Source organism: Octopus sinensis, linkage group LG2 (assembly GCF_006345805.1).
Source record: "Octopus sinensis linkage group LG2, ASM634580v1, whole genome shotgun sequence".
NCBI lineage: Eukaryota > Metazoa > Mollusca > Cephalopoda > Octopoda > Octopodidae > Octopus > Octopus sinensis.
Genome location: NC_042998.1, coordinates 42,921,030 through 42,993,118, shown reverse-complemented (window position 1 = coordinate 42,993,118; position 72,089 = coordinate 42,921,030). Strand labels below are relative to the sequence as shown.

The following is a 72,089-nucleotide window of genomic DNA, read 5'->3' as shown; positions in this document are numbered from 1 at the left end:
TGCACTTTCTGACAAGTTGTGGTGCACCCGAGCACTGTATACAATAATTTCATTATTATTATTATAAAGGAGTGAGTACGCGCCCGTATATGTTTGTGTTAATAGGTGTGTTTGTGACATAAATCATTGTGTATTTGTTATTACAAAAATATTTGGATAGTGTAACATATACGTTAATATATTTATATTTTATAGCAGTATATGCGATGATAATATTTACACCGTTTAATATTTTTCAGGGAGTTACGGGAAGTATGGCAAAAAAATATTCTCTCAAGTAAATCGAAATAACTTTACAAGGATGTTAAGGGAAATAACTCTTTGACTTTAACAAGGGAAATTACTCTGGATACATTTTTAATTCTGTGATGAAATATAAACTGGAGCTAATTCGGAAAACTCAAGAAAGAGCAACTAAATATCCCTTCTCTAGAACACACAGTATTGTCTTTTAAAATATTTTGGATCTTTTCCTTTTGAACGGCATTTTTCAACACAATTTCTAGTTAACTAAACACTTTTAAACTTCGTATACTGGTAGAATGTGTTTATAAAACATCACTTTTTCTTGGCTTTATTGAGAAAATTCTATATGTTGTAACATATTTCGTCTTTAATTTCGAGCATTTCGGCAATTTTAACCAATCGCTGACCTCCATTTTGGTAAATAACATTCTGTGCATAATGAATATATCCCTCCTTTAAGAAACAGATTGGGTTTATTTACATTTGTGAAGAAAAAAAGATACCCTTCCCCACCCCTAACCCTAAATCTAAAATAGATTGAAATGCAATAGATCGATACTAGGGTTATAATTATAGGTAACAATTTCATACGACACCGCTACGGAAAATGGGATTTTTTCTAGCGGTGTCAAATGAAAATGTCACCCATTATTATGGCCCTAGTATCGATCTATTGCATTTCAATCTATTTTAGATTTAGGGTTAGAGTTAGGGTTAGGGTTAGGGGTTGGGGAAGGGTATCTTTTTTTCTTCACAAATGTAAATAAACCCAATCTGTTTCTTAAAGGAGGGACATATTCATTATGCACAGAATGTTATTTACCTAAATGGAGGTCAGCGATTGGTTAAAATTGCCTAAATGCTCGAAATTAAAGACGAAATGCGTTACAACATATAGAATTTTCTCAATAAAGCCAAGAGAAAATGATGTTTTATAAACACATTCTACCAGTATACGAAGTTTAAAACTTTTTAGTTACCTAGAAATTATGTTACAAAGTGCCGTTGAAAAGGAAAAAAATCCAATATTTTTAATAAATAATATAATCTGCCGTGTCCGAAAAAGACATCTTAGTCACGGTAAGATAGCTTTTGGTCAGGTCCACCTGATGACAATCTGAACAAGTAAAACAACTTTTTAAATATGATTTCAAGAGTTTTAAAAAGTAGATAAAAGCAACGCATCAACAGTTAGCTAATTCAGTACATTGTCCTTTGAACCACACATACAGTATTCTTTGCTTCTTCTTTTTTTTTTTTTGTCATATATATAAAAGTAATTTAACATTAAGCTGAAAGATTATGCATTAATTTTTGGAAAAGTACATATTTATTAACATTTGCAGGGAAAAAGTTGAGTGACTTTGAAGTTTCGGCTTGCACGCTGTCAACTGTCAACCTTTTCCTTATAAATGTTATGTGTGCGTGTGTGTGTGTGTGTGTGTCAGCGGGGGCGTCCTGGATGCCACTTAAAACTGCATCAGGTAGTGGGTCCATAGTAATTATGATATTTTGTGGGGTATGGAACCACCGCTTAGTCACTATTGTCCCCGGGTCTACTCTGACCCGAAGTTGTAGCACTTGTCAGCAATATGTTAATTAGCATGGTATGGAATTGTCTCTGGAAGAAGTCACTTATAGACAACCTAATGGATTCAAGGAAGATGAAGGCCTTCAACTCTTTAGCTGATCATCTAAGAGAAGATAACTCCATACAAGTCCAGATAACTACCGGGCGTGTGACACTTGTTGCACCAGATCAATACAAATTTGAAAGAGAGAGAGAGAGGAGAGAGAGAGAGAGAGAGAGAGAGAGGAGAGAGAGAGAGAGAGAGAGAGAGAGAGAGACTGGCTCTGCACCAAACCATGCCCACTTTAATAACACACATCATATAGATTATTCAGCAAACGAAAACCAACGCCATCACACTATCCTCATAAGTCCAGTGACGATAGAGAGGCAGAGAAAGCGTCTGGTATGAAGAGGGAAGTTTTCAGCTTTGCATTTGCACACAAGTGGCCATAGGCTAATGGTCATTTTTCACTGACCTGATGCAGATGTGGATTTCGTATTCTCCTAAGTTGACAGGGCAGATCTCGTTAGCTGCAGAACTGCTCTCCCCAAGCCGGGTGCAGAGAATCGAAAGTGAAATCTAAACAAAGCTTGTTTCACCTTAACTTGCCAGGCCACCTCTCCTGGCTTAGTAATCCAATGATGCGATCGAAAAAACAATCTATGAATCTAGACACAATTAAAAAAAAAAAAAAAGAAAAAGAGAAAAAAAAATAGAATAATAGAATTCGATCCAGGGAATATCAGTACACCGTTGAATAGTGACAACAAACCAGTGTGTGCAGAATTGTTCTAATAGCCAGAACAGTGAGCAGATATATCATCCACATAGCTGCACTGAGTGAAACAAAATTTGCAAAGAAGAGTTAGTTAGAGAAGGTCAGCGTGTGTTATGCAATCTTTTGGATTGGTAAGTCGAAAGAAGAGCCCAGATAAGCAGGTATAGGCTTTGCTGTACGAGCTGAGCTTGCTAACAGGTTCAATTCATTGCCGAAAGGAGTCAATAGCCGTCTCATAACGTCAAGCTTGAAATTGGTGAGTAACCAGCAAATCACCATCATAAGTACCTATGCCCCTACCATGCCCAACGTGGAGGAATCCAGAGAAGTTTTTTTATGATGATCTCTGTAGAGTAATTAGAGGAGAGCCATACAAAGATAGGCTAATCCTCCAGGGGAACTTTAATGCTCGAATTGATAAGAATAACACTATATGGAAGGGAAGCACGGTATTGGGAATAAGAACTGTAATGGTCACCTCCTGACAAAATGCAGAGAATTCAAACGATTACCGACACAGTCTTCTCCCAAACCAAGAAGCACAAAAACAAACTGGATACACCCTAGATAAAACGATTGGTATCTGATAGATCATGTGAATGTACGACAGAAGGACAAAAGAAAACAACGTTTACATTACTAGCTCACTCACAGGCGCAGAGTGCTGATCGGATCACAGACGATTCAGCAACATTATGTTCTTTACAGCCAAACAACCTAGAAACAGAGCCAAACTTGTAAAGAGGCTCAACGTTTCTGCACTCAGGGTAACGGAAAAGTTCACTGGACTAGGACAAACTCTGAGTAATGCTCTGGATAGCATGTAATTTTTGTTTAAATTATGCAAATCACTTAAACCATAAAAGTGTTCTATTCTTTTTTATATATACGTCTAAATCTCTTCGCTATTGGAAATAAGGTTGGATAATTCTCGTGTTCGTGACGGCTATTGAGCCAGAAACACGTGTTCACGACTATTCTCTTATCGCAAGACAATAAGGCTGTCCTTTTCCTTGTTGGCATGTCAATTTTGGAGAATTATTGATTCTAGAAATTATCTCCCCTCCTCAAGTAGAGCTCATAACTGCCATTTGGTAATTATAATGCATCCTATAGAACCGGAGATAGTATTAATAAATCAAGAATTTATGTTGTACGATATTTGATCTACTTGTATGGTACATGACCTTCGCCCCAGCTGATGATTTGGTTGAGACGTACTCCTTATGAACAGAGGGCATTATGTCAATGAGTTTTGCAATGTCTTGATCGTTTCATCGAACCAATCCTAATGTTTGAGCTTGGCTTAGCCTAGAAGCTATTTCATGTATAAGCTGCTTTACGTTCTTCCATTATTGTTCAATTCTCAGGCCAACATTTGAAAAAAAAATAGGTGGTTGACGAGAAAAATCACTCTTGTCATGTAAGTTCCTTCATTGAATGTTTTGAAAGATTTCATGATAAGTCTTGAGGCGGTGTTCATGTAAAAACTGTCGTTAAATATAGCATTTCAAATGCAATGAAAGAGGAACAAGACGATTTGCTTTGACAATGAAGAAACGAGAAATAGAGCAACGAGTTCAAGTGCTTCAGACACTCAGACCAATTTCTTTACACAAGAGAATAAACAGTATACGCAGCAAGATTTCGAAAAGATGTAAATTTAATCAAGCGTGTTTCTTTTTTTCTTTTTTGTTTTGTTTTGTTGTTTTCTTCGTTGCTTTCGCAGATTTGCATGACTCTTTGTTGCCATCCAATTCCATTATTATGAATTTTAACTGGGAGCTTGAGTCATAGTGAATCTTTCATTAGCAGATTAGACAACCATGGATGTAAACCCTATGGATACGTTGCAGTTACTCTCTTGATACAACTTGGTGATCCTTACCGTTGATCTTCCAGGATTCCTCCGCTCAGCATCAATGTAAGTAAGAAGCACCGTCGGCTCAGTTGAGCTCGTCTGCTACCTCTTCACAATGCACCATGCTGCCGTCCCGTGACATTACCGCATCCCTGGCAGGTTGACTGAACGGGTGCCACGCTTTGCCAAAAGGCAACCTATAACTATACACGGCAAGGTCGTCGCTCCGTGAGGCATTTTCAAAATACCCGCATACCCATTTTTTATTTATTTATCGTCAAATGTAACTTTAAGGTACAATCATCTGTGGAATTAAAATCCATAAAATATTTATGAGTTAAGGCATCTTATCTAAGATCTTAATTGCCACTAAAATAACTTCCAGGCAGCGTTTATTTTAAGAATTGTACCAAAGAATGCATTAATAATGTTAGTGTGTCTACGTTCAATAAACTGTTATTATTTATTATAGCATATTCTTTGCCTTCCACAGTGTATAATGTACATAAACTTTTCTATAGGTCAGAATTATACACAAGATATCAGCCACATATATACGAAGCATGCAAATTTTGCTCTATAACTTAAATATTACTAGCACTATGACCCAGCAACGCCGGGTCATACAGTTGCGTGCGTGCGCACATACACGCGAGTACTGTCCAAATCTCCGACCAATCACATACAGCTAGCTGGCATTCAATTGGCATATCAAGTTTCGGGCATTTTGATTGGGTTTTGGATAGAAAATTCACAAAAAGTCACTTCTATTGATTTTTTAATGGCTTTGCAGGGTGACTGGGGAAATGTAAAGATATGCACGACCACCCTTCGACGGTTGTGAATGACCATAGAAAGTGTGAGCCCTCTAACTGAAAAATTGTGGATTTGTATAAAGGACACGCACACACACACATACACAGACAATTTGCCGTTTATATATAGAGAGATAATAAATATATTTCGTGACACTCATTAGCTATAAATATTAATATTCCTGCGAATTCATTATTGTACCATCATGAAAGGCAAAGATAATGCACGCACACACACACACGCACACATATTCACACTAATTACCTGATTAGACATCTAGTCTTACGAATCTATTCCATCTCAATCACGGATTTTTTAATTAATTTTGTTTTTAACTAAACAGTTTGAAACTTCGAATACTGGTAGAATTTTCAAACTGTTTAGTTAAAAAAATTAATTTAAAAATCTGCGATTGAGATGGAATAGATCTCATTGTGGGTAACATGTGGAACATAACCACTATGCACCATTACCATAACTCCAGCAGATGGAGTCGCCTCAGATATTCCTAATTAAAGTTACAGTTCGTTGTACTTGTTTAATATGTTTAACAGACATCCTGTGTTTTTGACTTGAAAAAGTAACAGTACATAACATAAAAGTACATAATAATAATAATAATAATAATAATAATAATAATAATAATAATAATAATAACAATAACAACAACAACAACAACTATTATTATTATTATTATTATCATTATTATCATCATTATTATTATTATTATTATTGTTGTTGCTGCTGTTGTTGACACAAGGCCTTGAACATTTTGGGGGAAGGGGGCTAGTCGGTTATATCGACCCCAGTGCGTAATTGTTACTTATGTCATCGACCCCGAAAGGATGAAAGGACAGTCGGCCTCGGTGGAATTTTAATTCAGAGCGTAGCGACTGGCGAAATACCTATTTCTTTACTACCAACAAGGGGCTAAACACAGAGGAGACAAACAAAGACAGACAGACGGATTAAGTCGGTTATATCGACCCCAGTGCGTAACTGGTACTTATTTAATCGACCCCGAATTGATGAAAGGCAAAGTCGACCTCGGCGGAATTTGAACTCAGAACGTAACGACAGACGAAATACGGCTACGCATTTCGCCCGGCGTGCTAACGTTTCTGCCAGCTCGCCGCCTTGCTCTCATGGTTTATTATCTCAACTGATTGGAAATGCTATCGTGTACCTTGTTTTGTCTTGGTATAAAAGATGAGTTACAACAAATATTCTGCTTAAAACCACAGATTTGCTTGTCAGTTGTTTGACTTTAACCAGATGAGCATATCCCTTAGTGGCTGACGATATGTACATCTCAGATCACGAGCAGAAGTAGTGGGGGAGAATCATAGCCATGTGTTGAAAGGAATTCTTTGGGGCTTGGATAATTCACCTCTCGAAACATGGGTGTTTCTTCAACATCTTTAAACAACCTTTATTCAGGGTCCTTTTGAGCGGGATGGGCTACTTGACCTGAAGAAAATTCTAACTGGGACCCTCCTGCAAGGTCATGCGCTGTTTATCTTGATATGAGATCACATATGGTTGTGATGAATGTGCCTGGTGTACCCTTATCGACGGGTAGTCATGGTGGGTATACTGGGCTTCGTATATTTTATCCCAGTGTCACTTTGATCGCATGCAATTCACCTTTGGAAACATGGGTGGTTCGTTCAACATCCTTAAACAATCCTTGTTCAGGGACCTTTTGAGCGGGATGGGCCACTCGACCAGAAGAAAATTCTAACTGGGCCCCCACCTGCAAGGTCATGCGCTGTTTATCTTGATATGAGATCACCATGTCGCGCACATATGGTTGTAATGCATGTGCCTAGTGTACCCTTATTGGACAGGTAGTCATGATGGGTATACTGGGCTTCGAATATTTTACCCCAGTGTCACTTTGATGGCATGCACTGCTCTCTCACTCAATAATAATAATAATAATAATAATAATAATAATAATAATAATAATAATAATAATTTTTTTATTGGTCACAAGGGCTGAAAAAAATTAATTATAACATAAAGGGAGAAAACACAGGACGAAAGTTACAAAGAGTTTTGTCCGTTTGTAAAAATCCTTGTAAAAACAGTGTAACAACGAAAATATTTAACAATGAAAAACTCCCAAAAGGGGGAGGCGCTTCGAAAGTTTCCTGGTGGAAAACCCCATAAAAGCCACGGGAGCCTGGTCAAAAGGGGAGTAGAGAGCCCCTTTCTTCTTTCATATTACATTTTTAAATTACAGGTGAATCCTCAGAATTGGTCCGTTCACACTGGCCATTCTTGCGACATTTATCCACCTTTCCGTAAACTTGCCATTGAACAGCACTTCCCTCTCTACTCTCACCTTCCTTTTCAAGTGAAACTTGAAAAAGTTGATGAGGCCTGGGCCAAAGAGGAAAGTGTCTGACCTCAGCCCTTTCAAACGGGTCCACCATACTACCTCTTTCGCTACAGCCACCAGGCAAAGGAAAACTGCCTTGCCCTCCCGGTTAAAGGAGGTCGGCGGGGCAATCTTCACTATGGATCCAACTGATAGCCGGATCCGTCCTATACGCGACAGTAGCTGTTCGACATAAACCCATAGTTCAGTAATACTCGGACACTGGACGAGTGCGTGCAGAACGGTTTCGTCGTCCTGGCAGCACCTCGGACAGGACCGGCTGACGGCACTTCCGTGCCGATAGAGTTTATCCCGAACAGGCAGTGCCCCTCGGTAGCACTGCCAGGCGAGCAACCTCTGGAAATTATCCATTGGTCCTTCCGAACAGACCGCTGAACTCGATATCGTCAACGCCTAGAGTTTCCCCGAGAACGTCGTCGCACTTTTCTTCCACTAACCCTCTATAGAACGCTAGAGTGGAACTATTACCGTTTCTACTATAGGTACAAGACCTGAAATTCCTCGAGAGGAGACTAGTCGATTACATCGACCCCAATGCTCGCCTGGTACTTATTTTATTAACTCCGAGTGGATGAAAGGCAAAAGTCGACTTCGGTGGCATTTGAACTCAGAACGTAAAGCCGTACGAAATACCGCGTGGCATTTTGCCCGGCATGCTAACGATTCTGCCAGTTCGCCGTCTTCTTTGCTCCCGTTTTTAACTAGAGGACTCGGCACAACACCAAAACTGATACCTAAGAAGTTGAATGAGTCATGTTGTTGAGTTGCAGAGAAGTACTCTCCTCTATTCTGCTAATATTCTTGATATCTGAGAAGACTTGTCACTAAACCTCTGGTTAACATTCCGGCTACTTAAATTAGCATGCAATGGTTTTTAAATAGATAAATCTTTTATCCTTTTCTTGTTTCAGTGATTAGACTGCGGCCATGCTGGGGTACCGCCTTCAAAAGCTTTTTTTTTTTTTGTTTTAGTCGAGTGAATCGACTCCAGTACTTACTTTAAAGCTTCGTACTTATTCTATCGGTCTCTTTGCTGAACCGCCAAGTTACTGGAATGTAAACACCCCAACAGCGGTTGACAAGAGGTGGTGGGAGACAAACACCGACACAAAGACACACACACACACACACACACACACACACACACACACACACACACACACACACACAAATACACATACACAAGTATATTGGATTTGCGACCAAATTACTTTATTAGTGTTTAGTGCATGTTGCTGCTGCGGCTAATAGCTATTGTATTGTTTTCAGGAGATTAACATAACTCTTTGTCCACTGTATTAAACTATTATACTGGAGATTTACAATGCTAATGACAATAAATCTCAATAATTCTCAATACTAATTCAATACAAATCTCTTTGTCTATTATCTCTCTTGCCTCCTCGTCTCTTTCTCCTTGTATGTAAGTATATATATATATATATATTATATATATATATATTATATATATATATATATATATATATATATATATATATACATATATATACATACATATATATACATATATATATACATATATATATATTTATATGCATACATACACACACACACATATAGTGTATGTGTATGTGTATCACTATATCGACCAGCCTATCATATGTTGATTGCGAGAGCATATTCCAAGCGAGATAATTCGAGAAAGGAGAGGAGAATACCGAAAGCACAAGTTCCTCTGGCCGTAGACGTCGCAGTTGCCGAATGGTATTCAAGAGATGTCGTGGAAAGCCTCCACAACGATGGGAAAATGACTCACACACACGTTTGTATATATGTATGTATGTATGTATGTATGTATGTATGTATGTATGTATGTATACACACACACAGGTATGTTCGTACATACATACATACATACATACATACATACATAGTGAAAGAAGATAATGCGCTTATGCGTAATGCTGAGGCTGTTGAAAGGTAATTAAGCACCAATATATAACTCAGTGCACACCCATACCCATAGAAATACATACATTTACATATACACTCATCAGCGCTCTTTCAACAGCCTTTAGAATATTTGTGACTTCCGTTGTATTTCAATTGGCGAATAAGCGAAATGATGATTTGTAATATGATACTTAAAGTAGCATGATTTGGGGAATGCATGGAGAAATTATTAGCATGACATCTACCCTTCCCACGCAAGAACTAGGTTGATATCTCTTTATAGAGGAGCAAAGGTTTTTCACACCGGAAAACATGCTAAAGATCCAGACAGGTGTTACACTCGCGGTAGCACCATCTACCAGAGTGATTTCCGTCCTAACGCAAAATTACTCTGCCCCCACCTTGTAGCCAGAGCTACAATTACAATGCCAACGACAAAGCAGTAAACAGGAACTTCAGAGTAAAAACCCAAATCGCTACCGTGTCAACTAAGAGGTTTAATTACTACCTTCGAAATAGAAAGCCTCATGCGAATGTTCTCTTTCTCCAAACAACACGAACACAAATAATGCAAACACAGTTTTATCAACCAGTGTGTATTCTACCTCTTCGATTTCTAGTTAAATGACAAGAAAGAGATTATCATAGCAAACCATCATCGAAGTAAAAATAATAATAATAATAATAATAATAATAATAATAATAATAATAATAATAATAATAATAATAATAATAATAATAATAAATTTTAAAAAAAACGAATCATATAATGATAATCCTACCACCAAAAAGGCTGCAAACTTTATGGATAAAAAAAGAAAACAGTGCAACCGCAACAGTAACACCAAAAACAGTAAAAAGGCGTCTTTTATCCGGGAAAGTTGCTGATACTTTATTAGAAGCACCTATCCGAACTGACGCAGGAAAATAGCGCAACGTACATGACTGATATTGTTCTTCATTTTAATGGGTCATCACATCAAATTGGCGATTAAAAAATGGAAACTTCTTAGAACTGCTGTGAAGATGGAATCCTTATCTCCCAGGGCATGTGCTACATGTAGAGCAATATTAAGTTCCCTACCTATCTCCTACATAGCAGAATGAGTTGGTTTCAGAATGTTCTAATTTTGTGAGGCAGTCTTCAAAAATTGTTTGCAGCCACTGTAGATGCACCTCTAAGATACCTCCCGCGTTGAGCAGACAATGTTTAGGTTAATATATGTTAAATTAAAAGACGGTAGGTATAAGGTACAAGAATGATTCAGGTTCGCATATTGTAGCAATAAACATAGAAAAGAAATTGCTCGTTTAATTATGGACACCTCGGAAGAACATATGATGCAAATATATAACAACGGTACTAACATGGCACGAAAATATAATGGCACTCATGCGAAAATACTTGATCAGTATTCAATGGTCATCTTTTCCCCTTGTGGCAGGCATTGGCGCAGCTGAGTGTACACCGGACGGCATAACATATTTTATAACAGTGTAAACAGTTTATAACTCATTTAGTGTTAAATTATGGAAGTTATTTATAAATGGCGTGAGTTGTTCTATTCACAGTATATCAGACATCATGTAATCTGACAGACTAGAAGATATCAAAACTTTTGTTTCACCTTGCTGGTATTCGAATAGTATTTCAAGCTTAACAGCCAAGGAAAAGGAATGCATTGAATGGATTAATAAGCATGTGGAAATATCTAACATTTAGAACCTCCTTGAAGGGTTGGTGAAGTTACGAAACAATTGGAAAAGTATCTGGAATGAAGCCAAAAAGTTGGTGCGAGATTTTGAAATGGAAATCAAAATCTCTTATTGTAAGCGGAATGGCAAGAGCTGAAAGCTAAGACGAACACTCAACGGCATAACACATTGATGCCAACTAGAGGGAAATGGCTGATATATGTGATTCGCAAAAAGAAGCCCACTTCAGATAATCTGCGTTTTATGGTTTGACTGATAATGTTATGGTAGGATTAACTCTACGTAAACGGTTGAGATATTTCACAATGTCTGAAAGTATGGGAAAAAAGCGAAAGTGTTAATCCAGCGATATCCTATTGAATTTAATGACGATTTTGCAAGAGAAAGCGGGCTGGCAGAACTGTTAGCATGTCGGGGGAAAATGCTTAGTAGCATTTTCCCGTCTCTTTACGCTCTGAGTTCAAATCCTACCGGCTTTCATCCTTTTAGGATCCATAAACTAAGTACCAGCTGAGCAGTGGGACCGATGTAATCGATTTTAAAGGCACAAGCATGGCCATAGGCGCAGGCATGGCTATAGGCGCAGGCATGGCTATAGGCGCAGGCATGGCTGCATGGTTAAAAGTTCGCTTTGCAAACATGTGGTTTCGGGTTTTGTCCCGCTACGCAGCAACTTGGACACGGGTTTTCTACTATAGCTTCCAGTCGACAAATGTCTTGTAAGTAATTTTGGTAGACGAAAACTGTGCGGAAGTCCGTCGTGTGTGTATGTATTATCTCATCATTCTGGTGTAGAACAAGTACAAAATTTATGGAAATTTATCCGTGACTGTAGTCAGGGTAGCTTGAGATTAGTAATGTATACACAATTATGATTTCGTAATCTCAAATCAAAATACTTCATCGTAACTATACAGGGTGTTCGGACTAAATTTCACGATTTTTTGATGTTTTCTTTTTGCAGAAACAGCTTGATGTAATGAGCAACAGCCAGCAGCGTTGGAGAGCATAAAGATTAAAGTTGCAGTTGAGAAAAAGTTAACTGAAACGGAGGACTGGAAAACATTTGAATGTTGGAAAAGATTTACCTGCAGTGACCCGGGAATGAAAAAGGTCCAAAATTTTAAATGAAAAATAAGTGGATTTTTTCAATGTTGATATTAAAACAAATGCCGGCACAGTCTTTTCTCTTCCTTTCTACTATAGGCACAAGGCCTGGAATTTTGGGGTAGGAATAGTCGATCACATCGACTCCAGTACTTGACTGTTACTTAATTTATTGGCCCTTAAAAGATGAACGGCAAAGTTGACCTCGGCAGAATTTGAACTCAGAACGTAAAAACGGACGACATTTTGCTAAGCATTTTACCCGGCGTGCTAACGATTCTGCCAGTGCGTCGCCTTAAATGCAGGTATAATAATAATTTTTATTATTATGAAGGTCGGCTGAAAAGTTCATAGGCTGAGTAAGATGCTTTCATGGAATGTGACCAAATGAAGTTCATTTTTTAACATAGTCCCTTTTACTGTCCATACAGTTTCATCAGTGTTGCAGTGCTTCGATCACATTGGTGAAGAAGCTATCCTGTTGGTCAAAAATGTCATCATCATAGCAATACAGGCGTTGGGAAACAGATGACAATCAGATGGAACCAAATCACTAAAATTGAGAGGGTTATCAACCAGTTCAAAACCAGTCACGCACAGCAGCCACTGAATCCAAAGACTTGTGAACTAAAACCTTGTCCTAGTGGAACAAGAACCCCTTCATCAGTTTTTCTGAGCGTTTGGTCTCGATAGCCTTTCGTAACTGCCCTAGCAAGTTGGCATACAACTCACCGTTGATGGTGTGACCATTTTGAAGATAGTCAATAAACATAATGCCTTTTGCATTCCAAAAAACTGAGGCCATCACCTTCTCTGCAGATGAAATCATCCTGTCTTCTTTGGGGCGAGTGAAGAGGAGTGTTTCCACTGTATGGATTGCCTCTTTGTTTCTGTTCAAAGTGATGAAGTCGACACACATCCTAGGTTAGGAAACGTTCAAGGAAACTGACTGGATCTGACTCAAACAAAGTCAGATATTCCCGTAATGAGATCGGCCTGGTGTACTTTTGATTAGTGTCAGAAGACGTGGCACCTATCGAGCATGAACCTTCGTCATGCCAAGCTCATTGTGCAGAATATTCTCAACCCTCGCAGGATATGTTAATAACATTGGCTATTTGATTTATAGTCAATCACCTGTTATCCATTAACATGCGGTGAACACGATCAATGTTTTCCTCGGTGATGGCAGTTGTGGGACGTCCAGACCTTGGATCATCTTCAAGACTCTCTCTTTCCCTCCTAAACTTAGCTGCTCACTTTTGCACTGTTGATAAAGCTGGAGCGTTATCCTGTAATGTAGCAATCATGTCAACATGAACGTCCTTGAGGACTAAAGCCTTTTTCTGAAAGTACGCGATATCACTACGAAGCTAAATTTTATTTATTTTCGAGAGAAGTTGCTACTAGTTACATTTGAAGTCTCCTTTGAACAGTCAGATGTCAGTTTACCTGAAAGAAAAAAAAATGCAGTTATTAATATGAGTTGAAATGAATGCATTCAGGATTTCTAGCATCATTCCTTCATAGACAGCCTATGAACTTTTCAACCCATCCTCCTACTTACTGGTTGACCTGATTCACTTTTGAATTTGTTTAATTAAGAGAACCAAATTAGTACCGTAACATGGCCATGATGGTCTCTGTTTTAATGCGTGTAAATTTTTTTAAAAAGATGTACAAAGAATTATTATTTACAATTCAATAAAGTTCTTCGATCTTTCAGAGCAAATTTATTTATCACATTGTCATAGAAATCTTCTATTTTAATCAATTGTTGAAGTAAATCCTTTTCAATTGACATAAGAGTCAGCCTTGAAAGTCTTTTCTCTCCTATTGTATTTCTTTGGTAAGTTTTAATTCAATGTAAAGACCCGCACTACAGAGGCAGTTGTAGACTGAATTGTCAAAATAAGGTTGCAAAGATTTAAGAGTTCTGACATAGCCTCAATCAGATCATTGGTCCAATGTAATGCATTAAATTACTCAAATTTTGCTTTTTAAAATCTTGCATAAAATAAAAAAAAATATTTAGTTCATTCGGTAATCGTATTATGTCAAAATAACTATAAGCAGCTTTTAAAGAATCTAAAGCATCCACTGGAAAGTTTTTGCGATATTCCTCACTTTGCTGAAATTGAAAAGTTCTATGAATTTAAACTCTTCTAAGGATGAGTATTGAGTATCGCATTTTTAATTGGTCAACTACTGTGTCAATAATTTTGTTATAGAGCATTCTATAATGTTGTTGGAGATCAACAAATTTATTCCCGGATCTCTTACTTTCGATTCCATATTTTCCTCCTAACATATCATAAAATATTGAAAAATCATCGAGTTTATTTTTGAGCATGGTTCTAGTTTTTCTATTTGCTCTTTACAATATATTACGTATGTTATGACTTTTAGCTTGAAGGACGTTAAATAAGCTATCAATGAAAGAATATATATCACTAAATACTTCTAATAAAAAACTTTTTAATCGAGAGCTTTTAAATTTTGTAAGAATTTCATAGCAGAATATATTGTGGTCTCATCCCATGCTTCAGGATTTTCAATGATGTCTTCAAAAAGGCTGGCTGTGAAATTACAATTTTCTTCTATAGTGAGAACGAGACGTGAGGAGCATTTCCATCTAGTTTTGGAAAATATTTAACGCACTAAGCCTTTTACGTGATTTCGTAAAAAAAATGTACCCAATCCATTTAATGTGTGAAAAAAAAATATCTCGCAATTTTTTTATAGCAGAGCATGCTTGCGAAAGAACTAAATTTAGGACATGAGTACAGCAATGAGCAAAGATCGCACATTCATATTTCTCTCTTATTTTTGACTGAAACCCATTTAACTGTCCTGCCATTGTAGCGGCACCATCGTAGGTAAGTGCAATTAATTTGTTTCCGCACTTCCAAGTTTCAATGCATTTAAAAACATGTTCAGACAAAGCATTTGCTGAACAATCTGCTCTAACATCATTAAAATCGATAAACCGTTCTTTAATAACATGATGTAAAACAATTGACAGTTGTGAATATTCAATACATCGGATATTTCATCTATAAAAATAGCTACGAATTTAGCCTGCTTCAGTTCATTTTCTATTTCATCCAACCAAGTCATTTTGAATTGCGTATGAGAGACTTGAGAAAACAGAAACTGTATCAAGCTAGCTCGCCAATCTTCCGTCATATTTACTGATTAAATATAAGGCTTCATTATAACATCTGCAATTATTGGATTCTTTGGATTCAAAATGATACCGAAATGATAATTCCTGACGACCGAGGAAAATAACTGCACCGATCAAACGCCGCAGAATAGATCTGTTTTGTCTAACTTCTTATCTGTTGGTATCTAGTTGGTTTGGCAGCCAGTATTTCAAATATTGAAGTTTATCGAAAATTTTAAAATCTGGCACTTTTCCAACATGAATTGCTAGAGTTTTTAAAAAGTTATAGAGGTTTAAGGTTTGATCATTTTCACCCAGTCAGGAAACAGGATTTAAAAAGTTAAAAAAGCGTAAAAATAATTGAAAATGAAACAAAATTGAAGCCAAAACACTATAAATTATTGATAGTGGGTAGAAATAAACACCTCGTATTGTAGTAGTACAACGCTAGGGTATCTGTAGAAAGTTGAATGTGATTTCGGAATATAAGGAAGAAAAATTCAGATTTTGGGAATTTTCAGAAAGTCTTCTCCCCACTTCAAGATTTACCCCACAAATTACTTTATATTCATAATGTAGGCCGTTTCAAAGGTATTTATATAAAATTTCATTGAAAAAACCCCCATTTTCCTGAAAGTCATGAGGAAAAAACTTGGATCTTGTGAATTTTCCGAAGTCCTCTCCCCACCCTTTGGAAAGGATTTTCTCAACAAATTACTTTATGATCCGGGAGAAATTCCAACTTACAAAAAAGTCCTGTAACAATGAGCATTAAATATCAAAGAGAAAAATGATTTTGTTCAGTTGACAAAATCAGTTATTTGGTTCCAGAGCTTTTATTTTTAGACTGAAGTCAAACGGTCAAATCCATTCAACCAAGTGGTCAATCTTTAGCGACACCGCGACAGAAAGGTATCGAGGAGAGGTACTTGAAAGCCCCAATATATGGTCCCCTTATTCCCCTGATTGTAATCATATAGATTACTATGTATGGGGCGCAACACTAAGGGGGAGGCTGGTGGCCACGATCGAGGATGTGTTCGAAGATTTTCCCAGGGACACAGTGTCGAACGCAGGTACCAGGTTCCGGCGCTGTCACAAAGCATGGTGGAATCGGCTACTTTTAGTAAACTGTTATCTCCCAGCCATAATCTAATTCATATATATATATATTTTTTTATTTCTTAAGATACTTTTATTTTGGGATGGAATATTGTGTTTTCTTTCCTTTTATGCAAACTGTCGAACTTAGTCCGAACATACCGTATTTCGGATTTTAGAAAAGATCCTGTATTTCTACAAAACGAGGGAAACTAAAAAGTATCTGTCTTGAAAAGGTGTAATTGAAGAATACGGTTTATTTGGACGATAAAGTTCCGGTTTTAGGAGGAATGTCCAGATTCCAAACACCCCCAAACAATTATGTCACAAATGCTGGGGAACTGTCCGGAAGGGTTTAATCGAATAAATCAACATCAGTAATTTTATTTTTAAACCGGGTACTTATTCTATCCGTTCTCTTTTGCCGAGCCGCTAAGTTACAAAGATGTAAAGAAGACAACACCAGTTGCCAGGCGGTGATGGAGGACAAACACAAATACAAGCAGACAGACAGACAGATATATAGATAGATTCGACGTGTTTCTCTTTACCAAATTCACTCACAAGGCTTTAGTCCGCCTAGGGCTGTAGCTGGAGATATTTTCCTCGGGTGCCGCGCAGTGAAACTGAATCCAAGATGACATTGTTGAGAGGCAAGCTCCTTATCACACAGGCCTGCCTATATACATCTATACACAAGCACGCGTCTAAGTCTGCGTATATGTATATATGTGTATGTGCGACTGTATGTATGTGTACAAAACACGCAAGTATACACACACACACACACGCACACACACACACACTCACACACACACACACACACTCACACACACATGTGCGCGCCCACGCGTGAACAGAAAACAGGAAATTCCAGTACAGCTATTTATATCTTAAAATATTCCTTCTTACGTAAGCACAAAGCCTCACTTGGCAAAGTTTCCGAATGGCTATCCCTCGAAGCCTTATATCCAGAATCGTAATTTCTGTTATAAGAATTCTTGAAAATGGGGAAAATAAGTCTATCCTATTTCTCTCTATGAGGAATGGGACTTCGAAGGACAGTGATTACAAATGTACGCTTCACACATTTAGCGAAAGAGGCGTATTTGGTCGATATCAACTCCAGTACTCAAGTGGTACTATATTTTATCAACACCGGCGGGATTTGAACTCAGAACGTAAAGGACTGTTACGTAATATCGTTCCACGTTCTAACAGTTCTTTATACATATGCCGCAAAAATCCACCACCACCCAATATTTAACTACCGGTGTTGCTTTCCGTCCCAGTAACTTAGCGGTTCGGCAATAAAGACACGATGGAATGAGTACCAAATTTTAAAATAAATATTCGTGTCCATTTATTTGTTCGACTAAACCCTTCAAATCCCGTAATCTCTACTCCCACCGCTTGACAAACGGTATTGGTTTGTTAACATTCCCGTAACTTAGCGGTTCAGCAAAGGTAACCGATCGAATAAGTGCTAAATTTTAAAATAGTGTGTGTTGGGGGTGGGGGTCGATTAGTTCGCGTGACAGTGTGGTAAGAAGTTTCCTTCCCAACCACATGGTTCTGGATTCAGTCCCACTGCGTGGCACCTGGGGCAAATGTTTTCTACTTTATCCGTGGACAGACAAAAGCCTTTTGAGTGAATCTGGTAAACGGAAACTAAAAGAAGTCTGATGTATGTATGTATGTATGTATGTATGTATGTGTGTGTGTGTGTGTGCGTATGTATGTATGTGTGTGTGTGTGCGTGCGTGTGTGTGTATGTATGTGTCGTTGTGTTGGACCCCACCACCGCTTCATAGTAGATGTTACTTTGTTTATGACCTATAAATTATCTGTTCAACAGAAGAGATTAATAGCAGAAGAAGCAGGCTTTAAAAAAAAAATACCGCGGTTCGATTTCGATTAAAACCCATCTAGATGGTGCTCCATTATAGCCGCAAGTGCAACGACTGAAAACAGTAAAAAAGATAGACAATTATAATAAACCCTATAAGGCGGAGCCCTAGCATAGCCGCAGACCAAATAAAAAAAATATATATACTCAATCTTTCTCCGAACAGATGATGTATCAACACTAATTATTGCATAATGTAGTAATCTGAGTGACCTCCCTTGTTCTGGACAAAACATTGTAATATTGAAATGTAACCTCGTGGTTGTCTTTCTGCGGCTTGGAAATAATCTCAAACAAAAATCCGGTAAATATTATATATTTAAGTTTTCTTTGGGTTGTGTTTATATGATATTACGAATGAAGTTAATTAAATGGGGGGGGGGGGTTCCGTTACCGAATTTGTTTAAAAATCTATTTTAGTATTATATTCGTTTAGGTAATGCTATAATTTTAATTGTATTTTAATGTATTCATTCGCTTTTTATCGTAATCTAAAATTACTTATTTCGGCGATTGTTTCTGTTTAAAGCGACAATCACTGACAAGTAGAGAACGCATATACTATAATGCACACGCATAAACTAGCTACATTTGACAATAGAAGAATGATAAATTAGAGAGAGAGAGAAGAGAAGAGAAGAGAAGAGAGAACGCATAAACAGACTACAGAGAGACTATAGAAGAAAGAAATTACAGAGAGAGAGAGAGATTGGTGAATCTTCAGCAAAAAAAAGCGTCAGTTTAGATACAACGAACAATAATTAGAAAAGTGCAAAAATAACTTTGATACAGGTATTATGAATGAAGCGACAGTCAGTAAAATTGTATCATTTCGAAATTGCTTTTGATTATAACATAGTGTTACATGTACTTGTAATGTATATTATATTTAACTCTTCTTGATGTTGATATACACCTCCCATTCATAAACCTGCTTGACGGAAACTTTCAAATAGATAAATTTTTGTTAACTTCTGAAATGATTTATTAAAATACGAAATGTTTTATTCTGAACAATGATTGCTTATAATTAACTAAACGCTGTCACTGAGAAATGAAACAGTTATTTAACAGAAATACTTTTGCCATATGAATACCCTAATTTTAAGCATTTATTCGTTTCGGCCATCAAAATAGCCACGGTATTTTTATATATTGCACATTCTTCTCTTACTTTCATTTTAATTGACGCCGCTTTAGTTAAAGATTACTCAGAAACTGGACCTATTCGATTTTGACCAAGTATTCAACCTTCTAGATATTAAATTATAAGGAAGAAAGGATACATTATTTAATAGGATTTTGCGTATGAAAAAAAGAAGTGAGAGAGAGTAACAGCCGAAACGCCTTTGATTATAGGCCTAGTACGATCAGTTTCAATACAGCTAAGGCTAAATAATAACTATAGGAATAATTTTCACCTACTTAAAAATGAATTTAAAACCTGAACACAAAAGTAACAGTGCAAATACTGAAACTAATTTTAAAGACAAACTATACTGTGCTACTTTGTCAAACTGTTATTCTTTTGCTTGGCGGTCGTGGTATTTTTCTGATTTGTTGATTTTTATTTTAGACGTGTATGTTGAGCTGGTTCTCGGGGATGTTTATTGCAATAAAAATTTTTGTACTGTTATTCTTTTCAATATTGTAGTTGTTGAATTTATTTTTGTTTACATCACAAGGAAACCTTTACGCTAATCGTGGGCAAGCTGAAGTCTGCGGGAGTTTCTTAGCGGCACACCTAATGAAAAATTACCTTTTTTTCTTTTTTAATAGTGCGGTTGGTTTGATGATGAGCCATGTCTCTTAAGGTCCAAAAAGGTTGTCCATGCCTGCTATCTACGCGGTTGTGCGACGTACGGGAAATCGCAACCAGATATCCCTAGAATCACACACTCTTTAAGGAACACGAACAGCAACAAATAATAATAATAATCCACTTTGTACAGGTATAGTTTCAGAAAACCTGTTTCCGAAACCTGTAAAATTAGGGGTGGCAAAGTGATTGGATCTGAGACTGTATTGAAACTAAAACAGTCACAAGCGTGAAAGTAGCCAATCAAAAACACACAAAAACTGTCAACTTCACTTACGCATCTTTTTTTAATTTGATGCCAAAATTTCGTAGCACCAACTGCGACCCGGTCCCACTGCATCACTGTAAAACTGAATAAGCTCGTTCTTCATGAGCTTAGAGTGGGAGTGAATTCTAATGTTTCGAAGAGCGCACTTCGAAGCTTTTTAGTGCTATAAGGAAGATCGTAGTACTGGATACCACATAGGTGGAGTAACCTCATGATCTGAAACGTTGGACTTGCTGGCGCTTCGGGCAAGCTTTTTTCGCAGCCCTTACTAGTATTTTAAAATTATTTCGAATAAAGATGCAAATCTTAAAAGAAGAAATAAAATGTGTATTTTCTTATTTCTACATTTTCCGCTTTGTATTTCGAAAATCCCTAACACAGACTGTGACCTCGCAAGCCATAGATGCCCTTTCAACCGCCCTATATTCGACCACGTGTTATGTAAATGCCTGGGTGTTACTAAACGCACCAATCAGATGTTTTTGGAGCGGCCAGGCCGTATTATTTTTTATTTACTTTTTATGTATTTTTTTCTTTGCTTTCAAGAAATATCGAAATCACATATTGGATAAGAAATTTTGATTATACACATAAATATTATTATTATTATTCAATCTAAGGAAAAAAACAATTTCCTCCAAAGGGATAGAAAGCATCCAATTTTCACTGGTTCTTCAGTTAAATATCACAATATAGTAGAGAAAAAAAATCATAACTTAAAATGGTATAATTTCAATATATAAATATTATAGGAAATAGAGAAATACAATTGAAAAATTATAAATTTATCAATATTATAGTAGAATATAATTATGCTATAAAAAGACATAATATAATATAATATAACAAATGATTAAAGCAAATATATATCATACAATTTGTTTCGATTCATATCCACTGTGAATTTATAAAAAAATCAGATTTATGTATATGAATCTCGTCAGGATAATATTTGTTTAAAAAAAAAACAAAAATTACATGCCAGGTCTGCTAAATCATGAAAATTTCCTTGCATGAAATTTTTGTCTACTTTTTAGACAAATATTACTCTGAATTTTTTATAAATGGATATGAATTGAAACAAACTGTAGAATATATATTTGTTATATATGCAAATTAGGGACCCTTTCATAGAGTAATTGCTGCATTTGTTGAATATATAAACTGAGACACCTCTAATGAGAACCCAATAAGGTTCAAAAATCAATTAAAGTTGTTCATGATTTTTTTCAGTCTGCGAAGAAATGGCTAAAATTTGCTGTTTTTAATTGTACCATATGTTACATATATATTATATCATACCTTGATCCCTGCTGACAGGTCACTGGTATTTATATATTTCTTTGCTACCCACAAGGGGGTAAACACAGAGGGGACAAACAAGGACAGACAAAGGGATTAAGTTGATTACATCGATCCCAGTGCGTAACTGGTACTTAATATATCGACCCCGAAAGGATGAAAGGCAAAGTCGACCTCGGCGGAATTTGAACTCGGAACGCAATGACAGACGAAATACGGCTACGAATTTCGCCCGGCGTGCTAACGTTTCTGCCAGAAATGGCTAAAATTTGCTGTTTTTAATTATACCATATGTTACATATATATTATATCATACCTTGATCCCCGCTGACAGGTCACTGGTATTTATAGAGCGTTAAACACTTTCTATATGCAAATTAGTGGTTCCTTCATAGAGTAACTGCTGCATTTGTTGAGTATATAAACAGTTTGGCTACTTGTTTCATTGGCTAATGTAACATATGGTACATTATATTATAATGTTAATAAATATATATGTCAGTTGTATATGTATGTGTGTAAATATGAAATAAGTATACAGTCGTGTGTGGGGGGACACACTTCAGTTACTGTCACACATACATATATATATATATTATATATATATATATATATATATATATATATATATACAGTCATCATTTGCAAGCCTATATGACTTGGAGCATTTAACCTGCATTTGTTAATTATTTTAAGTGCCTATATGATCATGAGTGGACATAAACATCCTCTCGGCTTCTTGCACTCTTGATCTGGTGGAATATGTTACATGGCAGCCGAAGTGAAAGAGGACAGCACAAACAGCAGCACCATTTACAGTAACCAGAAATTAAAAGCTTGGACACATCATGAGATTAACTACGGGGTCACTGAAGGTCTGTGTGTGCACACACTTTAACCCAGGGTTGCGTTTGCAGCAGTATTGGCCCGTACCCAAATGAATTCTCTGGGCTCTACAATACTTATTTATTGTCATTGAGCCACATATACACAGATCAGAATTAGACCCCTAAACATATCAGACCCCAGTGTGCCCATGCCTTAAGATGACACTGCTTTAACTGAGTTTCATCTAATATTTAGCTCCTGAATTTGCAATAGATAATTTACCTATTTCTTTATTACCCACAAGGGGCTAAACACAGAAGGGACAAACAAGGACAGACATAGGTATTAAGTCGATTACATCGACCCCAGTGCATAACTGGTACTTAATTTATCGACCCCGAAAGGATGAACGGCAAAGTTGACCTCGGCGGAATTTGAACTCAGAACGTAACGACAGACGAAATACCGCTAAGCATTTCGCCCGGCTCGCTAACGTTTCTGCCAGCTCGCTGCCTTTTGCAATACATAATTTACCTGTTTACTGAAAAACAGCGCTTAAGTTTGAAGAAAAACATCAGTAATGTATTGAACTATGGAACACCCCATTACACACAAATGGCAGTTTTTTTCTCAAAATATAGAATTTTTAAGCCGAGTACTTACTCTATCCGTTCTCTTTTGCCGAGCTGCTAGGTTACAAGGATGTAAAGAAAACAGCACCAGTTACCAAGCGGTGATGGAAGACAAACACAAATACAAACAAACAGACAGATAGATAGATTCGACGTGTTTCTCTCTACCAAATTCACTCACAAGGCTTTAGTCCGCCTAGGGCTGTAGCTGGAGATATTTCCCTCAGGTGCCGCGCAGTGAAATTGAATCCAAGGTGACATTGTTGAGAGGCAAGCTCCTTATCACACAGGGCTACCTATATACATCTATACATACGCATGCGTGTATGTGTTTGCGTATATGGACATATGTGTGTGTGCGACCGAATGCATGTGTACAAAACACACAAGTATACACACACTCACACACATACACACACACACACACAAGAGTGAATAAATAATAGAAGTTCAATAATAAAAGAATATTTAAATCTAAGAATTGAAACCACAATCTCACGATCATGAATACAACACTCTACCTGCTAGGCCACACATAGCTTAATTTTTTCCAAACCTAATTTTTTCAGTCATGAGACTGTGGCCATGCTGGGGTACTGCCTTCAAAAATTTTTAGTTGAATCAATTGACACCAGTACATTTTTGGGGGTTAATGTTTACGCCAGGCCACAAAAAAAAAAAAAAACAAGTGTAATAGGTGTTAAACATGTTTTAAACGAATATGAAAGCAAAAATTTGCACCAACGAACTGGGGGTGGGGATAGGACTTTCAGAAAATTCACAAGTTCCAATTTTTTCCTTCATAACTTTTAGGAAAATAGATATCTTTCAATGAAATTTTATATAAATACCTTTCAAACGGCACAGATTACAATTACAAAGAAATCCGTGGGGAAAACTGTATTTCCGAAGGGGTGTGGAGAAGACTTTCGAAGAGAAAGAAATTCATATATTATTTTTTTACTTGAGTGTAATGGAAAAAAGTTTGAAAATAAATTTTTAGATTCATTTATTTTTCGTTTGAATTATAGAAAAAGGTTTTTAAAAAGATCACATCTATCATGGTGAGAGAAACAAATTCATAAATACAGTGTTGAATATGGTTTCACTATGGAAAAAAAAGTTAAGGGCGATTTAGTTGTTCTTATTGCATCTCCACCGTTGGGGTCTTTTTTAAAACCTTTTTCTATTACTCAAATGAAGAATAAATGAATGTAAATAATTTTTTCAAACATTTTTCTGTTACAGGCATAGGAGTGGCTGTGTGATAAGTAGCTTGCTTACCAACCACATGGTTCTGAGTTCAGTCCCACTGCATGGCACCTTGGGCAAGTGTCTTCTACTATAGCCTTGGGCCGACGAAAGCCTTGTGAGTGGATTTGGAAGACGGAAACTGAAAGAAGCCCATCGTATATATGTATATATATATATGTATGTGTGTGTATATGTTGTGTATCTGTGTTTGTCCCTGAACATCGCTTGACAACCGATGCTGGTGTGTTCTGGTCCCCGTAACTTAGCAGTTCGGCAAAAGAGACCAATAGAATAAGTACTGGCTTGCAAAGAATAAGTCCTGGGGTCGATTTGCTCGACTGAAGGTGGTACTCCAGCATGGCCACAGTCAAATGACTGAAACATGTAAAAAAGTAAAGAGTACACTAAAACAAAAAAGTAATTTATGAATTTTTTCTCTTTGAAAGTCCTCTCCCACATCCTTGGAAAGAAATTTTCCCCACAATTTTTTTTATAATCATAATCTATGCTGTTTGAAAGGCATTTATATAAAACTAGCAGTATCGCTCGGGTTTGTAAGGGAAATAACTATATAAGCATTTTTAGAGAGTTATAGCCAAAAAATAGCAAAAAAATGCATTAAAAATGGGAAAAAAATTATGGTAAATTTTTTTTTAAATCGTTGACTCATCGTAGACATTTTTAGAGAGTTACTTCCCTTATATAATAGCAAGAAAAATGCATTAAAATGGAAAAAAATGATGGTAAATTTTTTTTTAAATTGTAGACTCATCGTAGACGCGCACTAATACCCAGAAGGGCTCGATATGAATCACGACTATAAGATACCCGGTTTTGGTTAAACTGCACCGCAAAATGTGGGAGTAGTTAGGAATCTAGATCGTAGGAGACAGACACACAACTTCACTTTTATATATAAAGATTTCATTAAAAGATTGTTGTAAAGTGGGTTCCTCCCACTGGTGTGATGTGTGACTGCTGTTGTGCTGTTGCTGTTTTACACTAGTAGCCACAAAAGTTACTAGTCATTGGATACTGTTGTATCTCATCGTATTGGAATAGTAATATACTAACTTTTGTCTTACTATCACTGATAGCTCCATAAGACACTGACTAGAACTGTTGACTCTCAACTCTTTGACTTTCGACCCTCTCTTGATGACCAGCTACTGGTCTATTTATAATGGCTGGCTCCTACCACTCTTTACCGGGAGGGGCATACAGTTTCACTATACAACAAAGATATCCATTTTCCTAAAAGTTATGTGGGAAAAAATCGGATCATGTGAATTTTCCAAAAGTTCTCTCCCCACACCCTCGGAAAAACAGTTTTCCACACGAATTTTTAAAAAAATCATAATCTATGCCATTTGAAAGGTATTTATATAAAATTTCATTGAAAGATATCCATTTTCCTAAAAGTTATGAGGGAAAAAATTGGAACTTGTGAATTTTCCAAAAGTCCTCTCCCCACCCTCCAGTTTATTGGTGCAAATTTTTGTCTTCATATTCGTTTAATACACATTTTTTTTTACATGTATTACACTTTTTTTTTTTGGTGGTTGGGTGTTAAAATAAACAACCTTTTTTTTCTGTTAAGCCTAGTACTTATTCTATCAGGTTCTTTTGCTGAACCGCTAACTTACGGGCACGTATACATACTAGCACCAGTTGTCCCAATACATAGAAATAAAATTAATTAATAAAAAATATATAAAATATAAAATTTTGAATTTAAAATTTAAAATTTTATATTTTATATATTTTTTATTAATTTTATTTCTATGTATTGGTTTATGATTTTCACTGTTTGATTTGTCTAATAGTGGTTTTATCTCTAATTTAATATATATATTTATACTATAAAATTAAATTTAATCCTAAATCTAATTTTTCCCTGTAAGTTTGGATTTACTCCCTAATATTATTATTATTATTATATATATATATATATAAAAGAGAGTTTGTGTGTGTGTGTGTGTGTGCGCGCGCATATGTTCCTTATGCATTCCAAAACCAAGTTGCTGATTTTGACATATGGGTATCAAAAGATTCAGTAGGCTTTTGGTTACCAACTAAACTATATTTTCATTCACATATTTGCATTACAAAAATTTAACATTGTCATTTTCTTTTAGTCACCTATTGCAAATGACATTTTATGTCATCACCTTGTTGACAGGGATGTCACATTTTCTATATGAGTGTGTTCGTATATTCATTACTTAAATTAGACCAATGACCGACAAGTATATGTGTATGATGGTGTATGTATTTGTCCGTATACATATATTTATGTGACGTCCAATACACACACAGACAGAGATAGGCTTCAGGTGTGCGTTAATCTATGTGTGTGTTAATGTATGTAATTTCTCACGTCCAACTGTGAAACATGTTGAAACAAACAACATCATTCACTTTGAAATACTACCTACATGGAGATTTGGCTGATTTAGCACCACTCACAATACTCACTAATATATCTGAAAAAAAAGGGTTATTCTCGTTATAACAAATTCGGAAACTTGACCAAGTAGAAAGCCTCAGCTGCTCTTTCAGTATAATTACATAAATGTTATTCCACTCCTTCTAACCAGTTTCAAGGTAATGTTTTTTTTTTAACAGTCCTTGTATTCTTCATCACTGTATCAATGTCGCACAACCTTTTTACTGCATTAGTATTTATTCTACAGCCTATAACGTTACACAGTTAAAAAATATGTAGTTAATATCAAATTCATTTATATCTTGCTACATACATCCTTCAGCAAATATTTAAAATTAATGGTACAACAGCATCTTCCTTTCTATACACTTGTTCAGCATTCGTTTCAAAATTGTAAAAATAAATTAATTTTATATGAAAAATTGAATTATGCCTTCTGAATTTTCTTTGACTTTCAGTTTCTTCACCGTGATATTCAATTGTGAATTTTATAACATTTAGTACATGTTTCAAATAAATGTTGACTTTCTGTACTTTGTTACATTGGTGTCACATAATAACTTTTGCTAAATTGGTGACTTTCCATTTTTTTATAGCATAACTATTAGAAAATGAAAATAGTTTCACACTTTCAATTTGAGCTGAAATTACAAAGTGTTGTATTATGAGGGTGACGATGTGTGAATAATGAAAGTAATGTTTCTCCAAATTAGTCACATCCGTATTACAATAAAGAAACCTGCTTATTATCTATCTACCAAATAAACTATGTTTTTGATTCGGCAACTCTTTTTTACACCTAAAATAACCTTGACAACTATGTTGGGTTGCACAATTTTCAGGTCATATTCAGACAATATTTCGATTTGCTTCTAATGTTTCACTTTTGTCTGATGTTTAACACATGCGTAGAATTCTACTCAGACAAACATTTATGAAAATGTACACATGAATATTGTATTAAAATAAGCCACAACCCAAAAAATTGCATTAAAAGACATCCATTTTTCTACATGTTACGAGGAAATTTAGTCACACACACTCTCTCTCTCTCTCACTCACAAAAAAGATATATGCATATGTATTTATGGGTGAAGGTAAAGAATATGCACTCCTGGTGTTTAGGATTGGGGTTACGCTTGAAACGGGTGGTGTACATATTCTTTACCTCCGCTATGTACATGTGTATGAAAGATAATGTGTGTGTGAGAGAGAGAGAGAGAGCAAGTGAATGCCACTTACACATGCAAAAAAATTCATACATCACAACACACCTTCACTCGCTCACTCTCTCTCACACGTCCATTTCATATACACATACATCCTATACTTTCTCCTCTTACTTCAAAGCAAATGTCGCCTTTTCACTTTGACAACTTTGACAACTTTGCTTCTTCAAATGAAAGAATACCATAAAATAACTTCCTTTGGCACACATACACACACTTTAGGTAAAACTTCTGTGTGAATTTTGATATTTCTTGCAGTGTGCACGTGCAAATTTACAGCTCAAATCCAATTGAAATAATCTTTTCTATTGTGTAATTAGTGTTTACGATGAGCATATTTAAAAACCTGATCGTTGATATAAACTTAAAAGGAAGTTTTCCCAGAAATCAAGTTCTTTATCTCTTCTTTCTAGCATGTTCGAGGTGACATTTCCGTCCCCGTCCCTTATTTTTTTCCTATATTTCTCCTGATTCCTATGTTTGCGATTCAGTAGATTACCATTTCATCCACAAAATACGTTCTCGATATTTTAATTTTTTCCCTCTCCACACCAAATTCATTGTTTACTTTTTTCAAATTTTCATTCTTGGTAATCCATGGAGAAAAAACAGAGAGGATGAATTTTTAAGAATTTTACCCATCACCTTACCACTTTCAAAAAGCTACATACTCCCAATGTTTCACTTTCAGCTTTTGGAGAACGGGAAAGTTTCTTCAGAAATAATGCCATTTACCTGTTGTTTCTAGCATATCAGGTTTTCTGGTGGTTGTCTAGTATTTTTTAAGTCTACTGTTTCAGTAGAATTCTACACATGCGGGAAACATCAGCAAAAAGTGAAAGATTGGGAGATTTTAGCTTTTTGAGAGCTGCTAGGTGATGGGTGGGTGCAGTGGTGGAAGGGACATTGAGTGTTTCTTTAAGAAAAATTAAACTATAACAAATGTATGTATATATATATATATGTGTGTGTGTGTGTATGTATATACATATATATATATATATATTTCCTGGATTCGTAATCTCTGTATTTTTTGACATAGATAACAAAAAGTTCGAAAAAAAGTTACAAATTAAGAAATTGCAGTGGGGATAGGGGGAAATTTAAATATTGAAAATGTGATTTCTGGACAAAATCGTATTAACCCTCTTTTATACGATGAAACATTACATAGTTTCTGATACTTCTTCAGAACAGAAAGCACTTTCATGCAAATTGTACCTTCACCCTTCACTGTTAAACAAACAATAACTTCCATTATTCCATTAACTATCAGCTGTGCCGATTCTGCCCATGAGAAAGGAGCAAATAATACAATGTGCCTGTAGGTCATAACTCCCAGGCAACGCTGGGATGCAGTGCTAGTGTGCGTATAGGTGCAGGAGTGGCTGTCTGATAAGAAGCTTACTTCCCAACACATGGTTCCGGGTTCAGTCCTACTGCGTATCATCTTGGGCAAGTATCCTTCTACTACAGCCTCGGGCTGACCAAAGCCTTGAAAGTAGATTTGATAGACCGAAAGTGAAAGAAGCCCATCATATATATGTATATGTTTGTGTCTGTGTTTGTCCCTCACCATCGCTTAACAACCGATGTTAGTGTGTTTACATCCCCGTAATTTTGTGGTTTGGCAAAAGACACCGATAGAATAAGTGCTTGCAAAAAAAGAAGTCCTGGTTTGTTCAATTTGTTCAACTAAAAGCAGTGCTCCAGCATGGCCACAGTTAAATGACTGAAACAAACGAATAAAAGAATATATACAATGAGCTGCCTTCAGTTTCCATCAACCAAATCCACCCAAAGGCTTTGGTCGGCCCAAAGCTATAATAGGTGTCATGTATTGGACTGAACCCAGAACCATGTAGTTAGGAAGCAAGCTTCTTACTACACAACCACATCTACTATGGTGGGTGGGGGTGGGGGAAACTAACTGGTATTTTATAATGTAATCTCTTAAACTATTAAAAAATTCGGTTAAGTAGATTAACAGGAACAAAGTACAATTGAGCTTGTTAGCCAGGCATTAACAAATCTCGTTTCCTTTTCATTAATAGCAATTTTTAAAATTTTAATTTTAATCTATTACAAGGCCGAATTTCTGAGGAAACGGACCAATTGGTTGTATCGACTCCTGGCCAAAGTCAGCGAGGGTAGAATTTAAACTCAAAAGCAAAGGAACTTATTTACATATTCCAAAGCATGTTAACTGTCAGTCTAACTAATTCGCTACTTTTGACAGTTAATAGTAAGAATTTCCTATCTATCTATCTATCTTTACTTTACTTGTTTCAGTCATTTGACTGCGGCCATGCTGGAACACCGCCTTTAGTAGTGCCAATAAATCAACCGTAACATCCATAATAGATTAACAGAACACAAGATTCTTTACTCCTCAATGTACATATTGTCTGAATTCTAACAAAAGGCAAAGCATTTACTTCAAGAAATGTGTAGAAACATGAAAATGATAGAATTATGTTTGAATGACTAGCCTTTGGCAGCATAATTCTGTTAGACCTTCAATGGTCAAGGAAAGTTCAAAAGGTCAACTTAAAGGTTTTTACAAGATAAAAAAAACGAATGGGATTATAAAAAAATTTCAAATGATTTGGCTATTATTTCTAGCATGTGGAGATACCTTCTAGGCTTAACTTCATGTGCTTGTTGAAAATCATTTAAAAAAAATTCTGGGATCGTTACATTTGACTAAAAATTCTTTAAGGTGGTGCCCCAGCATGGCCACAGTCTATAATGACTGCAGCAAAGGAAAAGGAAAAAAAATTCTGGGGTCAATAGATTCAACTAAAAGTTCTTCAAGGTGGTGCCCCAGCATGGCCTCAGTCTAATGACTGAAACAAGTAAAAGATGAAAACAACAAAAAAAAATCAAAAAATATAACCATAGAGCTTTTGTCCACTTCCACACTTAAACTAGGGGGCTTTTGTTTACACTCATTTCATTCATAAAACCCCACAGGTAACAGATTACGTGTGATTGATTCAAAGTATAATAAATATACCTTTTCCATCATTAATTGTTAAATAACAAGAAGGTTTACATTCTGGGGTTTATGTTTAGCTAAGACTGAAAGAAAAGGCAATGAAAAAAAATAAACATTTTTTTGTTAATAAATTCAAATAATTTCCATTTTTTGATTAATACCTGATACAGTCAGTCTATTTACGTAATACTTAGTTTTAATGCTTAGATTTTTAACAATTTCAAAGGCTTAACCTTTTATATCATTCATAGGATAAACTATGGAGCAAAATTGATGATATAATCTCTTAGAAACACAAGATTTATATTTTGTATTATTCTTAAGACTACTATATTTATTCATAAGATTTGGAAATAAATACTTTAAATCGCGATATTTATATGTATCATCATTACCATCATTATCGCTTTGATGTCCACTTTTCCATGCTTACATGAGTCAGACAGAATTTGTTGAGGTCCATTTTCTACATCTGGAAGCCTTTCCTGTCGCCAAACCTCACCTGTTTTCATGTAAGGTAATATTTCCCTATGACTAGACATAGAAGATTGAAACAAAGGATACTGCTTGCATTATAGGGATACAAGTTTACAATTGTTAGGTGATATCAGGGCAAGGATACAGTAACACAAACATACCCACACATACACGTACACACAGACACACACACGTATATATATATATATATATATATATATACACACAATTGGTTTCGTTCAGTTTCCATCTGCCAAATTCACTCACAAGGCCTTGGTCATCTTGAGTCTATAGTAGAAGTCACTCACCCAAGGTGTCACACATTGGGACTGAACCCAAAATTATGTGGTTGGGAAGTAAATTTCTTACTACACAGTCACACATACATACATATATAAAGGTGGAAACAGGAAATATAGAACACAAGATATAAATATCTATATTTTTATTAATATAAGTACCAACGCACAAAGCTCTCAGACCTTGAATCACTCTGTTACTTATGTTAAATATTAATAAATAAATGGATGGATGGATATACATACATACAAACATATATGTATATAATTACATTAAGTTTGAAAATAGAGAGATCCAATGGATACAAATTAATTTATTAATTAATTAACATCTCCTACAATTGTTTCATTCCGCATCCAATTTAAACTACAAAGCGTAGATAAAGCATATTCATCTCCATTTGGGGGATATATATATATATATATATATGAAGAGAGAGGGAGGTAATGATGATGATGAATTCTCACATTGATATTGATGTATGTGAATCCAGTTGTTTGATTAACCAGACAACATACTCATTGAATAAGTGTGTAGAATGGTTGAGTATTCCATAGAAATTCTCAAGTAGGATCAGTGTGACAAGGCTGGACCACTGATTTGCAGGTAGACCCCATCCAATGCATTTCTGTTCTTCCCAGTGGCGTTTGAGACATCATAAAGTCAAAATAAGTGAAACACTTTGAAAAAAATCAAAGCTGAACAGTAAAACTTCATATTTAAGTGGTTCTGATTATTTTTATTCTATTTTATTTATTTATTTATTTATTTATTTATTTATTTATTTATTGCTATTAATGTTCCTAATAACAGCAAACATTAAAATTAGCTATGGAACAATCTGACAAAAATAATTACATTGCCAAGACAAAAGAAGCTAAAAATTATCCATTGTTCTTAACTTGAAACTCATTATCTGGTGTAAAGCTTTTATATAGAGGAATCTGTGGAATTTTCAAAATGGTTAAGCTTAAGTAATGTTGCCTTGGCCAAGAATAGTAACTGCTAAATTGCTGTGATAACAAGGATTATCTCTTGTAGTAAATGTGACACTGATATAAATTAGAGGATAATGAATTCAAGCTAGAGAACTAAATGGTATAATTTGGTTATATGATAATATAGTAAATGATACTAAAAGCACTATATGAGAAATTATAAAAGAGTGGGAAAAAAATGGATTTTTTTTTTTGTTTTTCTGTTTATGATAAAAGTCAAATGATTGCTCATATTTTGTACTGGGAAGGTGAAATGTATGAAGTGTGTTGTATCTGGACATTTGAGAGCAGATAAATTTGAGTTTACTTTTCATTTGAATATAGAATATGATGAATATTCTTGATGAATAAAGAATATGAAGAGAACAAAGGAAATCTTAATCCTTTATCTGTGAAATTAAATTTCACGGTTATTCCAGTAATGATGTTCAAAAATAGAAATGGTATTTTCTGCAAGTCATATTGCCTCAGTAAACCTGACATATTATCATCGTCATCATTCAACGCCTGTCTTTCATGCTGGTATAAATTGGAATTTTAATAGAAAATAGTTTCAAACATGACATTCCTTAACTAAAGATAGATTGGTGTATAAAACAGTTAAGGGTAATGAAATTTTGCATGGATATATCTGATTTATGCTGTAAAAGAGCTAACCCAATAGAATAAACAGAAGGGCCAAATATATATAATATAAATAATATATATATATGCACATGCACCAACAGTAAACAACATGAAATACGAAAACAAATGAGTTCAATACACAAACAATGAGAAAAACAAATGGAAAACAGGACAAGTAACATAAAGAACAACCCTTCATCAGTTGTCTGCTGTTTATCTACTTTTCATTTCAAGCATTGAACGACAATATGAGTCATTGAAGCAAAATAGAGTTTGAGTTCTAAGCTCTTAGATATATTTTGCATACATTTTTCCATGCTAATATGGGTTTGATGAATATTTTGAGGCATTGTTTTAGAGTGGGTGTCCTTCTTGTCACAAATCTTCAACTACTTTTCAAGTAAAGAATCTCTTATCGCTTCTCAAAATACATTTCTAAAACCAAAATATACTGTTCATTATTAGCTTCATAGTTACTCTTAAGCTTAAGTAGAAGTTGAAATAATATTCCCTATTACTCTGCTCTATTGCAAGGATTATCCAGAGGAAATTAAGAAAATCTACAACTTCACTTAGCCGTTTGTTGTTAAACTTTTGGTTTTATTACAGATTGGAAATATCAAATGATGTTTGTTGAGTTAATATCTGACAAAGTGAAAGCAGTGAGTTGGCAGAATCATTAGTGTGCTGAGTAAAATTCTTTGTGACATTTCATCTGTCTTTGTGCTCTGAATTCAATGCCTGCCAAAGTTGACTTTGCCTTTCATCCTTTTAGGGTCGATGTAATTGACTTAACCCCTCCCCTGAACTTGCTGGCTTTGTGCCAAAATATGAAACCAATATCTAACAATGTAGGTGTTCAAATCAGTTATTTTCAGACTTGTGGATATAACTCATGGAAAAGATGAAGACAATCGAGACATAGGATTTATTGATTTTGAAGTTATCATAAATCCTCAAGTATAGTCCACCCTTGAGTATGATATGCAGGGGACTTTTAGTGGGATGTATCTCTGAAAAGCCTAAACCTTGTGTATAATACGCACCCCTTCTCTAACTTGAGTTGTGTGTAATTAAGCCAGCAACACTTAGTCGAACAAACACTTCCATGCATATGTAATACAATAATGGTAATCTTCTTAATTGTTATATGAGAATGTAAATATGTTTGCAAATTGTTTTTGTTACATGTTATTCTGTGTTCTGAATACTTTTATTTTAATAAATGTTGCTTACTGCAAGTTATGGACAATTCTTTTATGACTTCATTGCTTTCAGGCTTAGCCTAAGGTATTTTCGTACCCGACATCACAAAATGCTTCTGAATAAACATTGCTGGACAGCAAATAGAGATTCAGACATTGCTTAGAAAATGTTTTTCCATTTTTAACCTCGTATATAGTACACACTAGGGATTTTGACATTTAAATAGGAAAAAAATGTGGATTATACTCGAGGATTTACAGTAATTAGTAAATAAATTTATTTGATGCAGAACAATAAAAATTAATTTAAAATAGAAGTGTTTTTCTTCTATTCCATTTTTTGAATGCTCTTCAAAAACTAATGTATGTAAAGAGATACTTTGATTTATGCAATGTTATTACCATTTACTGTGTTTTTTCATGGAGAAAATTTCTCACTGTAGACAAATGATGTAAATACACCTAAATCAGCATACAGCACCAACTATTCAGACTTATTGATTTATGTCTAATGTTTATATCTACAGTTCTATGATATATAAATACAAGGAAAATGAATTGCTTGAAAAAAAGTGAAGACAGTCAGACTTATTCAAAAAAGGTGCATCCGGTAGAAACCAAACCAACCAGTGAGTTGAAGGCACCTGATGGTGGTTGGGGCTGGTTTATAGTTCTTGCCAGTGCCCTTACACATGCCATAATTGGTAAGTATCAATTTAAAATGTGATCCTTCTAATTTATGTAATGTTATCATAGTTGCTTTGTAAGACTGAAGTTTGCAATTTCATGTGTGCCTGCATGAATACATGCACATGTATAATATTTGTAATTTTTCACTGTGAGCAAATTAAAGAGCATTCAATACATATAATAGAATTACGACCTTTTATATTTATTAATAGAGTTGATTGTTATTAAACCATCAGTGCCAACTGAGCAGTCTTCACATGGAATTTTGATAAAGAAAGCTTTTCTCAAATAATAACAAACTCAACATTGACATTTAGCATAATTAACAAAATGCGTACGTTTACTTCCACTAGATGAGTCAAACTTTGGGCTCATGGCCATAATTCTCAACATAGGACTATTTTTATGAATATATTTTCGTAACCTTTCTATTTCTACAGTGATGTATCAAAATACTATTTCAAGATAATATAGCCATCTGTGTATCATATTCAATGTATATACATCATTGATTGGCCAGTTGCTGCCTTGTTCATCCTGTAAAATGCCAGTGGCACATAAAAAGCACCAACCGATCGTGGCCGCTGCCAGCCTCCCCTGGCACCTGTGCTGGTGGCATGTAAATAGCACCCACTACACTCATGGAGTGGTTGGCGTTAGGAAGGGCATCCAGCTGTAGAAACACTGCCAGATCAGACTTGAGCCTGGTGTAGCCTCCTGGCTTCCTGGTCAAACCATCCAACCGATGCTAGCAGGGAAAACAGAGTTAAACGATGATGATGATGATGGTGGTGATGTATTGTGTTCAAATCGCAATATCAGAGTGAGACAAAAATTACCTCAGCAGCAGCCTAAGTAACATAAAAAGATGGCTATTTTAATTTAATACTACCTCACTTGCATATGCCAGATCAAGATAATATATTTTAAAGCAGTCTGTAATTGGTAATATCTGATTCCATTTACATAGGTTATTGTGATCTTGAGGCTTGAACATTCAATCCATGTGCATTTTCCATAAATTATAATATGGAGATGTTAACATTGTGCATACAAACTACTAACTTCTAAATGAAAAATGAAATACACCAACAAGTTGATGGGAAGGTTATGGGTTCACCATTATCATCAATAATAGCTAATGTCTATACAGAGCACTTAAAAGATTTTGCTTTAGAAAGCACAGCACTGAAACCTGTGCTTGATTAATATGCATGGATGATGCTTTTCTTCTTTGGTAACAGCAAGATATCCAAGTTGTTGTAGAACAGATTCTTATTAAATAATTCCATGTAGTTCACTCTTGAGAGATAATACAATATCCTATTGCCATTATTTGATTCACTAGTATAAAGAACAGAAGCAATTATCAGATTATTATTGCATAAAAAGCCAACATCTCTAGACTCTTATTATTAGTTTAGTTATTCATACAGCTTTAAGAAAGTTATTGTCAAATGCCTAGGACATTAAACAAAGCTGATTTTCACCATTAAGTCATTTTACAAAGAAGAAATAGCATCTCGAAATACATTTCTAAAACCAGTGTATACTGCTCATTATAAGCTCCACAGTGACTCTTAAGCTAAAGTAGAAGTTAAAACAATATTCCTTCATTACAAGGGCCTGCTAGAGGTAATTAAGAAAATCTACAACTTCAGTTAGCAGTTTGTATTTTAACTTTTTGTTTTATTACAGGTTAGAATTGTCAAAAGATGCTTGTTGAATTAATATCTGACAATGTAGGAGTTCAAAACAGTTATATTTCAGACTTTGCGTGGCACCTTGGGCAAATGTCTTCTACTATAGCCTCGGGCCGACCAAAGCCTTGTGAGTGGATTTGGTAGACGGAAACTGAAAGAAGCCCGTCATATATATGTATATATATGTATGTGCATGTATGTTTGTGTGTCTGTGTTTGTCCCCCTAGCATTGCTTGACAACCGATGCTGGTGTGTTTATGTCCCCATAACTTAGCGGTTCGGCAAAAGTGACCGATAGAATAAGTACTGGGCTTACAAAGAATAAGTCCCGGGGTCGAGTTGCTCGACTAAAGGCGGTGCTCCAGCATGGCCACAGTCAAATGACTGAAACAAGTAAAAGAGTAAGTATAGCTAATGGAAGAGAGGAAGACAGATACAGACATACAGTTTATTGATTTTGAAATTAAATAGTAAATAAATTTGTTTCATGCTGAGCAATAAAAATTAGTTTAACCCTTTAGGATTTAAACCAGCCATACCCAGCCAAGATAATCTACCTTTTTTTATATTCAAACTGGCCAGATTCAGCCTCTCACACCTACCTTACAATGTCATTCTAAAAATAAATAATCACATCATTGAAATCTCAAAGCTACGAGATAATGCTTGATTATTTAAAAACAATGTGAATAAATAAGCATTACATTTGACAGAATAAACTGAGTGCTAAGTGGTTAAAGTAGAAAGGTTGGTTTTCTTTTATTCAATTTTTTTAATGCTCTTCAAAAATTAGATAATTTTAGGAGACGATATATAAAAATAGTGTTTTTAAATGAAATGGCATAACGAAATTGTTTGTGAATAACAGATTTAAACTAAATATCTTCAGAAATGTGGTGTCACAACTACTTACTTTATTTTAAAAACAATATTTCTCTGTGTAAAGTAACCAGTACTGTATTTAGTTGACATTGAATATCAATTCTACATATCCACAAATGCAATAATAATACAGCTGTCACTGCTTTCTCTTTGAAAAGGTGGTCAAGAACGGTCAGGTGGTATTTTATATTTGGAGTTACTACGTAAGTTTAACAAAAGTTCAACAGAAACTGCCTGGGTAACCTCCTTATCTGGTGCGCTCCGGTTACTCTGTGGTATGTATTGTAATCTCTTATGCTGTCATTATATTACATTTTTTAATATAACGTTACATTTAGTTGTTCATTCAACATTAAATACAACATATTCATCACATTTAACTAAAAAGAAAAATGAATAAACATTTATTCAATACAATCAGCTGCACAATTCACATCATCATCATCATTATTATTACTAGCTGACTCTGTGCTGTCAAAAATGACAGCTAATTGTAGTATTTTATATATAATAAAGTATAAAATAAGGTACATAATAATCACAGATCCCTTGTACATGCACACACATACACACATATATTCAGAGTTGAAATGCTGTTTGATTTTTCTTTTTAGCATTGAACATTCACCATCCCATTTCCATTGCACACACACACACACACACAAACATTCACATACCTCCCTTTTACATACACACACAGAGTTGGAATGCTGATTTTTTTTCACCCCGACCTTTCTTATTCATCTATCACCCCTTCCTTTCTCCATTGCTATTACTCTCTCTCTCACACTCTCTCGGTCAGGGCTATTACTCTCACTACTTCTCCTTCACTGAATTACTATTTTCTCTCCTTTCCCTTCAATTATACTACTCTTTCTCCTACTCCATCTTACTCTTACTCTGTGATTTTGGACAAATATATATATATATATATATATATACAAATATATAAAAAAAAAAGCTATGCTTATTATTATATTAGGAGATTAAAGTGGCAAGCTGACAGAATCATTAGCATACTGGACTAAATGCTTAGTGGTATTTCGTCCATCTATACATTCTGAGTTCAAATTCCACCAAGGTCAACTTTGCCTTTCATCATTTTGAGATTGATAAATTAAGTACCAATGAAATAAATTAATTACCAATGTAATCGACCCATCCCTTCTCCAAAACGGCTGACCTTGTGGCAAAATTTTAAACCATCATTATTTATCCTTTCGGCGATCAATAAATTAGGTACCAGTGAAACACTGGGGGCTGATGTAATCGACTTATCTCCTCTCCCCCAAAATGGCTGCCCTTGTGGCAAAATTTGAAACCGTTATTATTATTTTTGTAGTCCCTATAACATTTTTTTCCATCTTTGTATTCTGAGTTCAGATTTCATTGAGGTTGACTTTGTCTTTCACCCTTTCATGCTTGAAAAAATAGGTATCAGTTGAACTCTGGGGTCAATGTAATTGACTTCTCCTGCCCCACAAAATTTCAGGCTTTATACTTCTAGTTGGAAGAATTATTATTGCAGTCCTAAATGACTTTAATTCTGTTTCGTTAACGTCATTATATTTTTTTTTACTTTTCTGTTAGCATCTCAGATATTTCTTAATCTGGCATGAATTGAATTAGAATACTATTATATTGGTTAACCATACTTCTATTCTATTCTCCTTCACAAGTCATTTTGCTTATGGTGTTTTCTAATTGAGAGAGAATTCTATAAAGACCCATTAAGTAAAGGTTAATAAATTACGTTATTTGAAAGTATCTAAAGAAATTACAAAATCATGTAAATTTATGATAGGTACAGGTGTGGTAAGAAGCTTACTTCTCAACCACATGATCCTGGGTTCAGTCACACTGTGAGGCACCTTAGGCAGGTATCTTCTATAGCCTTGGGCTGACCAAAGCCTTGTGAATGGATTTGGTAGACAGAAACTGAAAGAAGCTTGCTGCATATATATATATATATATATATATATATATTATATATATATATATATATATATATATAGAGAGAGAGAGAGAGAGAGAGAGAGAGATAGAGAGATAGATATAGATATATATATGCAAATATATATATATATATATATATGTGCATATATATGTATATATCTATGTACGTGTGTCTTTGTTTGTCCCCCAACACTGCTCGACAACTGGTGATATTGTATTTACATCCCCATTACTTAGTGGTTCAACAAAAGAGACCAGCAGAATAAGTACAAAGCTTTAAAAAAATAAGCCATGAGATCGATTTATTCAACTAAAACCCTGCTAAGCAGTGCCCCAGCATGGCTGCAGTCAAAAATGACTGAAGCAAGTAAAAGATAAAAGATACAACAATTAAACGCAATTGAATTTTAGTTAAGTTTGATCTCTGAAATTTGAAACACCAAAATAAATACCATCTATGCTAATTTTTCTGCTCTAGAGAATACAAGACTGAATGTCTTTCAGGATTTAGTTTTGTTTATCATTTAATGTCCATTTTCCCAAGCTAGCATGGGCTGGGCGGTTTGACAGAATCTGGCCAGCTGGAGAGATGCCTGGGCTCCATGTCCATTTTATCATGGTTTCTATGGCTGGAGGCCATTCCTAATGCCAACCACTTGACAGAGTAAATGGATTATGAGGAGCTGAAAAGAAAAATAGTCTATCTCTGAAATTTATGGAAAAGTGGAAAAAGTGCTGACAAACACTATGTTTGTGAAATTTATTTTTTTGAAATTTCTGTGAAATTTATTTTTTGTAAATTTTGTGAACTTCAGTTGTAATTCTGAAATTGATAAGCTTTGAGAAAATCAATTAAAGGAAAAGACTGACAAAATGTAACCACTCCACTTCGGTGGGTCAAGTGGGCATTGCGCCTCATTATAATATACTCTTTTACTTGTTTCAGTCATTTGACTGTGGCCATGCTGGAACACCACCTTTTTAGTCGAGCAAATCGACCCTAGGACTTATTCTTTGGAAGCCTAGTACTTATTCTATCGGTCTCTTTTGCCAAACCGCTAAGTTACAGGGACGTAAACACACCAGCATTGGTTATCAAGCGATGTTGGGGGGATAAACACAGACACACAAACATATACACATACACATACATATATATATATATGACGGGCTTCTTTCAGTTTCCATCTACCAAATCCACTCACAAGGCTTTGGTCAGCCTGAGGCTATAGTAGAAGACACTTGCCCAAGGTGCCATGCAGTGGGATTGAACCCGGAACCATGTGGTTCGTAAGCAAGCTACTTACCACACAGCCACTCCTGCACCTATCTTATCATAATTCATTCTTTGTTTAATTTCTTCGTCTTTTATTATTTTATGTTCCCCGATTGTACCGTCCCCATCTATGTATAGTCCTTTATGGATAATAAATAAACCCAGAGTATACTGGTTGCTTTTCCCTGGCATCAGCATGGGCTCTTTTATATGGCACCAGTACTGGTGCATTTACCTGTGTAACTCACATGGGTGCTTTTTATGTGGCACCAGTAGCCACAAGCCTGCAAGGTTAAGATCACTCTGCTAAATGTAGGGGACATATCTGTATGCAAAGACAGCCATGATTTTACTTAGTTTGACATGTCTTCTCAAGCACAGCAAACTGTCAGAAGTCTCAGTCCCTTGTTATCCCCTCTGTGAGTTTTACTCATCTAAATTCTGAGTACTATCTCATTGGGTAGCATTTGCTAGTTATCTTAAGAGGTCAAGAAAACAGTTGATTCAGATGGCTAGAAAACTTTCATATTGTGCTAAGTAACACCACAAAAAATGGAATATTAAAAATCAAACATACTGATATATAAAAATGATTCTTGATACTATTTTGGTTAAGGATTTCATTAACAAAAAAATAGATGGTTGTAATTTTAACTTTTCAATAATCTTCTATGTGTTGTAAACATTGTTGGTAATATTAATTAGAACAATTAAGCAATATGACTAGGTGATTGTAATTTTCCCTATTCATTAATTTTATTTCATCTTCCTTTCTACAAGGATTGCAGCTAAGGAATTGTGACTGTGTTTAGAAACTGGCTTCACCAGTTAGTTTTCGGTTGGACTAAGTGTTTGTATTTCATTACAATCTAAGCCATTCTACTGAGTCCTGATCAAGTTATAATGGTAGCATGTAGAAATGAATTAAAGTGAAGTTGGGGTAAATATATTTCTATATTTTGAGGATACGCTTTTACCGCTTATACTGAAGATCATTTGTACAATTAACTTCAGTTTGATTTTGGTATGCACTCATAATTTCAAATACTAAATTCTGTGGCTGGCATCAAGTTTTTTTCTTATTTAAGTGTATACAATTCGTTAAGCTGGTACCTTGATTGTAAAACATAGAACTAACTTTCTTGCCCATTTGCCCACTGGTCCATTCTTCACGCCAGTCTTATATGGCTACTTTCGTTGATATGTGATGGGGTACCCCAAAGTAACCAGAAACATTCTATGTGGGACAAACCTGTTGTAGTTCAGACTTCTGCTGCTAGAAACCACTTGATATGACCCTCAGGCATCAGTCTGCTGACTGGCAGCATCCACTGAAATCGTACTACCACGTGGTGTGTCTTTGTTTTGCAGTGCTTCTCCCCTGTTCATCGATTTTTGCAATGGCTAAAATGAAGGACAGTGTGCTTCTATGAAATTCTGTTTTCTACTGAAGAAATCAGCAGCCGAAACAGTTGTCATGCTTCAAATAGCTTACAAGGATGCTGCCATGAGCAAAACACAAGTTTATGAGTGGTTTCCATGCTTTAGGAAGGTCACTTTTTGTTTCAAGACCAACCTTGTTCAGGATGACTGTCGACCTCCCGAACGAATGAAAACGTCATAAAAATTCATGAACTGATCTTGAAGGACCATCACCGAACAATTGATGAACTTGATAATGTGACAGTGATGTATTTCTACAGTGATGTATCAAAATACTATTTCAAGGTAATACAGCCATCTGTGTATCATATTCAATGTATATACATCATTGATTGGCCAGTTGCTGCCTTGTTACTCATAAGTGGGCTGGAGCTCCTGCCAACGAATTTTGAGCGAGGAATTGCAAATAAAATAATATTGCAAAATTCCAGTTTCTTTTGGGTGCCCCCTCATATGTTTAAATTGCATTCAAATTTATTTTAAAAATTGATGCAAAAGTATGAAGTTAATAGTCCAGTCAATCTTCATTTTTTTTATTTGATTCTTGTCATTCTGTTCTCTTCATTCTGGATGTTATCAAAGTCTTAAAGTTAAAATCTCAAAGCAGGATACTGCATAAACATCTTGATGCTTTAAAAATATAATTATGAAGGAAAATGTAATTTTTTACAAGGGTCTTATGTATTCTAAGTTTTTTTTCCCCTGTCTATAGCATTTCTCAATGTTCAGGCTGTAGAAATTCCAACTGTCTTCTATTTAGACAAGGTAGCATTGTTAATTGCTCACTTTGCAACTATGTGGTTTCAAACAGTCCCATTGTAAGGCACCTTGGGTAAGTGTTTTCACTATAGCTCTGAGCTGACCAATGCCTTGTGAGTGAATTTGGTAGCAAGAAATTTTGTGGAATCCCATTGTATGTTTGTGTGTGTGTGTGCATAGCTTTGTATTTCTGTTGGTGCCCCCTCACACCACTTGAAAACAGGTGTTGAATTTCTAACTTAATGTTTCCACGAAAGAGATCAATGGAATTAATACTAGACTATAGAAAATATATAAGTACTGGGGTCAATTTGTTAGACTAAAAACCCTTCAAGGTAGTGCCCCAGCATGACTGCAGTCTGATTACTGAAACAAGTAAAAGAAAAGATAAACCAAAAATATTTAAAGCAAAGAAAAATATGTATATACTTCCCTGCTCATTTTAAGGTTCTTTTTGTTGTTTAGCTCCTGATCAAGCCTGATCCAGTTGATATACAGTCAGGGGTGCGCTAATCGTGGTCTTGTCCTTTCCATGGGTGTTGTGTATCTAGGATTACATTATCCAACATGTTCTCCTTTTCAAGTTGTTTTGCTGTATATCTAGTGACTATGTGCAGGCTTCTGTGTTGGTTGGTCTGTTCACTTTAAAGTAACCCTGATAGGTATTATCTTGATAAGCAGAAATGTAGCATGAATCATCAACTATACTGTTGTCTCTGTTATCTATGAAGTTATCACAAAAGAAAACTTTAGATATGGAGAGAAATTCTGAAATATAACAAAGCACTTCATTGTATCATTAAGATGTTCACTTCTCAAAGTATGTGATTTTAGATTCAATCCCCACTGCTTGACAGATTGGGCAAATGTCTTTTGGGTCAACCAAAATTAATAAAATTTGGTAGACAGAAACTTGTGACTTGTATAATTCAGGACCATCAGCTCAGACTGTTTGGTCATGTTGCTCAATTTTCAAAGTTGGATCCTTGTGTTTTCTCCTCTGAGGATTCAGCCAAGATGAGAGCTCTTGCAACATGGGTACAGTGGATATGACAGTACCTTGCATAGATGAGGACTGACTGGGACACTGCTGAAAATTTACCTGGAATGACCGAAGCAAATACCAATAAATGGAGAATGCGGCAATGTGCTGTAGCAGTACATGACCCCATACCTGACTTTCTCTGATAGAAACTGTATGGAAGCCCATATGAGACACCGTTCCTGCTATTCAGTGATAGTCATTATCTAAACCTCACTTTTAGGTGCTCTTAACCCTTTTATTACCAAAATGCCTGCAACTGCCCTTGATTCTATGATACAAACTTCTTGTTTTAAATTGATCTAAATTTTTTTTAAATCCTTTTGAAATTTCATGTTAATTTATGTTCCAAATATCAGCTTAATAATGAGAATTTTATTTTTGATAAATTCTTCATTATATTCAAATTAATTGGAGAAAGGAAAAGGGTAGTGTATTTCAACAGAAATATAGTAACAAAATAGTTAATGGAGGCTGCAGTTTCAGACATTCCAGCCATGTCATCAGTCTGTGAGGCCCTGAAAATAGTCAAGGAGAGGTTTTCTATCAGGTAAGGCAATAGCCTTACCAATGGGAAACCACTCCAGTGTTCATCCCAAGTCTAGTCATGGTAGCCAAAGTTCCAGTAATCTAATTACCGGCAGCAGGGGAGAGTACAGACACACCCAGGCCCTATAAATAGTGCATGGGACCTGCCCAATAGCAGACCACCACTTGATTGCCTTACCACTGACTAATTTCTATACTAGCCTCTATATAACTAATCCAGTCAATTAGTAACCTGTCTGAAATAACATATTATAAACCTTTTGACATCTAATTCACAATGCTAAGAAATACAAACACTTCATTATCAATCTAAATATCTTCATTCTATGTTTTAATTCTCAGAATAAATACTTTTTATTTTTCAGGCCCATTAGCCAGTTTCCTTGGCAGCAGATTTTCTCTAAGAAAAGTCAGCTTTGTTGGTGGTATATTCTTAAGTTTAGGATTTTTACTTGGAAGCTTTTCTGATACCTTGGTATGGTTTTTCTTTGCCTACAGCTTTTTAGGAGGTGAGTTTCAATTTTATCTTATTCCCAGTTATGTGTGTGTGTGTACACACACACACACACACACATACACATATAATATATACATATATATATGAAAGAAGGTTTGAAAATGCAATTTTAAAAGATGTTTATTCACTTGACCGGTTTCACTTTTTTAGAAAAAGATTGTCATAAGTAAAATGTAAAAGCTTTGTAAAAGCTTTATTGTGTTAAGTACTGGTTGTCACAAAATATTACTATACATATCTATATATGATTTTTGATATTCCATGAGCAAGTGAGGCACAAATTTTGCCGCAACTCATTTTATTCACAATTCCTCGCTCAAAATTTGTTGGCAGGAGCTCCAGGATACACCAGTCATATCAACAAGTTTGTCATTGTTTGGTGATGACCCTCCAAGATCAGTTCAGGAATTTTCATGTTTTTATTTGTTTGTGAAGCCAAAGTCATCCTGAATGAGGTTGGTCTTCAAGTGGCAGGTGACCATTCCTTGAGCATGGAAACCACACATAAACTTGTGTTTTGCTCATGGCAGTGTCCTTGTAAGCTGTTTGAAGCATAAGAACTGTTTCCCCCAGCAGAAAACAGAATTTCACAGAAGTACACTGTTCCTTTGTTTCGGCCATGACAAAAGTCAATGAACATGGGAGAAGCACTGCAAAACAAAGATGCACTATGTGGCAGTATGACTTCACCCGATGATACCAGTCGGCAGGCTGATGCCTGAGGGTTGCATCAAGTGGCTTCTAGCGGCAAAAGCCTGAAATACAATGGGTTTGTCTGAGAGAGAACATTTCTAGTTACTTTTGGGTACCCCCTCATATATATATATTTCAAAAATTTAACATCTGTGTGTGTGAAAGAGCTGGTATTTCTCAAGACTCCACATATTCATTCATTGGTTGGAAACAATGGCTTCTCTAATAATGCAGCCTGCTATGAAAGCATATCCAGGCTGTTTGTTGTTTGATAGATGGAAAAAGTTGTGAGTTGGCAATGAGGAATGCATCAAGCTGTAGAAAGCTCTGCCCTAACATATTCTTATCTGATGTATGTAAGTTTGGGAAAGTAGATGTTAAAATGAATTTGTGCATATGTGAGAGAGAGAAAGAGAGGGGGAGGGAAGGAAAGAGAGAGAGAGTGTTTATATTCTTTCACAACATGAGCTTTGATCGATTTTCCATTATAGTTTTGTACTTTTGAAAATGTGCAAAATAAAAAAAAAAGACTTCCTTGTTTGGAAAACAGGTTAGAGTTAGCTGCAGAAAGTGTACTGGGTTGTAAAGAAAATGCTTCGACAATTTATATCCACCTAACTCATGCTAGCATGAAAAGTCAGGTGTAAGAAATGGACAAGCAAATAAATGAATAATACATGCATCCACACACACACACACACACACACACACACACACATACACACACATGCACACATATGTCATCATCATCATCATTATCATTTTAACATTCTCTTTTCCTTGCTTATATGAGTCAGACAGAATTTGTGGAGGTGGACTTTTTATGTCTGACTGCCCTTCCTACCACCAACCCACACCTGTTTCCAAGTAAGGTAATAATTCATTCAACATGAACAAACTTGATTTTATGAAAGGTGACACTCCCTTACAACTATCAAGTAAAGTGAAAGCAAGGAGACATGCACAGACATGTACACATATTCACACAGGTGCACACTCACACACACACACCCATGCCCATATTTGCATACACATGTGCACGTACACCTGTACACACTTGCTCACACACATGTACAAACACAAATACACTCAAGTACACATGCGTGCACATACATGTGCACATGCATGCACATATGTAATGCATACACACACACGTGCACACACACCCATGCCCACATTTGCATACACATGTGCACGTACACCTGTACACACTTGCTCACACACATGTACAAACACAAATACACTCAAGTACACATGCATGCACATACATGTGCACATGCATGCACACACGTGCTTGCATACACACCCACATAAGACCCATGTCCACATTTGCATACACATGTGCACGTACACATGCATGCACATACATGTGCACATGCATGCACACACGTGCTTGCATACACACCCACATAAGACCCATGTCCACATTTGCATACACATGTGCACGTACACATGCATGCACATACATGTGCACATGCATACACACACACACATCAACAGCTCAACCAACACACCAATGCATCAACTCAACCACATATTTAGAAACACCAAAAATTCTCTCGCCTCAGAAGGTCATATCATTTTGTTAGCAACCAGCTCGAACTCTCTTCAGAAAAAACCTAAATATAACTTAAAGAAAAATCATATGACGGGCTTCTCTCAATTTCTATCTTCAAAATCCATTCACAAGACTTTGGTCAGTCTGTAAGTCTGTAAGGAAAGATACTGGCTCAATGTGCCATGCAGTGGAAATAAACTTAAAATTAAGTGGTTGGGTAGCAAACCTCTTACCACACAGCTTTACCTGTGCCTATATATACCCTACACATAATAAAATGCGATGTGTTATCCCATCAGTGACGCTAGCAGAGGGAAACAATTGAAGTGAGTGTGTGTGACAGTCAGAGGCATCAAATAAAGGCAAACTGTTGTGAGAAGATTTTTTCTGAAGTTGTTGTGCAAATTTTTATTGTAAATAATATTTGCTTTAAGAATTTCACTCACACACACACGTACACATGCACGCACACACAGACACACACACACATACATACACACACACACTCATGCATATATATATAAATATAACGCCAACCACTCTCGGGGTAGTTGGCGTTAGGAAGGGTGTCCAGCTGTAGAAACTCTGCTAGATCAGATTGGAGGCTGGTGCAGCCATCTGGTTCACCAGACCTCAGTCAAATCGTCCAACCCATGCTAGCATGGAAAGCGAACATTAAACAATGATGATGATAATTATGATGATATGAAATTAAATATTACACTCATATGTTTACAAACTATCATTCACATAACATTTATAAATTACATACCATCATCATCATCATCATCATCATCATCATCATCAGAGGAAGTACAAAGTTACCTGGCCAGGGAGGGAGGGAAAGAGAGAGCGAGAGATATATATTCCCTTCTCATATCCCCCTCTTAACATATTCCCCTCACATATTTACACGGTACCTTACAACTTCACTTTGTTATACATATATATATATAGATATATATATATACATATACATACATACATACATACATACATACATACATACATACATACATACATATATCATCGTCATCATCATCGTCCTTTAATGTCCGCTTTTCATGCTGGCATGGGTTGGACAGTTTGACTGAAGACTGGCAAGCCAGAAGGCTGCACCAGGCTTCAATCTGATCTGTCAAAGTTTCTACACCTGGATGCTCTTCCTATAATGCCAACCACAGCTAGGGTGTGATGCTTTTACACACAGCTGTCCTCATCCATTCGCAACACATGACCATACCAGTGCAGTCGTCTCTCTTGCACACCACATCTGATGCTTCTTATGTCCAGCTTTTCTCTTACAGTGCTCAAACTCTGTTGTGTATGCACACTGACATTACACATCCAGTGGAGCATACTGGCTTCATTTCTTGCAAGCTTATGCATATCCTCAGCAGTCACGGCCCATGTTTCACTGCCAGGTAGCATAGCTGTTTGTACACATGCTTCATACAGTCTAGATTCTGTAAGTGGTGGTCTTGTGTGCAAGGGTACATAGCTGAGCTTTGTCTGTAGTCCAGCTGGTCTCTTAAAGACATGTAAAGAGGCTCTTGCAAAGCCACTGCAGATAATCTTTCAGAGTGTCCTTGCATGTAGTAAACTTCCCAACATGCTATGCCCTGTCCATAAAGGAGGGAGCAGAGCAGATGCTAAAAACTACAAGCCCATCTCTCTGACCTCTCTTGTTAGTAAGACAATGGAACGCATTGTCAGAAAAAGACTGATCACATTCCTAGGAGAAAACAACCTTCTCACAAACATGCAACATGGCTTCCATCCAGGGAGGAGATGCCTTACACAGTTGTTGCAGCACTTTGATTGGGTACTGAAGCAACGGCTAAACAAGTCAGCTGTAGATATGGTATACTTTGACTTTGCCAAGGCCTTCGACAAGGTTGATCATGGCATGATATGTCACAAACTGCGAAACATTGGTATTACTGGGAAACTGGGAGAGTGGCTGCATGATTTTCTGAAGGGCAGGAGACAGACAGTTGTAGCCAATGGTGCTCACTCTGAAGAAACACCAATTCTCAGCGGAGTCCCACAGGGAACTGTACTGGAGCCATTACTATTTGTGGTGACCCTCTCAGATATGCTCTCTGCAGTACAGTCAGCCAATATGACCAGTTATGCTGATGACACAAAAGTATGACAGGCAGTTAGGAACCTAGAGGACATCATAAGACTGCAGAAATCTACAAATGGACTAACAAAAATAACATGCAGTTCAATGCTATGAAATTTCAGGCACTCCACTATTGGTCCAACACTAGGCTAAAATCGGAATACACTGGACCAGAAAGTAATATGATCTTACAGTTAGAGTCGGTGCATGACCTTGGGGTTCACATGAGCAACAATGCAACATTCCATGTGCATATTACCAAGATGGCAACACTGTGCAAGCGAGTGGCTGGCTGGATTCTGAAGACATTCAGAACCAGGAAAAGGGAAGACCTGTTACTCAAGTGATGGTGGGAGGACAAACACAGACACACAAGCACAAATAACTGATAAATAATTATCAACATCTTCATTTTAATTGTAAACTCATTCTTGGGAAGTTTGATAATAAACCAAAAGAAATCACTTCAGAAGAATCTTGTTTTCTTTAATTTTCCTGTTTCTTAACCCTTTGGCATTTAGACTGGCCAGATCCTGCCAAAATATTCTGCCTGTTTTATGGTAAAGCCAACCTGATATGGCCTCTTAAAAATAAACAGCTACCTTATCAAAATCTCAAAGCTACAAGATAATACATGATTGATTTAAAACAATGGGAATAATTAAGCTTTACATTTGACAGGGTAAACTGAATACTAAAGGGCTGATATAGTTATTTGTTTTCTCTTGAAGGTTTTGGTAAATCCCTAAGCTACACATCATGTTTGGTTGCTGTTGGGAGATACTTTGACAAACGCCGTGGATTAGCTGTAGGTCTTGCGACAGCTGGTGTTGGAATTGGAATGTTCATTTTTCCACCTTTAATGGAATGGCTTTTTCAAACGTATGGATTCTTTGGTGGCATATTGTTAATGTCTGGAATCTCTTTGAATTTGTGTGTCTTCAGCATGCTGTACCGTCCTCTACATCAATATCAATTAACTGTTAAAACAAGGTTTGTATATAATTGTGTTATGTACATGTGCATTCATATGCACATGCATGTATATGAGTGTGATCATCAACATCATCATCAATATCATCATTTTCACCATCATCATCAGCAGCAGCAGCAGTAGCATTATTAACATCATCATTATCATTGTCATTATCGTCATCATCAGCATCCTCCTCCTCCTCATCATCATCATCATCATTTTTATCATTGTTCTGGTTTTCTCTCTGCTTTCCATGCTGACACTAGCCAGAGAAGTTGTCGTGATTTGAGTCCCCCTCATTTCTCACTCTCCTTAACACCCTTGCAACTTCTACCCATCCACACCTGGTTATTCTGCCTTCACTCACTTCTACTCACTTCATACCTTGAGGATTCACTCAGACACCACATCACTACCATTCTTATCTCTTCCCAACTGCTCCCTGATCACCCACTCTTTCTCCTAAACTGTGAGTATCCATGTTAGTTCCTCTACAACAAGAAACCTGTTCTACTGTGGTCACTTTTTTCATCTTTTAACCCTCTTGGCTTCTAGCATAAAGCCAACCCATTCCTCAGGGTACATAATTTTGCAAGCTGCATTGTAATTTTACCAGTGGCGTATGGTGGTTGTTGTACTGGATGTGCTGCCATACCCATTACTGCAAAATTTTAAGCAGGGGTATGACAAAAGTTTTCCATCAAGATTTGTGATTAAATTAATGAGTAAGGTTAATATTTATAATGAATTTTCCATTTTTGATGGCTGTGCAGTGCACACCTAGCACACACGCCCCTGAATTTTATGAGTGGTGAGGGGGCAACCCCCTCCCACCAAAATACACACTGTAAAGTGGTTGGCATTAGGAAGGGCGTCCAGTCATAGAAACCATACCAAAGTAGACAATAGGACACAATATAGTCTTTGCACCCAAATGATCCTGTCAAACCTTCCAAGCCATGCCAAAGTACAGAGTGAAGCATGATGCAGTCCTTAGACTCATCAAATCCTGTCAAACTGTTTAAACCGTGCCAAAGTAGGCAGTAGAGCACGATGCCACCATTTGACCCATGAGATCCTGTCAAACCATCCAGCTCGTGCTTACATGGAACATCATCATCAGCATCGTTTAACGTCCGTTTTCCATGCTAGCATGTGTTGGACAGTTCGACCGGGGTCTGGGAAGCCAGGAGGCTGCACCAGGCTCCAGTCTGATCTGGCAGTGTTTCTACAGCTGGATGCCCTTCCTAATGCCAACCACTCCATGAGTGTAGTGGATGTTTTCTACGTGCCACCGGCACAAGGGCCAGAGGTGGCTGGCAAACGGCCACGATCGGTTGGTGCTTTTACGTGTCACCAACACGGATGCCAGACAGGCGGCATTGGCATCTGATGATGATAATATCCATAGTTATTATAGATTCAGTTTTTATAATCATATATTTTGTTGATTAGAAGAAATCTGTTTAGCATAATGTCAATTTGAAACAATTGTTTTTTTCTTAAAAAAATGTAATTATATTACATCTTTTTTTTTAGCTGGGAAACACCCTCACCACAAGTAGATCAGGAACATGTTGAACTTCTTCCTGCAACAACAAAAGTAAATGAATGTGAAACAGAAGACAATAATACAAAGAACAACCAGCTTTCTAAAACTGTATTTTCACCAGCACCTGTAACACTAGGAGTGACACCAGAACGACCAAACCGAGTATCCATTGCTCACTCTATAAATTATGAACCAATAACTAGTAGAAACAATGGATGCCTGCCTTCTTTAAAAAGATTTCTATTAGGAAATAAGAAAGCAGAAAATAATCAACCCTTATTTGACTGTACTTTGTTAAAAGACTTGCATTTTGCTTTGTTTCTGTTCAGTATTTGTTTGCAGACCCTTGCTTTTCAATCTGTCTCTATTTTTATCCCACCACTTGCTAAACAAAGAGGTGTAGATACAATGAATGCTGCCTTTCTCATATCTATCTTAGGAATTACTGACATTATCAGCCGAATAGGCATAAGTAGTATTTTGGACTTGAAATATATCAAACCATATCGCAGGTTAGTATAAAAATTTATTATTATTATTATTATTATTATTATTATTATTATTATTATTATTATTATTGTTACTACTACTACTACTACTACTACTACTTAAGGTGGTGAGCTGGAAAAATCATTAGCATGCCGGGCTGAATGCTAGCAGCATTCCATCTGTTGCTATGTTATGAGTTCAAATTCCGCCGAGGTCAACTTTACCATTCATCCTTTAGGGGTCAATAAAATAAGTACCAGTTGAACACTGAGGTCAGTGTAATCAACTCATCCCCTCCCCCAAAATTGCTGCCCTTGTGGCAAAATTCGAAACCATTATTATTATTATTATTATTTAAGGTGGTGAGCTGGCAGAATCATTAGCATGCCAGGCTGAATGCCAGCAGCATTCCATCCATCGCTATGTTCTGTGTTCAAATTCTGCCAAGCTCAACTTTACCTTTCATCCTTTTGGGGTCAATAAATTATGTCTCAGTCAATAAATTGTCTAAGGTGGCAAGCTGGTAAAATCATTACTTAGCAGCATTTTGTCCATCTTTACGCTCTGAGTTCAAATTCTGCCAAGGTTGACTTTACCTCTCATCTTTTGGGGATTGATATAATAAGTACCAGTGAAACACTAGGTACAATGTAATTGACTAGTCCCCTCCCCAAAAGTTTCAGGCCTTGTTCCTTTAGTAGAAAGGATTATTATAATTAAGGCAGTGAGCTGGCAAAAGTCATTGGCATGCTGAGCAAAATGCTCAGCAACATTTTGTCCATCTTTACATTCCAAGTTCAAATTCCACTGAGGTCAACTTTGCCTTTCATCCTTTCAGGGTCAATGAAATAAGTACCAGCAGTTGAACACTGGGGTTGTTGTAATTGACTTATCCCCTCCCCAGAAATTGCTGGCCTTGTGCCAAAATTTGAAACCATTATTATTATTATTATTATCATCATCATTCTTCCCTTCCTCTTCCTCCTCCTCCTTCTTTTTCTCCTTTGTCTTATTCACTGCCATTACCATTTAATATTTGTTTTTTTCATGCTGGCATAAGTTGGATGGGTCTCTCAGTGTTTCCCAAATGCAGCTAGTATCATCATCCACATACAGCAATAGAGAAAACTGTCCTATTTTGTTGTTGTCTATGTCTTACAGTGTATATTGAATGCATTTTATAATGCCACCAGCACTAAAAATGTCTATAAGTACATTAAAATGTTCTTTTTTATGTATATCAATTTTTATTTGGAGTTACCATTCTCCTTGAAGGTTAGGATAGTTTTCAAAGTTCATAGCTCTGTAAACTGTTCCCTTTTTGACATAATTTCTATGGTTGGATGTCCTTTTTACCACTTTACTACATACAATAACAGCCTTGTTTTTTTTTTTAAACCCAGCCTGAGACAGCTTATCTGTGACAGGACTAAAGAATTTTCCCCCTACCCTGTATCAATTCTAATTTAATATCACTGCCTTCAAAAATGGTTTTGGTAGCTAATGATGAAGCTTATGGAACCTACATTTTGTTCAGACTGGAGTCTGGTGCAGCTCCCCAGCTTGCCAGCTCTTGTCAAACTGTCCAACCCATGCCAACATGAACAACGGACATTGGACGATGATGATGATGTTCATGCTTTCCATTTTTAGCATGAATTTCACAATAGCCAGAATAGAGTTGTGAAGGATTTCTGGGGTAATTTTATTCAACGGGGTGCATAGCTGAGAGATCTAGGTGTCTGTCCAGGTCAAGTCACTACTTTTCCACATTGAAAGGTCAAAGTTCTGGTACTACAGATGTGATTATAAATGTCATAGGAAAGACTCACAAGACAAATCCTTCAAGCCAACCCAACCAGCAGAAAACCTAGGGGATTGACCAAGATTGAGATTATTGGATTATATCTATAATCCCAGTCGGTCATGCTTGGGAATTGAGCTGCCAAGTCAAATGATGACTGCTTTTGATAGGACCCTTTAGAGGAAGTGCCTGAGGACTCTGCCCCAACAAACCTCTCAGAAATGGAGAGCAGAGATGGATGGATGCTCTTCTTATCACCAATCACTTTACATTGAGTTGGAGTATTTCATTACACCTCAGTAAATAGGTTGTCTGATGTAGAACTAAATAATTCCTTCTGGAATTATCACTCTTCCAGATGGATAGCTTACTTGCAACATCCATGTCTTTTCCATCCTGTTCTTCATTTTTAATAAGATTATTACAACTAGTTGCCTGTCCTATTACTAATAATTTCATAGTAGACTGGATGCATTTCACCATGACTCTGTTTACAAAAACTAAAGTTTTCCTTATACCTTGTACTCTCATGTCAAAATAAATGGCATGGTTGGAAGGGCAGAGAAACCAATCATCTGGCAGATGTGCATTGCCATTTCTCACCCAAGTACTCTTTTAATCTTTTATTTGTTTCAATCATTTGACTGTGGCCATGCTGGAGCACCACCTTTAGTCGAGCAAATTAACCCCAGGACTTATTCTTTGTAAGCCTAATACTTATTCTATCAGTCTCTTTTGCAGAACAGCTAAGTTACGGAGACGTAAACACACCAGCATTGGTTGTCAAACGATGTGTGTGTGTGTGGGGGGGGGAAACACAGACACACAAACATACACACACACACACATACATATATATGCATATATACGATGGGCTTCTTTCAGTTTCCTTCTATCAAATCCACTCACAAGGCTTTGGTCGGCTCGAGGCTATAGTAGAAGACACTTGCCCAAGGTGCCACACAGTGGGACTGAACCCAGAACTATGTTGTTTGTAAGCAAGCTACTTACCACACAGCCACTCCTGAGGGAATATGAACAGAAAGGAAGGTGGTGTAGTGAGAGAAAGAAAGAGAGTGAATGTTAGGGAGTAATATTTAAAAAAAAGAAGCTTAAATGTATTCCTGCAGATAAAGTTGCATTATTTACTGTCTCCTTTCTAACTTTCCAACGTCCTCTCCATATACACAAAAGAAGATCCTCTTTGGCTCCTCTTCTCACTCATTTTCTTACTATCTTCATATTATTTCAACATTGAAAAGTGTATTCCAAGTTATCCCTTCCCGAAATCTCACACTTTTTGTTCCTATGTTAAAATATATATCTCATCACCCAATTTTTTTTTTTTTTTTGTTCCTGCATTTCTGCATTTTCCATGTTGACATAGGCTGTCTTCTAATACAGATCTCTTCTGCTTTCAACACACAAGCAATTGTCATTACATTCAAATACAGTCATCTCTCCTGCATTCAGTAGTTAATTATTTTAATGTTCATTCTCTCTCTCTCTCTCTCTTTGTCTATCTGTCTATTATTTCACCACCATTCATATCCTACTGCCTTTTGTACAGATGAAAATTGTACATTCATTGGATCATATTTATTTTGTCTCTAGCTTCAACAGAGCCCCCATATTCATTGTCTGTGTTTTATTAATGTATACATCATACTTCTTACATTATACTCTCAGCATTCACAAAGTGAGAAAGCCTTTCATTACCAACAGAGTTAACAAAAGCTCTCTGGACTTCCACTTGTTTCCTACACAGGATACTATATTTCCAGCCTCTTTTATCACTAAAAAAAAAATCACTGAGATAATAGCTGTACATAAACTTCATGTCCTTGATGCTCTTATTGTTAACTTACTTGTACTTGTACTTGTGGCGACATTCACCCTGGCGAGTTGAGTTGGCTTCTTCCTTGGAAGAAGTTTTGTGGGAATATGTAGATTTCACAAGCAGTCCCCAACAATCCCACATGTAGAGACATCCTGTTTGCCTCAGATTGTCCACAGACGCAGGGACAGAACGACTGAGGAGCCGCCGGTTGCCGAAACAGACACTCCGAGGATTTTCACCAGAGCCCCGTCTGCCGGGTTGTGGCCTTAATACCACTCGGTGTCAGACCAATCTGCCTTGGGTGGCCCTACCAGGAACCGAAGTTCCCGACGGCATAGCTCTGACACTACCCGTTGCCAGCATCCCCACCACGGTGAGGAGGAGATGGACTTTGCTAACTACTGTGCACCTGTCACATTTAAAGTTCTTGTCTCCTATTAAACCAGAGATTCCACTCTACCTTTTGTGTACCCACTATTTACATTGAGTCCTTACTTCTGTTCCTAAATACTGAATAATGTTTCTTCCCAATTATTACCTCAATTTTGTGTTATCTGTTGTTACTAATTAGTGTTTTTTGTCTTTGTAATTATATACTTTGAAGTTCTACATCTAAATACTTTTTTCTATTTACAGGTATTGCTACACTCTGATATGTTTCTTAAATGGCCTTATTGTTTTCCTTTATCCCTTGGCATTTGAATATTCAGAATTTATTGCCATCACTGCAGCATATGGTTTTATGAGTGGTGCATTTGTATCCCAGAAATCTGTCATAATCGTTGATCTATTAGGTGTTGAAAAATTATCAAGTTCATTTGGATGGACGAATTGTTTCCAAGGACTTGGTGCCTTAATTGGGCCTCCAATAGAAGGTATGTAGAAAATAAACAAATGTAATTATCAGTAATTTTTTTTGCCATAAAGCGATTGAAAAAGAAACTATATTATGACATTTAAGGAGAAAAGACAGATAACTTCATGAGAGAATAACAATATAGGAAGAACAGTTTTAGACTAGGCAAAGAAATTTATCAGGAACTAGACATTAGTGGAATGCTAGCAAGTTAGACTAAATACCCTGCACTATTTAATTATGATGTGATTTGCTGTGCTTGATAAAATGTGTCAAGCTAAGTAAAATCGCTGTCTTCCACACATATAGTCAGGTTTTTACAGGTGTCGGTGCCACTTGAAAAGCACTTGTGCCACATACATGTGCCAATGATGCATTAATGCACCCGTGCTGGTGCTACATAAATGTATCCATGCCAGTAGCATGTAAAAGGCACCCAGCACACTCTGTTAAGAGGTTGGTGCTAGGAAGAACATCCAGTCATAGAAATCACGCCACAACAGACAGTTGGAGTCTGGACAGCTCCATGCTAACCAGCTCCATGTCAAACCATGTCAGCAGGAGTGGCTGTGTGGTAAGTAGCTTGCTTACCAACTACATGGTTCTGGGTTCATTCCCACTGCATGACACCTTGGGCAAGTGTCTTCTACTATAGCCTCGGGCCGACCAAAGCCTTGTGAGTGGATTTGGTAGACAGAAACTGAAAGAAGCCCGTCATATATATGTATATATATATATATATATATATATATATATATATATATATATATATATATATATATATATATATATATATACATATGTATGTATGTGTGTGTGTGTGTATGTGTGTGTATGTGTGTGTGTGTATGCTTGTGTGTCGGTGTTTGTCCCCCCCAACATTGGTTGACAAGCAATGGTGGTGCGTTTACGTCCCCGTAACTTAGCGGTTTGGCAAAAGAGATCGATAGAATAAGTACTAGGCTTACAAAGAATAAGTCCTGGAATCGATGTGCTCGACTAAAGGCGGTGCTCCAGCATAGCTGCAGTCAAATGACTGAAACAAGTAAAAAAGTAATGAAAAGCAGATGTTAAATGATGATGATGTTTATGCTTTGAGTTTAAGTTTCATCAGGGTTGAACCGTCTGATATATATAGGCTAAACACTTATGTGCTGAGGGTGCCAGTGTACTCCATCTCTGAATTCAAAAGTTGATGTCTCATCAGGCAATAATGCAGCCCTCTCGGTATTTCAGCCCCTTCCACTATGACACCAGAGCTGCTGGAACCCCCCCCCCCAATATTGACAACTAAAATTCCACACAACAGCATAGAGTATCATCATCCGGTCTATTTTCTGTAAAGTGGTGTAGTTACTACAGAGAAAATGTAGGGAAAACTATGATAAACATGCAGTTTATATAATTTGTATATATAATAGATGCAGGTTATATAATTTGTCTGTTATGTACTTTTTGCCATCATGGTTATTTACATCCTCTGCAGTGGGTGTTCATAATGCAATTGAATACTGAATTATAACAGTTCTTTAATGGAACACTTTATTACATTATGTGTGGCATAATGGATAATGTGTCTGATTAAAGATCAAAAGATTCCAGGTTCAAATCCTAGCAAGCTTGTATGTTTATATAAATATATGTATATGCATCATGATGATCTTGCATAACTTATTTTATTTTTAGGTATGCATACCTGTATATGTATGTGTCCATGTCCAAGTACGTGAATGTTGATATTCCAGATATTTGCTTTTCATTGCCTGAGCAAAATACTGATGTGATGTTTACATTCCCATACTTGAAAAAATATATGCTGCCTTAAATAAATTTCAAGCATCTAAAAACAAAAGTAAAATGACAAACCAGTATATGATTCATATAAAACTGAGGCCTTCTGCTTGTGTTAAGAGTTAGTATTTAGTAATGAAAGGGCAGAAATAGGGATGCATTATTTAGTTATTTCATTCTATGTTATTCTGTTCAAATTTAATCAAGTAGGAACAAGTATAGATGTGTGGTTAAGAAACTCACTTTGCAGCTATGTGGTTTTGGGCTCGGTTCCACAGCATAGCAACTGAAGCAAGTGTTTTCTACTATAGCCCCAAAATGAGCAATGCCTTGTGAGTAAATTTGGTAAATGAAAACTGTCTTGAAGCCCATCATGCGTATGTGAGTGTGTATTGGCAAAAGTTAGACTTGAGTTACACTAGGAACCAAGGTAGTAAAATATAACCCTCTCCTAGAGAATTATAGCCTTGTGTTACTGTAACAAATATATTACAATTATATATCTCTTTTTTCCTTTTTTTTCAGGTAAACTAAAAGACACCTTTGTCTTATATGATTATACATTTTACTTCTCTTCTGCTGTAATTTTCATTGGCGCTTGTCTTTTATTGATAAGCAATATCATATACTATTATCGATTAAAGCAAGCATCTGCAACCACGAACGAGGATTCCTAATAGCAGTAATAGTAAATGTTCCATTTTATCGAAACTGTTCATTTTAACCATAGGCTCTGAGGAAGCTATTCGATGATGCACAAACACTCAACTCTGAGTGCACAACATCTTGTAGCAGAAACAGATGTGAGCTAATGAAGTTGATTACATAATTCCTGACCCCTTGTCATATATTTAATTTCATAAAGCGACTGATATACTTTATTGTTTAAAAAAATGTGTGAACAGTATTACAGTATTTTGTAGTACATTTTGTTACCCTGTAATTACCAACATTACTATTTTCCCTTTTAGATACAGACAATGGTCTGTTTCATGATGTACATATGATGAACAAAAGAACTTTGTGCCTTATAAAAACTATGTATTTATTTAGTCATTTTGTAATGTCCAGTTTTGTTACAAAGCTCCACATACTATTTAAGTCTGTTTTTTTTTTTTTATACGTTCAAATGTAAGAAATATTTTTAATGCATTTAATCTAAGAACAAAAAACAATCAAGTATTTTTAAGTTTTATTTTTATTGCTATTTTATTACATGCAGAAAAACTTATTTATATCATTTCTAAACATCCTGCTACCATAAAAAGTAATAATTGCAGGTGTTTATTATCACCGGATTACCGGCATAATGCCCCCCCCCCAAGGTTCAGTATTATTATGTTTTGTTGATTTTGAATGTTTTTTTTGTTGTTTTGTCTGTTATACAAAATTAGTCCATCAATTATGACTCCATATATATTGGAGTGGCTGTGTGGTAAGTAGCTTGCTTACAAACCACATGGTTCTGGGTTCAGTCCCACTGCGTGGCACCTTGGGCAGGTGTCTTCTACTATAGCCTCGGGCCAACCAATGCCTTGTGAATGGATTTGGTAGACGGAAACTGAAAGAAGCCCGTCGTATATATATATGTATGTATGTATATATATATATATATTATATATATATATATATATATATATATATATATATATATATGTATGTGTGTGTGTATATGTTTGTGTGTCTGTGTTTGTCCCCCCAACATCGCTTGACAACCGATGCTGGTGTGCTTACGTCCCTGTAACTTAGCAGTTTGGCAAAAGAGACCGATAGAATAAGTACTAGGCTTACAAAGAATAAGTCCTGGGGTCGATTTCCTCAACTAAAGGTGGTGCTCCAGCATGGCTGCAGTCAAATGACTGAAACAGGTAAAAGAGTATGTGTGTGTGTGTGTGTTTAGTGGAGTCCACTCTGTTGCAGGCATTCAGGCCAGGTCCTGGTTTGAAGATATCTCTATCCCCTTCCTCCCACCAATTTACTGTCGTCTCTTTTGATTAAAAGATAAAAAAAAAATACATATAGTTACATACTCAGCCTTGCATTGTGAAAATATGACATTTTTGATTTGATTTTATAACCATGATGAAATAACCTATAGCAATGGTTCTTGAATGAACAAATACCAAATACTCACTCAACTCCCTGACACCAAATATTAGTGAATTCTTTTTTTTATTGTTTTTGTCTCCCACTCTATATCAATGAAAGTGAAGGCACATGGCTTAGTGGTTAGGGGCATTCAGCTCACGATCGTAAGGTCATGAGTTCAATTCTCAGCAGTACACTGTATCCTTGAGCAAGACACTTTATTTCATGTTGCACCAGTCCACTCAGCTGACAAAAATGAGTAGTACCTGTATTTCAAAGGACCATACTGAATCTTCTGGAGAATTAATTATGTTAAGGGTTACAAGTGCTCGTGGAGTGCTCAGCCACTTGCACATTAGTTTCACAAGCAGGCTGTTCCAGTGATCAGATTAGCTGGAACCCTCGTAGTTGTAATCAATGGAGTGCCAGTTTATATCAATGAAAAAGCAAAAGAATTTGCATTCATATATATTTTCTTTCTTTGCCATGATGCTGGACAAGTTTCATAAAAAGTTTTAAAATAACTGTATCGTTACTAAATATGGCAATTTGCCTGTTCCCATCTCTATGAAAAAAGCATTGGTCTGTTGGATCCTTATGTTTTGACTACAATCTGAAATTTGTAATTTACACTTATTTTGTTATTATTTTTTAGCTCCAAGTAAACTTTGTATGAACAAACTTATGATCAAACGCATTCCAGCCATAACCATCCTGTGTCTCTTTTTAGAAATGCATCTAAAAATGTTATTCAATGTCTCCTTTTTTAAAACCCCTTTGTTACCAACCCATCTGAGACTGCTTCTGGTTCTACGGTACAAACTTCTTTTTTTTTTAATTTTCCAAGTTAAAATTTTCCATCAAAATTTGTTCCAGACATCAACTTAATAATTACAAAGTATTTTACTAACTTTATTATTTTCAAAATTCATTGAAACAAAGGTGGTGTGTTTCAACAGAAGCATGATAACAAAAGGATTATGATAGTAGGTTGTGATTTAATGGAAATATGGATGCTATTTTTAGCAGATCATTTGCCCCTTCTCCCCATAAAGGTACTCCCATTTGTTTACCTTTATTGTTTCACTTTTGTGGTGCTTAGTTCCAGATATTGATTCCAGTTGACCCAAATCCTATTAACATATCTTGATATCTATTTAACATATCTTTATAGCTCTAAAAAAATATTTTGTAATTTTACAAGAGTCAAAAGATTTAAATTGGTGAACCCTGAAAATATAGCATGTGAATATAAGAAGATAAAATATAGGCACAAGAAATCACTGCTACTTTTTTTAGGGTCCTTTTGAGAAAGTTCTGTATAGAAACTGTAATATGTCTGCTAATACTGCATTGAAATTGTAAACATTGTTATGACTCTAAGCATTTAGGTTTTGTTCATTTTTTTTTAATTATACATACGTATTATTATTGCATTTAAATATAAAACAGGCAATTTTCATTTGCATTTTAAAACTTGTTTGATTTTCAAAACGTATATTTTGTCATGCAGAAGTTACATTATGAAAATAAAATATTTTCTGTATAAAATATTGAAATATGTTCTAACATCAAGATTTTTAATGAAAGTGGACTCTTAAATTTTCCTAAATAGAGAGAGAGAGAGTGTGTGTGTGAGAGAGTGAGTGTGTGCATGCATGTGTGTACTTGCATGTATGCATGTGTGCATGTTTGTTATTGGTTAGTTGTCCAGAAGTCAGAAAGAAAACACTCTAAAAGAGAAATTGAGCCATTATACTTTTGTATTGTTGAATAGTATATTACTGGCTCTTGCAGTTACTGACTGTTATCTGCCATCAATTGCACATAGCAATAATGATGACTCTTCACATATATTGGCCAGAAACACATAGCTCCTTTTACCTAAGTGCTTCTGGCCTACATGTCCCGAGAGTCATCAATACTGCCAAGTGCAATTTCTGACTGGTTGGTTATATGCCATAGCCAAGAAAATATTAATTAACAATACAAAAGATTATATATATATATATATATATATAAAACAAGGTGTACGTACGCTGCTATATATATATGTATGAAAATACAAAATGGGACAAGAACACAACACATTCAAATAGACGATACAAAAAACACAGACAGGTCATTTGAAGCCTCTAATCTTCAGTCAAGAACCGGTGCGAGGATGATCTGGTTCTTGACTGAAGATTAGAGGCTTTCAATGATCCGTCCGTGTTTTTTGTATCGTCTATTTGAATGTTTTGTGTTCTTGTCCCATTTTGTATTTATTTATATATATATGTATGTATATATATATATATATCACAAAAAAAATTATTTTATTCCACACAGGTAGAAATATAGAAAAAAAGAAGTTGAAAATGCATGGTATTCATTTAGATTTTCATTTTTGAAATTCTTAAAGATTTAACCAGTTTCACAGATTTCTCTGTCTTGCAAAACTGCTGCAACATGGCTCCACATCTTTCTGTCTCAACTTTTGAAAATCAAAGAAATTTGTGAAACCAGTGAAGTCTTTAAAAATTTTTTTAATAAAAAAATTTTAACGAATCCCAGTGCATTTTCAACTTCGATCTAATATACATAATATATTACACACACACACGCACACACACACACACACATACATATATATATAAGAAATTAAAAAAGGAAAATACACGCACTTTACATAGTTTTAATATAATTTTTAATATTAAAACTATGTAAAGTGTGTGTATTTTCCTTTTTTTAATTTCTTATATATATTACAACTCACCACTTTTTCTGTTACTATATATATATATACATACACACACACATTGATACATACCTACATTCATGCGTGCGTGTGTGTGTGTGTACATGTGGCTTAGTGGTTATGATGTTGCACCCATGATTGTAAGATTGTGGTTTTGATTCCTGGACCAGATGATGTGTTGTGTTCTTGAGTAAAAATAATTCATTTCATGTTTCTCCAGTTCACTCAGCAAAAATAAATAACCCTGCAACAGACCAGTATCCTGTCCAGGGAGTAATATATATATACAACAGGATTCCGGAAACTAGCTTTGGCTCAGAAAGGGCCATTGATACTTTTTTGTTATGTGTGTGTATGCATTTAATTCTCTGGCATTTAATTGTCTGACAAAATATACATTCTGTTTTGCCTATAGCTCATTGGGAACTAAGGAACAAAAGTTATATTATATGGCAAAAAGGAAAGAAGGGGAAAAATATGGTACACAATGAAAATCATATATAAACACATATTTTGTCAGACAACTGAAAGTGGATTAAATATTTTTTATTCATGTTCAGACTTATCGTTGAGTACTTTATTCTGAGTGGCTGGATATAGCTTCTTTCTGGAATAATATACATACTGACAGACAAATATATGCATAATTTTTTTCTCTGAGTGTGAATGACATTATCATTATCTTTATCATCATCATTGTTTAACATCTGTTTTTCATGCTGGCATGGGTTAGATAGTTCGACAGGAGCTGGCAAGCCAGAGGACTGAATCAAGCTCCAATATCTGCTTTGGCATGATTTCTGTGACTGGATGCCCTCCCTAATGCTAACCACTTTACAAAGTGTATAGTTTAGGTTAATATTATTTAATCAGTTAAGGTGGTGAGCTAGCAGAATTATTTGCACACAGGGTGAAATGCTTAGTGGCTTTTTATCCATTTTCATGTTCTGAGTTCAAATTCCACCAAGGTCAATTTTGCTTTTTATCCCTTCAGGGTCAATTAAACAGTACCAGCTGAGGACTGGGGTCAATGTCATTAATTTTGCTTCTCCCTCAAAAACTGCTAGCCTTGTGCCAAAATTTGAAATCATTGTTTAATACAGTGAACTGGTAGGATCATTAGCACACCAGGCAAAATGTTTAGGGGTATTTCATCTCTATTCACATTCTGAGTTCAAATTCCACTGAGGTCAACTCTGCCTTCAATCCTTTTTGGGTCGATGAAATAAGTACCAGTAAAACACTGGGGTCGATGTAATCAACATACCTGGCCTTGTTCCAAAATTTGAAATAATTATTTTGACATTCTTCACATTGGTCTAGAATTAACAGTATTAGAATTATTGTACTCCCATATCATAAAGAGCCTACCATTGGAATGAAGAAATTTGTCTTTCAACACCGGACATTTAAATACAATCCTGACACTTTTGATTTCATAAATTAATTTGACCTTTGTTTCAACTTGCAAATCTACCCATCTACGATGGAGGCATAAAATGAGGGAGGGAAGTCATAACAGCAGTATTATTGAGAAATGTGTAAATGGACTTGATAGATTACTAGGTGGGGGTCTTAAAGAAATCACACTATTGTTGGTGATACAGCATTCTATTGCAGCTATATGACATGTGTTTGCGACTAAGTGACATGTAATGATTATTCACTCCTGAACTGAAATAGGCTCCAAGCCTCTGTATCATGAATGGTTATGTGGACCACTCCTAACAAAAGCCAGAGCTTCCTTCAACCACTACACAAAAAGTATTAAGAAAAAGATGTTATTTAGATATACTTTTATTTTAGTTGTTTACACTATTTTACACTTGTTTATACTCTTATACATTCAAGGTTCACAAATTTCCTTATTTAAATTATGAACCATATTCCTTTCAATAATATCAATATGATTACAAAACTTCTTTGTAGACAATATTTTCTGTTTGGGCGACATTAATTTTCAAATAACTGGAGTCCATTGCTCTACTCATAGCAATGTATAACTGGCCTTGGGTAAAAATACACCTTCACAATCTAAAGTCTGGCCCTGTGCCTTGTTTGCTGTGAATGCATGAGCAGAATCTTTAGGGTTGCAAAAAATTGAACTAAGAATTATCTCTCACTGATCTATGTGAATAATGTCTGGATGTTCATTTCAGTGCCAAAAATTGCAAAGGGAAAATGCTTTAGTTTTTTCAAATTTATTTTGCAATCTGGGATTATTATATATATTATATCCAGTGATTTTAAGAGGTACAAAAAAGATATTTTAGTTTTAATATTATACTATTACTTCATTTCACACATACATGAAAAAACTTTAACGTTTTTTTTTTTGTGAATTTATCATTCGCTATCTCTCCACACACTTCGTTACCACTAACTTCTATAACCTCTGCATTTTCACTTATTCATTTCAAACTTCTTTGAATTTTCAATCTAATGTAATCCACATTCTCTTGAAAATGTATTTCTGCAAAATGTTACCTAAAATTATAGGTAAAGAAAGAAATAGCAAAAAATATTTGAAAATTGGGGTGGGGATGAAATTTCCAAGGATTCCACCCCACTCCACTGTTTTCTGGACCCCAAAAAGAGTTTTGTAGCATATCAGATCACCAAAATTCATTCAATGATAAAAAAAAAAATTCGCAATGATTCCAGGATATGAAGGGGGTCCGGTTTACCCACACACACACACACAAACACTTTTTTCCCAACAAAAAAAGGGGGTGCGCATTATATTAGGAGGTCAGGGTACTTGATTCACACGAAAAATCCGAGTTTTTTTTTTTCTTAGTAAAAATCGCACGGGTGAAAAGATTAATGGGGGTGAGTATGAAATTTCTGAGGCTTCCACCTCACCCCACCCCATTTTCCAGACCCAAAAAAGGGTTTTGTAGCATAAAAGGAGGTTACTGGAATTCATTTAATAAAAAAGAAAAAAAATTCCTATGATTCCAGGATATGGGGGGGGGGTCCGGGTCCCCCACTTTCTTTTCCAAACAAAAATAAGGGATTTACAGCATATTAGGAGGTCAGGGTACATGATTCATTCCATGCAAAAAATCTGATTTTGTGCGGGTGAAAGGATAAAAATTTACCCAAAACTCAATATCCACTAAATAATCATACTTTCACACATTTTTTTTTTTTTCACTAAAACACTTCTTGATTACCTCTTTCATAATGTCGAAAAACATTGTGACCATTGGTCCAGCTGTCTGAGTGTGAAAAGGGACAGATGGACATAACACCCAGCATAGTAAGATGTGTATGTGCAGGTGAGATCAACTGCACTCAGAAATTTTAATTCATTATTTCTTGACTTTATTAATGTTTCAAAGCTCTCTCTAAAAAATTAGATTTAGATCTCATCATTCAATTCACTGTAATTTATCAGTTTGTCACTTATTTTGTGGTGGAAGGATGCTTGAGAAACTTTTCATGAAGAGATTTCCAGATATCTAGGTTTGTGAATGCAGTTGTCTAAGCATATTGGTTTTATTTCTCTTTTTCACTGTAATGTTATTGATTTGGTTGCTATGCATGTCAGCAGTCCTCCATAGATATGACCCTGAATGCATACACCAAGAGTATGCTCTTCACTGGTTGCTTTTGCATTTCAGTGTTTCTTATTTTACTATTACACTTAGGTAGGTAGGGTGTGTGTGTGTGTGTGTGCATGTGTGTGAGTTGTATATGACTAAAATAGTTGTTCTTCAATGTTAATATATTTAAAATTACATGTCTTTTTCCAGTTTATTTGTTTACAACTCATCAGCACAAGCAAAGTGATATCATATCCACTCAAACCCATCACATCTCAACGTTTGTGTTTATGTGTGTGTGTGTGAGAGAGAGAGATGTGGGGCAGAAAGAGTATGTGTGTGTTTCTGTGTATGTATTGTGCATGTTTGTGTGTGTATGAGAGAGAGAGAGAGAGAAAATGCCAAGTTTATGGGCATCACCCCTCTGCTGCTCTTTAACTCACATAGTGAGATGACTGTAACATTTCCTTAAAACATTTAGCTGACATATTTTAGAAGATGTTTCTGAAGTAGGAGTAAATTTTTTCTACTATAGAAATGCAATTCTGTAAATTCTAGGAACATAGAATTAAGAAGTCTTAGATATGCATGCAATTAAACAAATGAAATTTTACAATTGCTGAAATACCCAGTGAAAACATCTGGTTGTACTCTCACAGTTTGAGCTGCTCCAAAACTACCTCTTATTTCAACTGGAAAAGTGTCTATGAAATTTTCTATGGCCAAATGCCCTTCTTGTTGCTAACCCTTTCCTGTTTCTCAGTAAGGTAATATTTCCTCATAACCAGAAATATTTTCACAGGACATCACTTGCATGATGGTGATACCCATTTACAACTATCACACAATGTTAAGGAACGTAGAGGCACATGACCTAGAGGTTAGAGCAGTGGAATCGCGGTCCAAGGATCGTGGGTTTGAATCTCAGACCAGGCGATGTGTTTGTTTATGAGCAAAACACCTAAGCTCCACACGGCTCCAGCAGATGGTAATGGCGAACTTCTGCTGACTCTTTTGCTACAACATTCTCTCACTCTTTCCTCCTGCATCTAGTAGCTCACCTGCGATGGACCGGCGTCCCATCCAGGTGGGGAATCTATACGCCAATGAAACCGGGAAACCGGCCTGTTATGAGCCAAGCATGGCTTGAGAAGGAACAAACAATGTTAAGGAATGGTGACAATAACACACACACACACACACACATGTGCACACATGATGTGCTTCTTTCAATTTCCGTCTACCTAATCCTACACAAGGCTTTAGTTGACCCAGGGCTATAGTAACAGTCATTTTCCCTAAAGTTTTACACAGTATTAACTAAAATTTTTTCGGTGAGTGTGTTACATTATAAGGCACAAAAAGAAAACGACTCTCTCCAGACACAACAGAATATGCTTCAACATACGAACTCGTATAAAGAATCTTGCAAACCAAATCCCAAAACGAAATATATATATATATATAGTTTATAGATGAGAGATAGATATACTCTGTATAGAATACACTTTATAGTACTCAACAGATTTAAACTTGAGCAGTTAGAGGAGTAAATGTAAGAATAAGCAAGTCAATATACAAAAAAAATATTAAATACATTTAATACAAAAAATGTCATGTTTACATATAAAAAGGTCCAACTTACACAGAATAGAAATGATATCAGGAATTAAAGCGATTGAATCCAACAGTTTTATGAGTCCAACAGTTGCTTCTGGGGGTTTGGTTGTCTGAAATAATGACCAAGCCCCCAGAAATAGCTGTTAGACTCATAAAACCCATATTCAACCCCTTTAATTCCTGATATCATATCTATTCTGTGTATGTTAGACCTTTTTATATGTAAACATAGGTACATTTATTGTGTTAAATGTATTGGATTGGTATATAATTATTGCGGCTTTTTTTCAACAAATTTTATTCAACAAAAACAATAACAATATTTAACAAAAACATCTTTAAATGATGGTTTGACCGTCTGCCAAGCAAATGGGAAGCAGTAATTGAAGTAGATGGTGAATGTACTCCGGAATAATAATTTAAAGATGTTTTTGTTACATGTTATTGGTTTTGTTGAATAAAATTTGTTGAAAAAAGCTGCTTAATTATGCACCAACCCAATATTTAATATTTTTTGTATATTGACTTGCCTAGCTTGCTTATCCTTGTATTTACTCCTCTGTGTGTGTGTGTGTGTTTGTTTTTTTGCATGTGTTACCATGAAGAAATATTTCCTTACTTGAAACAGGTGAGGTTTGCAACAAAGCGGATATTAAAAGTTTCATACCTCTACAAAATTTAATTCATTGAGTGTAACAATACTGTTTTCATAAAAAGCCCTATAAGTAGTTACTGAGCTGTATATATGTATACTGTAAAAGCAGCTCCTTACTGTAGACATTTACAACACTGTCTGATAGCTTGAAGTACTTAGTTCAACTTATGTGGTTAAGATACTATGTAGTATGCTGTAGGAAAAGCTCAATACAGTCAATATTTACAACACTGTATCTTTTATAATTGTTTGATAGCTTCAAGTACTTTGTTCATCTTTTGTGGGTATTGTGGGCATAATCTAGGCTCCACTAAGTTTATTTGGTTTGAATACTATACACAAAGTATAGTAATTTTCCAATAGATAGACTCACCAATGCACTGACAATATAGTAGAATGAATGACATGAAGTTTACTACTAGTTATTTTATGACTAATCTAATAGAAATACTCAATGAAATACTATTAATGAAGCTTATTAACCCATAAGCATTTAAGCCAGCCACATTCAGCCAAAATATTCTTCCTACTTCATATTCAAACCAGTCAGATCTGATCCATGCACACCTACCCTACAATGTCATTCTAAAAATAAACTATCACATCACTGAAATCTCAAAGCTACAAGATAATGCATGATTAATTCAAAACAATATTAATAACTGAACATTACATTTGACAGAGTGATTTGAATGCTAAAGGGTTTAATAATATACTGAGCTTAACTCCTCGACCCATAAGTAGCTCATAACTGAAACCCTGCAATGCCTACATTTTAAATTTATTTCTGGTGTGTTCAGAGTGGCCTGGTGGCTGCTGTTGTTGTTGTGGGTTGGGATTCTATTTATGTAATTTTTTCTGAACTGTTTTCTGTTTTTTCTTTTTTTTTTGACATTTTATATGAAGATATATTTTACTTTCTAGCTACAAGATTTATGTTTCTGAAATTTTATTTTGATATATAGAAATAAAAAGGTTTAAATTTATTTTCTTAAATTCTTGTTCTATTTGAAAATTAAAGGAAAAAACAATAATAATAGATAATCAAATGTTGCATGTGTTTTGTTTTTTGTGTGAAATAAATAAAACAAGACATTGAGGAGTGAGACTGATCGCTGGTTGTACACTGACAACTCTGATTTTTGTATAGCAAGTGTTCCTATGTATTTTTTTCTGTGATTCTTTGATGCTGCTATATCACTCAATATGAACTCACTAAAAAGGTGGCGAGCTGGTAGCACAACGGGCGAAATGCTTAGCAGTATTTCGTCTGCCACTACATTCTGAGTTCAAATTCCACCGAGGTCGACTTTGCCTTTCATCCTTTTGGGGTCAATTAAATAAGTACCAGTTATGCACTGAGGTCGATGTAATCGACTTAATCCGTTTGTCTGTCCTTGTTTGTCCCCTCTGTGTTTAGCCCCTTGTGGGTAGTAAAGAAATAGGTATTTCGTTTGTCTTTATGTTCTGAGTTCAAATTCCGCCTTTCATCCTTTCGGGGTCAAAAAATTAAGTACCATTTGCATACTGGGGTTGATCTAATCAACTCCCCAAAAAAAAAAAAAAAAAAAATTGGGGCTTTGTGCCTAGAGTAGAAAAGAATATTAACTCGCTAAAATAACGTCGTCTTTCTAGTCATTATGAGATCTGGCTATAACAATTAGACTTCATTGTTGAAGTCTAAGGCAAAAATACACTCACTGTTTCACTGTATTGTACTCTGCAGAGACTAAGATCTCTCTCTCTCTCACACACACATATGCACCACTACCGATATTCAAGATGGGAAACAACTCAGGTTTCTCTAAGTCAAGTAAGACTTCTGGATTTTCTGCTCGTTTCACTAACACTAAAACGAAAAATACTCATGCATCATATAATTTCCATATCAAATACCTTAACTTTTCATTAACCACAATGCTATCATGAACCCCACTGTGA

The 72,089-nt window shown here is 35.8% G+C and overlaps 1 protein-coding gene across 1 annotated transcript; it reads left to right on the top strand.

The window, feature by feature from the left end:
- Positions 1–18,410: 18,410 nt before the first annotated feature.
- Positions 18,411–61,033, top strand: LOC115232447 (monocarboxylate transporter 12). Its single transcript, XM_029802327.2, has 8 exons — positions 18,411–18,902; positions 35,515–35,691; positions 38,421–38,537; positions 45,653–45,796; positions 50,918–51,179; positions 52,702–53,226; positions 57,484–57,722; positions 60,020–61,033. Exons 2-8 carry the CDS (start codon positions 35,541–35,543, stop codon positions 60,169–60,171), a joined length of 1,590 nt encoding a protein of 529 aa, XP_029658187.1. The 5' UTR covers positions 18,411–18,902; positions 35,515–35,540; the 3' UTR covers positions 60,172–61,033.
- Positions 61,034–72,089: the final 11,056 nt, after the last annotated feature.

Bases quoted from the DNA above. Each gene is read 5' to 3' on its own strand.
- LOC115232447 (XM_029802327.2), top strand. From the start codon at position 35,541: ATGAATTGCTTGAAAAAAAGTGAAGACAGTCAGACTTATTCAAAAAAG. The intron at 51,180-52,701 runs GTTTGTATATAA...CTTTTTTTTTAG, and splicing joins CAATTAACTGTTAAAACAAG to CTGGGAAACACCCTCACCAC. The intron at 53,227-57,483 runs GTTAGTATAAAA...TTCTATTTACAG, and splicing joins TATATCAAACCATATCGCAG to GTATTGCTACACTCTGATAT.